Here is a 72,089-nt window from a genome sequence, read left to right on the forward strand (position 1 = left end):
AAAACTTTCTACCAATCAAAAGTAGAGAAACATAATAAAAGCAATGGATACAGTTGGTGATAGATACTTGCTTTGTAGGCATTAACTGGCCTTTCATCCACATCCGAAATCAATGTGCTGTAACAGTGTCAAACAGTGATGTTTTAACCAGCCACAAATTAACATTTACAGAAGTGACAATGCAAATGACTACTACCCATTATAGCAGCCCCCCCCCCCCCTTCACTTATAGTCGGGTCCATTTCCCATAGAGAATATCAGGACAATCTTCTTTCTTGCACACAGTACCAAAACAAACACTGGGAAACAGCACCAGTGTAGGTTGCAGCTTGGGTGTCTAGAAAGGTGGAGCCTAGAGTACACGATTGGACTCACAAATTATAATTTTATGTTCTTTTTCCCTATCCACAACCTATCTATAAAGCAACTTATATAAATTATGGGGTTTAATGACCTCCTAGAAATTGTTGGGGGGCTAGGAAGATTCCAGGTGATCAACACTGCTTTGCTTTTGATCCCTGTAGTTTTCATGGCCAGTCATAACTTTCTTCAGAATTTTTCTGCTGCGATACCAGCTCACCGGTGTTGGATACCAGGTGTGGATAATTCTTCAGTTCAATATAATCAAAGTAACCTGGCAGCATTCATACCACTGGATGGGGATCAAGATACCAGAAGTTGCAGGAGGTTTAGAAATTCTGATCATTTTTACTGGACAAATGGAACTTCCAAGAAGGACACTGAAGTTTGTAAAGATGGCTGGGTCTATGATAGGAGTGCTTTCTCTTCCACCATCGTCACTGAGGTATGCCCAGAATTTATCTACAGTATCTGTCTGTCTGTCAATCTATCTATCTACCACATTGTCACTAGTTCTTTCAAGTTCCTTTCATAAATTTTTGTGTATATGTTTAGGGGTATAATAACTTTTTAAAATGTACTATGCAAACAGGAGCAGGCCCTGTGTATAAAGAATTGTTTATTATGATTAAATTGGACAATTATTGGGACACCCATGCGACTCTTTAAAAGATCTCTAACAACCCAATCATAACTGTGAGCTGTGTAATTCATCAGCCAAGGGCCCTTTTACACAGACCAACACTGCACTGCAAGAGGGGAATGATCAGCAAGATCAATGCTGATCATGCATTGTTTGTGCCACCTATTACGATAGTCGCCCATTTACGCAGGAAGATGTGTGGACGTCTACCGGTGATCTCAATGCCTTCACAAAAGATGTGATTAGTCAACGAGAGAAAGATTCAAGTCAACTGATTGCTGGCCCTTTTACCCTAGCCGATAATCAGCAGTGAGGGTTGCCTGCCGATAATCAATCCATATATAAAGATCCTAAAAGGAGAAGTCCGGCGAAAATTTTCATTAAAGTATTGTATTGCCCCCCAAAAGTTATACAAATCACCAATATACACTTATTACAGGCAATGCTTATAAACTGCTTTTTTTCCCTGCACTTACTACTGCATCAAGGCTTCACTTCCTGGATAAAATGGGGATGTCACGACCCGACTCCCAGAGCTGTGCGGGCTGTGGCTGCTGGAGAGGATGATGGCAGGGGGACACTAAGGGACACAGGGCACTGGAGGGACACTGAGCATCCCTCTGCCATCATCCTCTCCAGCAGCCACAGCCCGCACAGCTCTGGGAGTCGGGTCATGACATAACCATTTTATCCAGGAAGTGAAGCCTTGATGCAGTAGTAAGTGCAGGGAAAATAGCACTTTTTAAGCATTTCCCTGTATTGGTGATTTACATAACTTTTGGGGGGCAATACAATACTTTAATAAATATTTTCACCGGACCTCTCCTTTAACCGATAGACAACCCTGGACATACCCATACGTCCTGGGCCGCCTAGGGGACGTCAGAGCGGATCTGCGCGGCGCCCTGCTCTGAATCACCGCAGTCCTGGGTGCCGCTTGTAGCCCGGGACCACGGCTATTAGCGGGCACGGTCCGATCGCCGTTCCCACTAATTAAGTTTTCAGATGCAGCTGTCAAAGTTGACAGCTGTATCTGAAAACTTACTTCAGCCGTTCCCTGGTGTCTAGCGGTGCGGATGGCTCCCCCGCGACGCGATCGTGGAGGGGCGACCCTTACTTCTGACCTGGGCCGGGGTCTGTGCCATTATGGCGCTGATCCCAGCTCGGCACTCTATTGTTTTCGGCTGCAGCAGCCGAAAGCAATCAAGTGCCGATCTCATTGATTTATGCAGTATTACTATACTGCATAGATTTCAATGAGAGATCAGTGTGCATATACTAGAAGTCCCCAAGGGGGGCTTCTAGTATAAGTGTTTAAAAAAAAAAAAAAGTGTTATTAATAAAAAACCCTCTCCCCTAATAAAAGTGTGAATCACCCCCCTTTTCACATGTTATAAATAAATAAAAATAAACATGTTTGGTATCGTCGCGTGCATAACTGCCCAAAAAAATAATTTATTTCATTCCTGATTTTGCACAGTAAATGGCGTAAGCACAAAAAAATCCGAAAGTGCAAAATTGCGCATTTTTTGTTGCATCCACACATCAAATTTTTTTCTGGTTTCCCAGTGTACTTTATTTCAAAAATTCAGGCTGTTATTGCAAAATACATTTAGTGGCGCAAAAAAATAAGGGCTCATGTGGGTTTTTAGGTGAAAAAATGCAAGCACTATGGCCTTTTAAGCACAAGAAAACGCAAAAATTGAAATTGGCCCGGTCCTCTAAGAGTTAATGCTCTATTACACAAAACACTTATCGGCCATACTCGGACGATAATTGTTTTGTGTAATAGAAGGCAATGATCAGCCGAAATGAACAATGTCGGCTGATCGTTGCTGTTGTTTGTCTTTCAACATGTTAAGAAACAAATGACCAGGATGCCAGCGATATGCTGCCATCGCTCCGAGGAATGGGAGCGACTGCAGCAGACCGCTGCTATCCTCTATGTGCTGCCCGGGTGACCGCAGCTCCCTGTGGCCCCACCCCTCTCCACGCCAACCCCACCCCCGGCTTTCACCCGCTCACTGCCGACACATGTAATAGCGGCGACAGCGAGTGGGGAAACAAGGAGCAAGCAAGCGCCGACAGAGCTCGTTTGCTTCTCAACATCTTCCCGTGTAGTAGGGGCTTTAGTCACTCGCATATAATCTAATAGACACAACAAAGCTGCCAGCTACTGCGACCTGGGTAAAGCTACACAGGTTGCACATATTTCTGACCCAGGAAGATTCTCTTTGAGACTTCATTAATGCCCCTGTGTTATACACAGTGTGTGGGTTAAAGAAACATCTATGAAAAAAACACCTAAATTACAGTAATCAAGAAATAGCTTAAAGCTTGTTATGTAATTGAACTTTTGACATGTCACTGCGAGTCTCACTGCGATCCGGAGATATAGCCGGGTAGACAGATCACACTGCAGATACCCACTGCCATCAATAACATCTCATGACATGTCAAAAGTTAGTTCAAATGACAGTAAAGCTTTGAAGTGAATCTGTCACCCCTGCAACCCACAAAAAGATGCTGCTACAGTGGTGTAGGTTTCATTACACAATCTGCAGTCATACCCTCAAAAAGTGTTTCTATGGCTTTTCCTTTTAAATAAAAAGAATCTTTTAATCCACGCTGACAGTCAGGGTCAGGAACGGTTCGGGTATTTGAGTCCAGTGGTTGTCAGCTTTCCAATAGGGAGAATTGTGGTTTTGTGTAACACTTTAACAATTAGTCATGGAAGTGACATAGAGATACGGATAGAGATATTCGTGTCATAAAAGAATGAACAAAAAAAAAGAGCTTCTGAGAGAGTTACCTTGGTTTAAGAGTAACTTGGATTGAGAGCGTTTAGCAAAAAGAGCTCAGTTTTTCAAAATTCTGACTTGATTTAAGAGCATTGCTTTGGTTTAAGAGCTCCCTGTACTGGGTGGGAGGGGGAGTGGGGGAGGGGCATGTTCTGCATAGCGGGGTCTACAGCACTGTACTCTGACCCAGGAAGTCTCCCTCACCTTCCAAATCATGGCAGATCCACTTCAGGCTGGGGCTTGCATCAAGAAACAGGACTGTGGAAGTCTCTTCATAGCTGTAACCCCTCTCTCCTGGGATAGAGAGTGCTGCATTTATGTGCCCACATATGCCCTGCTCATTCCTTCATGCTCCCTGCTGTCTATTTCAGCCCTTGTGTTTCCCATCCTCTCCATTCCTGCTATAATGTGCCTGCACTTACACTCAGCTGCACGCACTTCTGCTATAATGTGCCTGCACTCACACTCAGCTATACACACTGCTGTATAGAAACGTTTCTGTCACTGTCCTCCTGTGCTGCTCTGTGATTCTCACTTCCTGGTATCTACAAACTGCTGCTGTTTTTTCAGTTTTATGCACTTGCTATTTATTATACTCCACATGCTGATTGCTATACTGTACAGTAATTTTTATTTTACCAAATGCTCATTTACAAAACCGTATAAAACCAATATTACATATATCTCATAATAAACACGCCAATCAAATCATCCAATCATAATATTGACAGTTATTTCACATATTCATGACACATAACTTCAAGGTCTCGTCTGTGATTGGTCCAAATGCCTTTTCCCACCTGACTCTTGCTCTTCACTATAAAATTCCTTAAATTCTATATTCCCCCAAATCGGTGTACAAGGCAAGCTGCCTTTCATCTCACATAATTTTTTAATCCTTTTCCAAATTTTTACATAATAGTGTGTTAAAAAAATAGGGCCATTCTGCCCTCTATAAACCTCCCAGCTTCAAGTGTTTCAAATACATTTCTACCTTCCCCCAACGTGAATCATAACATTTTAACAGTTTAAGACAATTGAGAAGGTCCCCCTCGCCAGGCTTCGGGCTCCCTTTGCAATAAAATAGAGCTCGAAGTCAGGCAAGGTCAGACCCCCCCAACCCTCCGGCTTAATCAGTGCCCTGTATTTTATTCTAACCTTTTTCCTTCCTCACAGTAACTTATTTATCAATTCCCTAATCCTTCTAAACCAAATATCCGGAATCCACATAGGAGATGCCTGAATATAGTATAAGATCTGAGGAAGAAGAACCATCTTAACTAATGCAGTTCTTTCCGCCATTGTCAAAGATAGTTTTAGCCAAAGCTCTATCTTTCTTTCTACTTTTTCAATCAGAAGTCTCAGATTCAGTTGAATGTATTTCTTTGCGTCCGCAACAATCTTAATACCCAACAATTCTATCATCTCTACCTGAGAAAACCCTATGTCCCCCTCCCGATGATGTTCGTGCAGCCCTTGCCCTAGTGTTAAATAATAAACCTTATACATACCTCTCCATGCTCTTCGGTGTTCCTCTTGCTTCGGATCTCTGCCCGCAGCCGCCACTGGAATTTTAGAGCCGGTCCCTGAAGTGACAGGGCACTCAGCCAATTGCTGGCTGAGACGGGACAGTAACGTATAGTCACTATACCATGTGTCTAGTCAGGATAACGGGATCGTCTTCTCATTCAGTGAAAGAATGTCAAAAGCGACTCTTTCATTCTTCTATGTTACAACAATCCTAGTTATACATTAGGGCTATGCTCACAATGTGTTCTAGTATACCGGCCAATACAGAGTGTCACGGCTCAATGTGTCCATCAATCACATGACTGCCTTCTCTGTGAGTGCTTAGATGGCCTAGGAAACACTGGACTTCCTGTTTTCTGACTCTTTGAGGGAAAAAAAGAGTCAGAAAACAGGAAGTGCTGTGTTTTCAATGATAACTAAAAAAATTAAATGTAAATTGCAAACTTGCTTTATATCACATCTACTGTTGATTTAGATTTTGAAAATTATAGCAACAGTGACACTTTAAAAAAGAACATAGTCAGTGTTTTTTTTTTTAAAGCAATATCCTGCTCTTGAAAATCTGAGGCCTGTTTAAGGATTTTGAGCTCCTATCCTATGGATAGGCCACCAATATCTGATAAGCGGAGTGCTCATACCTGGCACCCTACAGGATAGTTGGCACCCTGTGGTGCCAGCAAAACACAGAGTGAACAGAGCTGGGAGCAGGGGTTACTAGGTATTGTACAGTGGCTGTCCTGGGTCACTGCAGCTTTATGTCAGGATACTGGCACAAGGATATTACAGATTACAGCCGAACATAACTCATCTCAGTAAGCCATGATTTCTTGTAGTTCTGAAAGATATGTGAGACTTTTTTTTCTTTCTCCTGCAGTGGGATTTAGTCTGTAACCATCGTAAAATGAGGCAAGTAGCCCAATCAATTTACATGGCCGGGGTGGTGGCTGGAGCTTTTCTACTCGGGAGTTTGTCTGACAGGTAATCACAGATAATATATGTTAAGTAATAAATCTCACAGCAGCACACCATCCCAGTCCTTCCATTCATTTCACTGTTTCCATCAGTTATTTTGCAGTGCTGAATAAAGATGCAAAATGTTGCATATTTCCTCTGTGCTCCTTGTTTCATTGCTCTTTTTGTAATTCCCCACTTTCCTATGAAAGTCAACTTGAGCTTGAAACTGCCCTTCTTTTCGGCTTCTTTGGAGCATATTGTGCATGTGTGCACAAACCCTTAGTGGTTAGAAGGAAAAATGCATGATTTTAGGATTATCTTGGTACAGTTGTGCTCAAAAGATTATATACCTCGGCATAATTTTTGCATTCTTGTCCTTTTTTTCTGAGAATATGATATTACAGAAACCTTCTTTCCACTCATGGTTAGTGGTTGGGTGAAGCCATTTATTGTCACACTACTGTGTTTTCTCTTTTTAAATCATTATAATGATCAAAAGTTCTTAATACTGTGTATTGCCCCCTCTTCCATCAATGACAGCTTGTGGTAGTTGTGGATGAGGCTCTTTTTTTCTCAGATGGTGAAGCTGCCCATTCTTCTTGGCAAAAGCCTCCAGTCCCTGTAAATTTCTGGGCTGTCTTGCATGAACTAGGCGCTTCAGATCTTCCCACAGTGGCTCAATGATATAGAGATCAGGAGACTGAGAACCTTCACTTTGTTCTGCTGTAGCCAGTGACAGGTCAACTTAGCCAAGTACATCCCATGCGCTGATAAGTGCAAATTTGCCTCCAGTATTTTCTGATATCATGTTGCATTCATATTTTCTTCAACTTTGAGTTTTTTGTGCCTTTGTAGCTCGCCAAATCATCAGCAATCCATCTCGGTGCTTTACAGAAGGAATGACACCTCTCTAAACATAACGTTTATGGTTCTGGCCAAAAAGTTTGATTTAGGTCTCATCATTCCAAATGACCTCGTTTCAAAAGTTTTGAGGCTTGTCTCTGTGCTGTTTGGTGTATTGTAGGTGAGATACTTTGTGGCATTTGCGCAGTAATGGCTTTCTTCTGGCGACTTGACCAGGCAGCCAATTTTTCTTCAAGTGCCTCCTTATTATACAACTTGAAACAGCCACATCTGTTTCATCTGGATTTTTCTTTGTATCCCGAACAATTTTCCTGTAAATTTTTGTTGGTCTACATGACTGTGGTTTGTTTTTTACAGAGCCCCGGATTTTCCATTTTTTAATCACAGTTTGAACACTGCTGACTGGCATTATCAATTAATTCCTTAAATATCAGAATAAAATGAAGGTCCTGGAGTGGCCATCTCAGTCTCCTGACCTCAATATCATTGAGCCACTCTGGGGAGATCTCAAGCACGCAGTTCTTGCAAGACAGACCAGGAATTTTCAGGGACTAGAGACTTTTTGCCAAAATGAATGGGCAGCTTTACCATCTGAGAAAATAAATAGCCTCATTCATAACTACCACAAAATACTTCAGACTAGGGTATCTAAACTTTTCATCAGGGTCATTTGGATGTTTTTGGTTGTCATTATGATGTAAAAATAGAAAACACAGTAGTGTGACAGTAAATAGCTTCACCCAACCACTAACCATGAGTGGGAAAAAAGTACAAGAAAGCAAAAATCTGGCAGGGTATGTAAACTTTTGCGCATAATTGTATATAGATAGGAAATTGAAAAATTGATGAAGAAAAAACATCACCCAAAAAATCTTTGAAGAAAGATGTAAGAAAAAACATCACCCCCTAAATCTTTAAAAATATGTTTAACACAAAAACTTGATTTACACAATAGGTAATTTCTGATGACACCTTCACTTTAAAGGGAATATTCAGAAATAGAATAACATAGCTGCTTTCTTCCAAAAGCAGTGCTAAGCTAAGTGAATACTAGTAGAAGGCTTCTTAATCTCATTTCATGTATTACCTTGCTTTTACAGATCAAGCCCACAGAGCTAAGATAGTGGCTTTTTGTTAATATGGAAATTAGCTCCAAAAGCCCAGGGCTGCTCCCCCTAAATGCGAAAGCCCAGCTATGTACATTTCACCCCTGTGCTCACTTTTATCAGCCTCTAGCTGCTTGATTGACATCAATTGGACTTTACCTTCAACTTTACCTACTGAGAGCTGAACTTCTCCCAGCAGACAAGCCCTAGAGGCAGCTGTGAGAAGCCCAGAGAACTGTGCATGCCCCAAGCATGGTTTGCAGAGCACTCATGTGGGATTTCATCTTAGTAGGAGTAGCTGAAAGTAAAGCCTAGTGGATATCAATCAAGCAACTGGAGGCAGATAAAAGCAAGCACAGGGGGGTTGCAGGCAGGCACTTGCGTTTACATTGCTGGACTTTGCCCCTGTGGGCTTTTTGGACCTCATTTCCATAATAGTAAAAAGACAGCTATCCCTGCGTGGAGGGATCAATATGTAAAAGCGAGGATGCCTGACATCAGACTAAGAAGCCCCATACAACCATGCATCTGGAACTCTGTAATAGATCCGCTTTAAAGGGGTTGCCTGGGTTCCTAACCAGTGTTTGACTGGTGGGGTGCTGAGACTATATTTGGGGGAGCTGCTGCACCAACACCTATACACAGTGAATGATGCCAGAAGCTCTGTGCCCTCTACTATGTAGTGGTGGCACAGGTTACTGCAGCTCGGCTCCTATTGAATTGAACAGGAACTAGAGAGCAACACAGAGGGCAAGAGTGGGGGCAGGTGAGGCGCCTGGGAGGGCCAAAGAGACGGTGCCGGACCCCTGCACATGGGCTCCAGCGTCTGCCAAGCACAGCCACCGGGGAAAGCAGATGCGGGTGCGGCCCAGGGCACAGGTCACCACCGCAGTGAGAAAAAAGTAAAGAAAGATGAGCATGTATTATTAATACATATTGATTTTATTTTTATTAGGTTTGGACGAAAAGCCATTTTGACTAGTTCCTGCCTGGCATTGGCCGTATCTGGAACATGTGTCGCCTTCCTTCCCAGCTTTGTGACTTACTGCGTTTTCCGGTGCCTGTGTGGGATAGCTTTCTCTGGAATTATTCTCAACACAATCTCTTTGAGTATGTAAACAGCTATCTTACCTGTAAATTCAATGTGGATTTTAAAGCATCACTCTCACACAGGCATGTCAAAAGTTTTGATTGGTTGCGGTTAGGGTGTTTAGATCTCCACCAATGAATCGCTAGCCCTGCTCGCTGCTCAGATTCTATAGTAAGTCTATGGCATCTGTGACCTTCAAATAGTTGGATAGAGCAGCAAGCTGGGTAGTGAGACAATGCATTGCTCATTGCTCAGTCTAGCAACCAGTAAAGTCTAAAGGTTTTGATTGGTTGGGGTCTGAGTGTTCAGTCTGCCACTGATCAGAATGAGCCAGAAGAAGTCCACATTCAGTGTATTCTCTTCCAACTCTGTGTCACGTGACCAGGACGCCTGCATAATATAAGTCTATGGAGCTGTGTCACTCATACAGACACAGACCGGGAAGATTAAAGGAGAAGTCCGTTGAAAATCTTTTATTAAGGTATTGTATTGCCCCCCCAAAAGTTATACAAATCACCAATATACACTTATTATGGGAAATGCTTATAAAGTGCTTTTTTCCCTGCACTTACTACTGCATCAAGGCTTCACTTCCTGGTTAAAATAGAGATGTCACAACCTGACTCCCAGAGCTGTGCGGGCTGTGGTTGCTTGAGAGGAACTGTCATTGTTATATGTTTAATTAGCAATCATTTATTGAGAATGTAAACTCTGTTTACCTAGAATGGTTCACTATTTTTAAAACAAAGGGAACAAAGGCTGCAGAAAGGCCGATTGCAATGGTACCAAAGGGACCATGGGTCGAGTATCACATAGACATGTGGAGACTGATGGGCAGTTACTTTTTTTCATTAATGTTAGATAACTTTTTTTCTTAAAGTGATATAACTATAGATGAGCGGACCTGGAGCATGCTCGAGTCCATCCGAACCCGGACGTTTGGCATTTGAATAAAATTTGATCTAAAATATTTATGATTGATGATTTTTTCTGTTATGGGTGGTTTGGCTACCTCCTGTTGGCTTGCACTCCACCCATGTCCTGTCCTGTTAGATTAGTTGGATCCTATCTGCTCAGTTCTAGGCTTAATGTTAGCCCAGGAGAGGCCATTGCTAGAGTAGGGACCATGTCTCTGAGGACATCGTAACGTGGTGACATGGTACACTCTGTTTAATCCAATGGTTTGCTAAGATGCTAATTTTTAATATCTATAGAGTAGGTTTTTAGCCTGTGTATGCCGAGGCGAGTATGTACGGTGGAGTATGGTTACTGTTGCACTTTTTTGTTTATTCGTCTGTACTTTAGCCACATGCGGCGTGCAACCTGCAGTATGAACAGATGCATTAGAGGTGCTGCCAATTTCAGTTTTTTTCTGTTGCAGTGAAGTGAAGGTGCATCTCCCAGGTAAGTATAAATTCTGTTTCTTGTTTATTTCCCTTTTATTACAGAGGATGACCACCAGGGAGATGAGGGGAGCACACAAGTGGACAGCTCACAACAGGGGACTATACTAAGTGGGCAGCACACAAGGGGTCTGTACTAAGTGGGGAGCACACAAAAGGGGCCTATACTAAGTGGGCAGCACACAGTGGGCCTATATTAAGTGGGCAGAACACAAGTGGTTGGTACTAAGTGGGCAGCACACAAGGGGTCTGTACTATGTGGGCAGCATACAAGGGGTCTGTACTAAGTGTGCAGCACGCAAGGGGTCCATACTAAGTGGACAGCACACAAGTGGTCGGTACTAAATGGGCAGCACACAAGGGGCCTATACTAAGTGGGCAGCACACTAGTGGTCTATACTAAGTGGGCAGCACACAAGGGGTCTATACTAAGTGGTCAGCACACAAGGGATCTGTACTAAATGGGCAGCAAACAAGGGGTGTATACTAAGTGGGCAGAACACTAGGGGTCTATACTAAGTGGGCAGCACACAAGGGGTCTATACTAAGTGGGCAGCACACTAGGGGTCTGTGCTAAGTGGGCAGCATACAAGGGGCAATATGTAATCACTGTGTGGTGTTTATAACATAAGTACCCAATGTATGTATTGGGGCTCTTGACACTGTGTGGGGGCACTTTCAGGGCATTATACTATGTGTGGAGCACTGACTCTAATAATGCTACATTCTGGTGTGTTTGGGGGTAGGGGGGTGCCAAAAGCAAATTTCGCACAGGGCGCCATCTACCCACACACCACGTTATATTTCTATGCTCCATACTAAGGAAGTTTTATGGTCCTTTTTGATCTAAAATGTTCAGCTATTAAGCAAATATTGGTTTGTGTCATTGTCTGTGTTATATGTAATTCATATGAAGTAAAACTGCTGGGTGAAATGTGTGGTTACTCCTTCATCTTGTGGTTACTCCTTCACCTTTGCCATGGGATGTCATTCAAAAACTGTGTTTCCGCATGTTGCCCTTATCCAGTATTGCATTATGTGGAACCAGATGTAATAGTAGGGGACCTCTGACACTCACAGTCAACCAATTTATTTTCTCTTGCAGATCTAGAATGGGTAGCACCCAAAGGGCGCACTGTGGTTGGTACGCTCTTTGGTTATGCTTTTACATGTGGGCAGCTGGTTCTTGCAGCCGTTGCATATGGGATTCGAGACTGGCGATGGCTTCAGTTTAGTGTTTCTGCGCCATTTTACATCTTCTTCTTAACCTCGTGGTAAGGCTGTAAATATGTCTTTTCTGCCTGTTGGTTTTATCACTCTCAACTCTTGCAGCATGTCAATTAGTAATAGTTTATTGTATACGTGTGATACATTATTCCACAGTAAATAAAATCTGTGCAGGTACTGAGTTCTTCCAGAAATGTATGTATGCATTTAGGGCTTTAGTGGGAACCAGGCTATGAAAGGTCAGCACTTACAAATGTCATGGAAGGAAAATCAGCATGCATATCTGCCAATGTCATATAGTGACCAGTTCTATTGCTATGATGAACATAATTGACCATGTGGTTACCAGTACCTACCTGATAATGTGAATTGCTCTGTTAAGGGAGCTTCATTGGAAGTTTCCTTTATTTTGCTAAATCTGTGCAGACAAAAAAAAATAAAATCTACAAGTAGATATTTATTGTCAGCTCAAATCCTGCAAAATAAACATACACCAGATGGAAACCCACAAGACCCCAGTTAAGTCAAAGGGGTCTCTCAGGTAACTGTCTACATCAGTTAGGCTGCATTCACACATTCCATGAAGTTGTCCGTGATCATGAACAATTTTATAGCCCATTGCTTTCTATTAGGCTATTCACACGCTCTGTTTTGTTTTTTTTGTTTTTTTTATGGATCTGCAATCCGTTCCATGATACAATAGGACATGTCATAACTCAGACGAGATCGCAGCATGGATTCCCCCACAGAAGTCTATGAGATCTGTGTGTTTCACAGATCGCACAGATCTGACATCTGTGTACATCTGTGCCATTCGTAAAAAAATATGGATGTGATGTAATTTAAAAAGCTTTAAACAGATCCTTGAAAAACACGAACGGATATAAAACCTATGCAAAACAGATGTTTTTTCACAGATCACGGAGGTAGATAGCAAAATTCATCCACGGACCTTGAAGATCACTAAACGTTTGAATGCAACCTTAATGTCCATTATAGAATTGACTGTCCTGTGGCCCACAGACTCTCTGACAGAGGCTTCAGCGGAAATGTGTACCTAGTAGAGATGAGCGAAACTTGAGCATGCTCGAGTCGATCCGAACCCGAACTTTCGGCATTTGATTAGCGGTGGCTGCTGAACTTGGATAAAGCCCTAAGGCTATGTGGAAATCATGGATATAGTCATTGGCTGTATCCATGTTTTCCAGACAACCTTAAAGCTTTATCCAAGTTCTGCAGCCCCCGCTAATCAAATACCGAACGTTCGAGTTCGGATCGACTCGAACCCGGTTCGCTCATCTCTAGTACCTAGTCTTACATAATCCACGTCAGTTCTTGCACAGTGACAGTATGGGAGTCTAACTGTGTTTACATCTGTCTTGTGGTGTTGTAAGTTCACATCTGTCTTGTAGTATTGTATGGCCACATCTGTCTTGTGGGGTTGTATGGCCACATCTGGCTTGTAGTTTTGTATGTTCACATCTGTCTTGTAGTTTTGTATATTTACATTTGTCTTGTGGTGTTGTATGTTCAAATCTGTCTTGTGGTGTTGAATAGAACATGTTACACATAGCTGTAGCTAAACAGCTTACGGGGCTACGACCATTTGCATAACTCCTATTGTGCCAGTGACATAGACTCCAGGCAGCATCAAACAGGCTGGAGGTGGCTGGGTAGCCCCCGATCTGAAGACAGGTGCAGAAGGTGGGACCCATATCTAGGGGGATACTCATGAAATATCCTGTGGATGGGTATACCCCCTTAAAAAGAGCCTGCGTAGGCTAGGCTTACACTGCATCAGAGGCTCACAGTTGGTATTTCAATGTTATATACACATCATATTACCAAAGAGTTTAAAGGGAATCTGTCAGCACCTGAGCCCTACCTAAGGTGCTGACAGTGTGCTGTAGCTGGCAGTTCCCCTAGTAGGTATGGTACCTTTTGGTAATTTGTCCATGCAGTAGATTATACACAATCCTACTGTAATGAAGTGTGAAAGAGGAGTTGTTTGTGCCACCTCACCACTTTGGCACACATCACCACTTTGTCCTACTCCCTCTTCTTTATGAATAATCAATGCTGCCCTGCCACCTTCTCGCTCAGTTGTCAGCCAGAGTCTCTGATTGCAGATCAGTCCTCTGTAGGCAGTTTATGTTTGAAAAACCCACTCAGCTTTAGTTGAATATCAGAACCTATATGTGTTGGGGTTATGGTCTAGGGGGTAACTCACCAGTCTAGAGACCTTCCAGCAGGTAATTTTTTGGTTCAAATCCCCTGAACAATGGCTGTTGTTTTAAAATAATGGCAATTATTTACCATTAAATGGCGGTCATCCACTCAATTTCAACAGGGATTTTAACCAAATAATGAACTGTTGGCAGGTCTCTAGACAGGTGAGTTACCCCTAGACCAAAGATCCAACACATTTGGGTTCCCTGATTAAACTATAACTGAGTGTTTCTTCCAGACATAAACTGCCTACAGTGGACTGATCTGCCATCAGAGACACTGGCTAAAAGCTGAGTGAGCAGGAGGCCTGACAAGATTGATTATTCATAAGGAGGGAGGAGGAAGGACTGATGAGGCGTGCCAGAGTGTGACACAGACCATTCCTCTTTAGTTCTTCGTTACAGTAGGATTGTACATAATCCGCTGCACCAACATATTACCAAAAGGTACCATGCACAATAGGGGACTGCCAACTACAGCACACTGTGAGCACTTTAGGGCAGGCCTGGGAGCTGACAGATTCCCTTTAATGGTGACACCATCACAGTATTTTTACCAATATACATTCCACAGCCACAATGCAGCATGATATGCCCAGTGTTCCAGGTTGTCTCAGCTGCAATGTCTCTTGATCATAGGCTTTTAGGCACATTTTGTGCAGCAGCATCATTCATCTTCAGCTTACAGTATTGTATATAAATGTATTCTGGCGGATCCTATTGCTACAGGTTTGTTCCCGAATCTGCCCGCTGGCTGATCATAAATGGCCGTTCTGACCAGGCACTTAGGAATCTGCAAAGAGTAGCCAGGATCAATGGAAAGAGGGAAGAAGGAGAAAAGCTCTCAGAGAAGGTAATATTTGATCACTTTTAATACATCTGATTTCTAATATAAATAAGATAAATAAGAAGTGTTATACAAACTTCCATAACATATACAAATAATTTATGGGGCAAACAAAGAAAATAATCAACCTTGAAGGCCCTAACAAAAATGGAGATCTTCTTCTAGATCAGTCAAGTCTTCCTCAATGTCTGTTCGGCAGGGCTTCCTTGTTTCATGTTAGATTGGCACTGATGGTGAGACAACCGTGATGAATCCTTACCCACTTTCTCAGAAACATTTGTATTAGTTGGTAAAAGTACTTAAAATTTAGTATAGCCTTGAATTACCTCCATTGCTGCAGATTTACTTATTTTATAGGCTAAGAACACCCCATAGTTTTCACATTGGCTTGCACTTGGGTCTATGACAAAAAGCTTCAGATTGCACCAACATTCCCCAGGTTTAGCCTCATTTCACTACATGTAGGCGCAAGAACATAAATTAATCTGCCCTACTGTATTTGATTGACAACTAAATGTTAATGTTAATATAAATAAGTCTCATAAAAAAAAAAATATATAGTTATCATGATGCTAATAACTTTTTTGTAGGTTCTTATTTCTTACATGCAATCTGATATAAACAATGGGAAGCGTGCTCATTCACCGCTGGACCTATTCCGCACTGCTGGAATGCGCAAGGTCACAATTTGTCTTATGTTAGTCTGGTGAGTTACTTGCATTATGCTGGGTCCACAATGAATTAGGGAAGCAAAAAAACTACAACTACTGTACAGTGCTATTCATATACCTTGCGTGAAGTAAGAGAGCCATCTAGTGGTGGTAACCTGTAATGAATAAAAGAACAACTTTATTGTCAGCTGCTAATATACATTAATCAGCAATAACAATCTGTCTTTTAAATTCTGTTGACTTGGCAGGGATGTTGGGAGTTATAGCTTCAATGCACTGCAGCGAATGAAAACCACAGGGAAAGAGCATATTCCTCAAAATGAGGGGGCATGCTCCATGTTAAGTGCAATGAATGACATAGGATAAACCCATGTATTCCTATTATATAGGGTGTACTGCATTTCAAAATTTACAGAATGTATGGATTTTTTTTTACATTAATAATCTCAATTCTATAACTTTGCTTATCTTACAGGTTTTCCACTAGTTTTGCATTTTATGGCCTTGGCATGGATTTGCAGAACTTCGGTGTTGATATTTTCCTGTTGCAGTTTATCTTTGGAACCATTGATTTACCTTTTAAGTTGGCGGGTGCCATCCTAATGAGCTATCTTGGGCGAAAGGTTACGCAGTCTGCATCCTTGATACTGGGCGGTGTAGCCTTGTTGTGTAATGCTTTTATACCTCCAGGTGAAATCATCCGTCATTGCCAATAAAGTTTTATCTTTTAATAATATTAGGTACACAGGAAATTTACCATAATTTTTCTATGGCTAATATTGTCTTTTTATTAACAAAAGAAGAAGACAAGAGTATAAGTAATGCCATAAGTAATGCCAGTAATGCGGCTAAGGTTCCATACTCAGGTAAAAAAAAAAACAATTAATTAAGCAAATAGTAAGTATTAAGCCATATACTCCCTGGATAAACAAACTACATAAAAGAATATTGTCAGTGTTATATAACAACCTAAAAGAATGTTCCAATGTTATCACAAAAGAGTAATAATAATAGTAGGCTCTACAGAAGTTATATATTCTGTTTATATAAAATTATAAAAAATAAAAAATGCATATAAAGTATTAAAACATAAAAAAACATAAGACTATGTCTATCTATAACTTATTTGCAGCAATGTAGGGCCCTTGCATGCTGCGTATACAATCCTTGAGTTCCTGATTTTAAATGTTAGTTGAAATTGCCGCTTTTAGTATGTATACTTAAATTTGTTAAGAATAAAACAGGTGATGTCTCTATTGTTTGGACCAAGTCCTATTGGTAACCGAAATTACAGATGATACATGTCCTGAAAATATATATTAAATGGTGGATGACCACCGCTCACCTCCCCTGTAGTCCTCCCAGGACATGGGTAGTTTTGGACTAAAGGTCTAAAAAAAGCAAAATTTTTACTGAGGAAAGAATATATAGCGCTATCCTGAAACACGTCTAAAGAAGTTGCAGTGTTAAAACATAAGCTATTTGTATCCTGATACATATGCCACTATCCAGAAACAGTTGACCTGTAATACAGCATAACAGAGCTCGTGCCGGATCCAGGCCGCATGCTGAAACCTTACCAGACGGTGAAAGGGGGAGAGCCCTGTGTGAAGTGCCGATCAGCATACATGGATGCCGCACGCTAGTGAGGTTAACGCTACCTGACAGCAGGTGATCCTGCCGCATATACACAGCCAACATCTGTGGATACAGAGACATTGCCAGCTCCAGCATTTATTACAGGGTCCACAAGTACCGACGTCCTGGCGGACTACAGGAGCGGTGAGCGGTGGTCATCTACCATATGATAACCACATTATATTATGAGGACATCTGTACCATCTGTAATTTCGGTTACCAATAGGACTTGGTCCAAACAATAGAGACACCACCTGTTTTATTCTTAACAAATATAAGTATATACATTGGTGCCTTGGATTACGAGCATAATTTGTTTTGGGACCGCGCATGTAATTCAAATCACTCTTAAACCAAAGTAATATTTCTCATAATAAATTGGTTCCCCACCCCATTATAAATTACTGTACAGTATAGCAATCAGCATGTGGAGTATAATGTATAGTAAGGGCATAAACCTGAAAAACAGCAGCAGTTTGTAGATACAGGATGGAACTGCAGATCTCCATAATGCAGTAGTGTAGTACAACAGACTAGAATCGAGAAGCAGGGCTGCTGTCAGAGGTCTGTGTGGTCATGTGACAGCAATGGGGAAGGGGTGTGTGCTCAGCATGGACCAATCAGGAAGTGAGAATCACAGAGCTGTGCAGGAGGACAGTGACAGAAACAGGCACATTATAGCAGGAATGGAGAGGATGGGAAACACACTGACAGAGCCTGCAGGGAGTATGATGGAATGAGCAGGGCATATGTGGGCACAGTATAGCAGCACTCTCTATCCAGGGAGAGAGGGGTTACAGCTACGGAGAGATTACCTCCACAGTCCTGTCCCCTGATGCAAGCCCCAGCCGGAAGTGGATCTGCCATGATTTGGAAGGTGAAGGAGACTTCCTGGGTCAAAGTATTGTGTTGTAGACAACGCTATGCAGGCCATGCCCCTCCCCCACTCCCCCTCCCACCAAGTACAGGGAGCTCTTAAACCAAAGCAATGCTCTTAAACCAAGTTACAATTTTGAAAAACTGTGAGCTCTTCTTGCAAAGCGCTCTCAATCCAAGTTACTCTTAAACCGAGCTACCACTCCACTGTATATAATTTCTGGAGAGCCTACCATTATTATTACTATTATTACATTATTTACTGGTTCTATCAGTTGCAGAACCAGGTAGTGCACTCGAAGTTGTATATATATACATTTACACATATATACTAATTGATCCATATACTTCAAGGTTAAGTTTACCATTTTTATTTCAGTTATCACAAAAGAGAAATGTTATTATGACAATAAAATATTTGAACAAAGAAAATGAAGGAGATAGACCTGTTGCCATTGGTAACAGCCCACCAGGCATCCACTTTCTTAGGACGCTCACGCTCAGTTCAGTCATCACGTCTCATAAATACTGGCAGTTGGTTTTCACATCATATGCAGTAAGGGGGATTGTGGCAAAGTGTCCGCACTCTTATATGGCAACCACAGGGTCACAGTTCAGAGAGGAAGGCCTAGTTCACACTGAGCAAAAACGGCAGAATTCCGTCGTGCTCAGTGCCCTGCAGTGAGTGAATGGGAGGGCCCGCACGTCCGCTTCCTCCCCTCCGCTCAAAGAATTGAGATGTGAATTCTTTGAGCGGAGAGCGACGGGAGCGGACATGCAAGTGCCCTCCCATTCACTCACTGCAGGACACTGAGCACGGCAGGAGCTCTCCGCCAAGGAATTCCGCCATTTTTGCTCTGTGTGAATGAGGCAGAAACCAGCAAGAAATTAGATGCATAAGAAGAAAAAATGAAGAACACCACATTTGTACTCCCTTACATATATGTGGTACACATCTGATTTTACCCCCTTTGTTTTGTGACACAACCACTTTAAGGCCCCTCATTAACTTTATACTTCTGTCAGCTGAACCTGCTGCCAGTATAAAATCTATGGGGGTTTCCCAAGACTCCATCGACAGATAATAACGGTGGAGATAGGGGGTTAGGCATGATCAATGAATCACTGCCCAACCCCTTTATTCTTGGAGTGATGTCGCCACCAGAGGTGTCTGGCTGTGGCTTAACCCTCCCCGTGGAGAACACAAGACAGTTATTGAAGGTGTATGGCCACCTTTATTGTAGATGTATTTCGACAAAAAAAAATCCCAAGCAGCATTTAGGCGTGTAACCACACTGGGTGTTTAGGGAAGGTGTTTTATTTTGATCAACTGGTTTAATTTCTCTTTTTCAGAACTGAAAATGGCACGGTTAGTGTTGGCTGTGATTGGTAAAGGTGGCATGGCCTCCTCATTTTGCTGTGCTTATATATACTCTAGTGAGCTGTTTCCTACTGTTATTAGGTAATGTCAGACATCAATTAATGGTGATGGGGACTACATGATTGGATTGATGCTGCTGCTAATTCTTGTTTTTTGTCTCTTATACAGACAGAGTGGGCTGGGAGTTGTCGGTATGAAAGCTCGAGTGGGCTCCATGGTTGCCCCTTTGGTGTTGATGCTATCAGAAGTCTCTCCTATTCTTCCTCCAGCAATCTATGGTGTCGCTGCTATTATATCTGGAACTGCTGCAGTATTTTTAAGTGAAACATCTAACCAAAAGCTACCAGATACTATAGAAGAAGTGGAGGCCAGGTAAGAGATTATTTTTTGCCAGATTATTAGATAGAAACATAGAAGATTGTTGGCAGAAGAAGACTGGGTCCATCTAGTCTGCCCTTTTAGTATTTCCCTTCTTATTATCTTATTATAGATATATGTTTATCCCAGGCATGTTTAAATTCTGTTGTTGTAGATTTACCAACCACATTTGCTGGAAGTTTGTTCAAAGTATCTACTACTCTTTCAGTAAAATAATATTTTCTCACTTTGCTTCTGATCTTTCCCCCAGATAACCTTGCACTGTGTCCTCTTGTTCTTGAGCTCAGTTTTTTTTAGTAAAAACACTTCCCTCCTGAGCCTTATTTAGTCCATACTTAAAGGTTTTAATCATCCCCCTTTCCCTTCTTCCCTCTAGACTACACAGATTCAAATCTTTAAGTGTGTCCTGATATGTTTTATTCCTCACACCCTCCATTTTTGTAGTCCGTCTTTGAACCCAATTATATTTTATCAATGTCCTTTTTTAGGTGAGGTCTCCAGAACTGGACACAGTATTCCAGATGTGGTCTCACCAGAGCTCTATACAGCAGGATCACAATCTCCCTCTTCCTACTGGTTATACTTCTAGCTATACAGCCCAGCATACGATTTGCTTTCCCCACTACCTGGTTGCACTGGTGACTCATTTTAACCCCTTCCCCCAATATGACGTCCAGGGACGTCATGAAAAGCAATGGCAGAACGCATCATGACGTCCCTGGACGTCATGGCTTCCCTGCCTCCCCCTGCTGACCCTATCTAAGACACAGCCTCCTCCTGCTGCCTCTGCCCGGAGGGGAGCCGCGCTCCCCCCGGGCAGTTAACCCCATAAACGCCGCGGTCAATGCGACAGCAGCGTCTATGGGGAGATTCCGTGTCCTCCCGCCGATCGGGCGGCGGGGGGAGGCTGCAGAACGTTGCCTCCCCCCACCGCCACTAACAGTGTGTCCCCCGACCCCCTCCCCTCGTCCTCCAATACCGGCGGATCGCCGCTATTACCATTATAGCGGTGATCCGCCGGTACCGGGCATTACCGGCGCCGACGCCGCCTTACATCTCCCCCCACCGTGAATCCACGGTGGGGGGAGATGAAAATGTATCCCCCAGACCCCAGATCAGCCCCCCTAGTGGGCGATCACTATCCCTCCCCGGGCGGCCATCTTGGATGTTCGTTCGCAGGGATGGAAATGAATAAATGGAGGTAGCTGAGAGCATGGGGCAGTGATCGGGGACCCCCCCGTGTGGTCCCGGAGCAGGCGATCAGCGGTATATACTATATTTTAAACGCACCCTGCACTGAAAATGCTAATTGGCGCTCCTTCCCTTCTGAGCCCGGCTGGGTGCCCATACAGTGGTTTATGCCCACATATGGGGTACCGTTCTACTCAGGAGAACCTGCGTTACAGATTTTGGCATGCAGCTTCTCCCCTGTTCCTAGTGAAATTGAGAAATTTCAAACTAAAGGAACATATTATTGGAAAAATTCGAGTTTTTCAATTTTACTGTCTTATTTTGAATACTTTCCTCTAATACCTGTGGGGTCAAAATGGTCACCACACTCCAATATGAATACTTTGAGGGGTGTACTTTCCAAAATGGGGTGACTTTAGGGGGGGTTCTATTCTGCGGACACTACAGGGGCACTGCAAACGCACCTGGCGCTCAGAAACTACTTCAGCAAAATCTGAACTGAAAATGCTAATTGGCGCTCCCTTCCTTCAGAGCCCGGCTGTGTGCCCATACAGAGGTTTATGCCCACATATGGGATACCGTTGTACTCAGGAGAACCTGCGTTACAAATTTTGGGGTGCGGATTCTCTCATGTTCCTTGTGAAATTGAGAAATTTCAAACTAAACCAACATATTATTGGAAAATTTGAGTTTTTCATTTTTACTGTCTAATTTTAAATACTTTCCTCTAATACCTGTGGGGTCAAAATGGTCACCACACCCCAAGATGAATTCTTTGAGGGGTGCACTTTCCAAAATGGGGTGACTTTTGGGTGGGGTTCTCTTCTGCTGACACTACAGGGGCGCTGCAAACGCACCTGGCGCTCAGAAACTTCTTCAGCAAAATCTGCATTAAAAAAGCTAATTGGCGCTCCTTTCCTTCTGAGCCCGGCTGTGTGCCCATACAGTGGTTTATGCCCACATATGGGAACCTGCGTTACAAATTTTGTGGTACTTTTTTTCTCTTGTTCCTCGTGAAATTGAAAAATTTCAAACTAAACGAACATATTATTGGAAAAATTCGTTTTTTTTTTACGTGCGTTACAGATTTTGGCATGCTTTTTTTCTCATGTTCCTTTTGAAAATGAGAAACTTTAATCTAAACGTATATATTATTTGAAAATTTTCATTTTCGATTTTTTTACGGCCTAATTGTGAATACTTTCCTCCAGCCCCTGTAGGGTTAAAATGCTCATTATAACCCTAGATTAATTCTTTAAGGTGTCTATTTTCCTAAATGGGGTCACTTATGGGGGTTTTCAGGATACCAGACTTCTAAATCCATTTAAAAAAAGAACTGGTCCCTAAAAAAATCAGTTCTGGAAACTTTCACAAAATGTGATAATTTGCTAATAAATTTCTAAGCCCCATAACACCCTAAAAAAGTAAAATATGTTTCCCAAATTATGCCAGAATAAAGAGGACATATTGGTAATGTGATTTAGTAACTAATTTATGTGCTATGACTTCCTTTTTTAGAAGCAGAGAATTTCAGAAGTTCATAAAATGCAAAATTTCCTAATTTTTCATGATATTTTGATGTTTTTCAAAAAAAACACACAAAGTAGTGACCAAATTTTGCCACTAATATAAAGTGCCATATGTGACGAAAAAACAATCTCAGAATCGCTAGCATACATTAAAGCATCACTGAGCTATAAGCGCATAAAGTGAGACAGGTCAGATTTTGAAAAATGAGCCTGGTCATTAAGGACAAAACAGGCTGCGGAGGCAAGGGGTTAAGGCTGTGAGAAATCACTACCCCTAAATCTTTATCCTCTGAAGTCTTTTCCAACACAGTACTGCCGATGTGATACTCGGATAGAGGATTCCTCCTTCCCAAGTGCATTATTTTACATTTGGAAACATTGAACCCTCTGATATCTATACTTCAGCCAACCACAAATCCTCTGAACTATCCAGGAATTAAGTCTAATTTTCTCCAGCTTTTCTATCAGCTCTTTATAGGGAACTGTATCAAAGGCTTTGCTGAAGTCCAGATAGGCGATATCCACAGCGACACCTTCATCCAACTTTTGTGGCAAAGAAATCAATAAGATTACTCTGACATGATCGGCCCTCAGTAAAGCCATGCTGGTTTGTATCCATCAAATTGTCCAATTGCCTTTCTCCAATCATCAAGGACATCTCCTGTTAGCAGGGATTGGTTTATTTCTTTAAAAAGTCTTCAAGAAGTCAAGCCCTATACACATTTAAACCATTAAGTAGAGAAACTAGGATCTGGACACAATGGGAGTGGAGCATATGGATTTGGTGTATAGCTGCAGTCTACACATATATAACTTGCCTTTCTTTGGAGAAGAAGATGTTCAAACTTGCCAATGTACCAAGGCTTGGTGATGCAGAAATTGTATAGAAGCTGATGCCCAGTAATTCACAGTGTCAAAATAAGAGAACCATATGCAACATCTTTAAAGAACAGGTCATCAATGATCAGCTGTTTAGAGGAGCCAGTGTCCTGCACGGTGTAGCGGTGGCTTGGGTTACTGCAGCTCAGCTCCTATTCAATTACATAGGAGCTGAGCTGCGGTAATAGGCGTTGAAACCCCACCGATCAGACATTAAAGGGCTATCCTGTAGTTGGGAATCAATGTTATAAACCCAGACTACCCTTTTAAGACCTGACCAACAGTTTCCTAAATGGGTATCCCTATTTGGGCTAACTATTGCATATCCTTAAGAGGTACAAAAACATTGTATTTCGTGGTGCTGTTCAACTCATATTAATATCAGTACAAGTTACATAAACTGTTTTAACCTCTTTATGGCAGAGCCCATTTTAGTTTTTTCCTCCTCGTGTTTAAAAGGCCATAGCACTTGTATTTTTTCCTCTACAGACCCACATGAGCCCTTATTTTTTTGTGCCACTAATTTTACTTTGCAATGGCAGACTTAATACCAAACATGTTTATTTATTTATTTTTATTTATAAAATGGGAAATGTAGGGGGGATTCTGACTTTTATTAGGGGAGGGGATTTTTTTTATTAATAGAAACTCTTTTTTTTCTCATAGAGATCAGTGTAGTATGTCTTACACAGGAACAATCCATGAGATCAGTGCTCTATTGGTCTGGCCTGCTGCAGACCAGATCAACAGAATACCGAGCCGGGATCAGCATTTAGCTGAGTCCTGGGGCGGTAAGACGAAGGGATCTTCCCTCAGCGATCGCATCGCGGGGGGGAGATCCCCCCCACTAGACACCAGGGACAGGGGCACAGAAGACTTTTAAATGCAGCTGTCATGTTTGATTGTGATTGGCCACTCCTGCTAATAGCCGCAGTCCCAGGCCGAAGATAGCACCCAGGATCGCGGCAGTTCAGAGCGGGGTCGCGGCGCGTCCCCCCCTCTGAACTCCCTTAGCAACAAGATGGCGTAAATGTACATCATCCGTCGTTAAGGGGTTAAAAAGCCCACTTGGTTGTTATGGACATTCACCAACACCAGATACTAGATATAAGTGCAGTTCCCAGAAGTGAGACCCACATATATCAGACATTTTTCTCATACCTGTGGATATGCTATAAATGTCCCAGATATCTATACCACTTTAGAGGTTCATGCTAATGTCTTAAGGAGTTTGGGGTGAGCTCTGGAGCAGTTTTTCAACTTCACCTCAAGGCCCTCCAACAGGTCATTATTTGAGGGTATCCCATACAGAGAAAGCTCATGGTAAAGCCTAGTTCACTGACCAAGATATTATACCCTTTGAAATAGTAAGGAAAACACAACCTGTTAAGGGGCTTCATAACTTGAGTTGGAAAATTAGCATGTAGCTGCTGCATATTGCTTAGTTTTCAGCAGTATTACTCAACCCATTGTATATAGACCATCGTTCCTGGGGGTCTATACACAATAGGTATTATTACAGGTCTTTTGCTTGCGTAGCCCCAGCCACAACACACATTAGCCAAAAGGAGTCTCAGCTGCAACTATGTGGTGCTTCTTGGAGCTGCACCACATGGTCATATGTGGCTCCTCATATAGGAGTTTATGGTGCTATTCAGCAGGTGTTGGAGCAAGGTTTTACAAAGTGCCCATGCATGTAGTATCGGTGGGCTACACGTGACCTGATGAATGTGGACTATTTGTAATTTACATGCGAGTAATGTTCCTAACTTCATGTCTGGTTGACATATCTCTGTTGATCCCTAGAAATCTGTCTGTGTATATACAGTGTCTTACTCATTAATCTAATTCATTACAGGTCTAAAAAGAAAGAATTACAAAAGGTTATCTATAAAGAGGAGGTGCCCCTTACCCAGATCCAGACTCCACTTCACGCGCACAAAAGACTCCTGGTGGAAACTGTGTAATTAGGGATGGTCCGAACCGGAACGCTCGGCATCAGACTCCCGCTGTCTGCCCGCTCCGTGCAGCAGGTGGATACAGCGGGAGGACCGCCTGGAAAACTGGGATACAGCCTATGGCTTTATGTTTTCCAGGCGGTCCTCCCGCTGTATCCACCCTCTCCACGGAGCGGGCAGACAGAGGAAATCATTTCCGAGAGTTCGGGTTCGTACGAACCCGAACCGAACTAGATTCGGACCATCCCTATGTGTAATTATTCCAATGTTGGGATGAGCCCCGGGATTGTTAGTAAACCATGCAGAACATTTGACAGCCTAATGTACATATGATGTAAGCAAGGCTAGGCCTATGCAGGTTCAGTATTAGTATTATCAGTATTCAGTATTATTGGACATTTATGGCATATTCTGTAGATATGCTAAAATTGTTCAGATAGGAATAACACTTTAAAATGGTATTCTTATATTATGAAGTGATGGCATGTGACATATTGCAGAGAAAATTTTAGAAGGATACACAGTGCGAAACCAAAACTTTTTCATAGTCACAATCTCTTCATAGACAGACCACCAACCAATCATAAAGTTTTAGCATAACCTAGCAGTATGGTCCAGACTTCCTTATTACAATGAACTATGATTTAGTCCAGCCAGGAACTGGGTAACTAGATGGAGCTGAGCGTTGTATAGCCAATGTAACATTTATTGTAGTATACAGTTGTATTACCCGTTGTTTCTTGATTCAGTTACTTTACATAATGTCAACAATAAAAGACCTAATAAAATCATTCTAAGGAAATACATGGATTTAATTTTTTTTATTAGTTGTATAATTGCACTTCTTGAATGGTTTCACTAATCATATCACCAGATAGGGGTTAAAAGTTTATTCACTGAAGCTTCTTCAGATTTGGGAATGTTTGCTTGTGAGCCAGTTAAGTAACCTTTTTTCATATATGCAAATGAGCAACAAGTGCCCACAGGGCAGAACCAATCACCTCAAGTGCCTAGCATTTTCATTCCTTACAGTATACAGTAATGGTAGATTGAACATGCTAGAATATTGTAATACAAAATGATGAAAAAGTTTCTGCTGACTATGATAGAAAGAACACACAGTGAGTCACAGCTTGTTGTGTTTAAAGCTGTGTAGCCCTGACTGGACCAGGTCTGGTCTTTGAGTGTGCAGTTACGTTCAGCTGGTGAAACATACCACAGCTGCTGATCCTAAGATCCTTTGTGGAGGTTACCTGTCTTACTGTTTTTGACCTGTAGCAGGTGGAGGCCTAGACTGGGAATGTTGCAGCAGATGAAGCCTTTTCACCACCTCTGGGACAGCAAATGAGTTTTCTAGAAGTGTGCTTTGGCCTGGGGTAATCTGTATATATACTACTGTGATCGCAGACTCTGAAAGTACCTGCCTTCGCGTACACCTTCAGTCAGGGCCGGACTTCCCATCTGGCAATTCGGGCAAATGCCAGATGAGCCGATGTGCTAAGTGGGCCAGTTAATGAACAGCTTGACAGCTGTTTTTTCCCCAGCACAGCACCCTCCCTGCACTTTACAACATAATAAGTCATTGGTTAAAGAAAGCGGTATATTTCAGACAGACAGCCTCATACGCTTCATCTACAAGTTCCCAGCAGGCCCCACTGCCTTATGGTGCTAAATGGTCTTACGTTGGAGGAAAAGGAGACTCCTCATCAGTACTGGTCCAAGCAGGGGTGACAATCAGAAGAGTAATTTAGTTCAAAACCCAAGGGCTTAGTGAAAAGGGGAAAGGGAGGGTGGGGGCTTAAAGAAGGGGTGATGCTTAGCAGGAATTCAAGCAGAGCTTAGTGGTGGACAGGAACCTTAGATGCAGGGGTCCTGCCAGGTCCTGTTCGCCAATAACAAGGTTCATCAGTCAACAACAACAAAAGAAGGTGAGAATAGCAATGTGTGTGGTGTGTCCTGCTGAGTGAGAGTGCTAGATGTATTGTCGATAGTATATGTCCTTTGTATTTCAACAACACCAGCCAACCTTTTCTTCTGGGTGCCATGCTTAGTCTGGCCTCTCCCCATTGACCTGTTTAGCACGGGAAACCCTGCCAGGAGTATTACTCCTAACAGCTTAGCCCAAGCCCTTTCTGGTGCCCTTCCATGCTTAGGCCTGCCCCAGTCCCCTAAAGCAGACTCTCCCGTTGCCCTTCCCAGCCCAGGCTTGCCCCAGCCCACTAACACAAACTCATTCAGTGCCCTTTCGAGCCCAGGCCTGCCCCAGCCCACTAACGCAAACTCATTCAGTGCCCTTTCGAGCCCAGGCCTGCCCCAGCTCACTAATGCTGACTTTCCCAACACCTCTACCAGCCCAGGCACACCCCAGCCCCCTAATGCAGACGCTAATTTCCATATCCAGCCAGATAAAAAAAACTATCAGCAGCAGCCTAGTAACATCAGGGTAGGAAGGGCCCTGTATTTTGTGTAGAGGCCTTTTATACTGGATTTTTAGCCATCCTATTGCATCTGGTCCTGCACATAGAGCTCTGTCTTTGTTCTCTTTTACTCTAGCTTTCTTCGTAATTTTGTTTGGATGTTGGATGGCTGAATACTTATATTCAGCCATCCAACATCCAAATAACAGTTGTATTAGTATAGCGAAAACAGATTTCCTAGAATGCCGACACGTGAGTCTCTATTAACATGTGAGCCCTCTTGGCATCCCTGCCAACTTTAGCATTCATTTACAGCTAGAATGTCATGAACAATCCTGGTTGCCTTCAAGAACAGTTAAATGACATACGCCAATGATCAGATACTGAGAACATTTTTCAATTGTGATGCATTTCCAAAAAATAAGTTATATATTTTAACAGGACTTACCTCAATGTAATGCATATACTGTATATGCTTGTGTTTAGGTGTCTTCACAGTTGCCTGCATCGATAACATTTGGTGAGGCCTGAAAAAGTTAAACTGAAGAGTTAAAACATTTGTAGATCTTATATTTTATAGGGTTTGACCCTACAGGAAAGTCTTTTATTCCTCCCCAGCCAGGGGAAAATTCTGGTGTATCAATATTGATATAGAGTATAGCATTGCGTCCCCCCCCCTTCCTCAGTTCAGTTGGTAACCAAGTGATACACAATATAATCATGCAGTCCCCCAGAGCGAGAGCACCTCCTTGCACTGACTTCTAGTTAGAAATGGCTGTCTCCAGTAGGAACACTGCCACCCCTCCCGATAATGCTCATAGGCAAGAAGATAAGATAGTCCCTCAAAATACATATACCACACTTTTGTTCCCTATAATTTCATATTATAGCCAGGGCTCATGTCAGGGTAGCATAGGTTGCACCCAGGTAACTAAGACTCACCTGTTTGTTGTGACTTCCACTTTGCATTGGTTTCTGCATGGAAGCTGTAAAGTTAGAATAAAGATGAAATATACCAAAAAGTACAATATAAAGCTTAAAAGACATAATGGAGGGTTCAGGTCTCTTCATTATTGGCCGATATAAGGGCCCGTCCACACTTCGGATTGGGTGGGAAGATTCCCTCCGTCCGTGGAATCTGCACTGAATCCCTCCTGCTATGTCTTTGAATGGAAGGGTTCACACGCCTCCGCTCTCCACGCCTCTCCGTTCAAAGAATTGACAAGTCAATTCCTTGAGCAGAGAGCGAGGGCAAGCAAGCGGAATCCATAGTGTGAACGGGCCCTATGTTTACTTAGAGCACAGGTGTCAAACAAGGCTTCGGCTGTCCAGTGTTTGATACCTGTAACTTAAGATCCCCTATACGCGACAGATTATATCAGAAGAGATAGGGGTCAGGCATGATGGAAAATCACAGCCCAAACCCTTTGTGCTGGTATAGATAAGCCACAGCCAGAGAACTATGGCTGTGGCTTAACTTTCCCCTCCACATAGAAAACACAGGATCACTTGTGCCCGGACAGGCGGGAGAGATACCCGATGGCTGAACAGTCACTCGGTTGTTGGTTATTGAAGATGTATGGGGACCTTTGGAGGGTGGCCTCTCATATTGCTGGATGAGTTTAGACAGAACCCCTCTTGCACTGCTAATATCATATAAACTAAGTCTGAACTGTTCATCGCTTTGAAAATAAAATGCAAGGATTACATAACACAATTACAGGATTGCATCATTTTGTCATCCAGAGAAATTAGATATTTCCTTATAACAGATGTCAAACAATCAGATCCACACGTGTTTCAATTTGTTTTTGTCACTGACACTTGTGATAACACGCATGGTTCATTGCACTGAACATCATTATGGGTCACCATGGACAGTTGGCACTTCACGCTGGCACTTGCTGCTGGCACAGTGCCTTATGTACTGGACACCAGCACATTCAATCCCTTTAGTAGAGATACGCATAACATGAATTCATAGAAATTGTAAATGTCCTGAAATTGCAGTTTTTTCCACATGTTTAAAAAAAATCATTTATATTTCTTATATCTAAATGTGCAGGCTTATATACCAGTTACAAACACACATAGCCTACACGTTGCAATCCCTGGAACACCTCCAAAACACTCAGCAAAGTTCATTTACATTCTGAAGATAAGACTGTAGAGGTAAATATCTTCCTGCAAGTGGCATCCTTTGGATAGAATAAGGTCCTTGTCCTTAGCCCTAAGCCCTTAAGGACCCATACCGTACGGGTACGTCATGGAATCCTGTCACTTAAGGACCCATGTTGTACCCGTACATCATGGAGTCCAGCAGTGCTTTGATGTGAGCTGAGGAGCTGAGCTCACTTCAAAGCACGTGAAGATCGGCTGCTATATGCAACCAGGTCCTCACTGTTGATAATGGGCCGCCGCGGCCGCCATTAACACTTGCAGTGCCGCGATCGCGGCACTAAACACAGTGACAGGAGCTGCAGCTCCTGTCACTGTCCGATCAGGACCCCCGCAGTGTGATGCGGGGGTTCCGATCATTCTATCTGACTACCGCGGGTCCCTTACCTTTCTCACATCGGCGATCCATGCATTGACTCTGCCACAGGCAGGCTTTATGCATTGATTGCAGATACCACTGATCAATGCTATGCTACGGCATAGCAATGATCAGTGTATGTAATGTAATGTAAAAATGTTAAAGTCCCCTAAAGGGACATAAAAAGCAGAAATCAAAAAACACACCATAGCCCCTCCTCCAATAAAAGTTTAAATCACCTCTCCCTTTCCCATTTTATTAATAAAACACATAAAAATAAATAAATAAACAAACAATATACCGTAGCGTGCGTAATCGTCCAATCTATTAAAACAATATTGTTCCCGAACGGTGAACAGCGTAAGCAAAAAGTGGTAAAAAACCCCGCCAGGATTGATTATTTTTTATTACTTTTTATTTAAAATAAAATGAATTACAATTGATCAGTTATGTCTCATCTACACAAACATGGTGTTAATCAAAATTAAAGATCATGGCACAAAAAAATGACACCCCATACAGCCCCGTCACAATAGGGCCATTGTAATCGCAACTATTTGCAAAAAAAAAAAAAGTTTTACTGCTAATAAAAATAGTAAAACATTAGAAAAGCTATATAAGCTGAATATCCCTGTATTCAGACTGACCTATAAAATAAAGATAAAATATCAGTTTTACTGTAAAGTGCATTACGTAAACTGTAAACCCCCCTTACAATTTGCAGAATTGTATTTTTTCCCAATTGCACCCCATAAATGATATTTAGAGGGTTCCGTCATACATGGTATGGTAGATCAAAAGGCGCCTTTACAAAGTACACCTGTTCATGAAAAAAACAAGCCATCACACAGACCCAGGGGCGCCGCAATGATGAGGCGACCTGAATCGTCTGCCTCAGGCGGCGCCACCAGCTATCTTCATGGGGGCGGCATTCAGTGGCAGATTATAATATGAGCGGTTCGGGCGGCCGCCCACATTATAATCCGCCACTGACTGTACCCAGGGCCGCTTTAACCAGAGGGCACATGGTGCACGTGCACCGGGCCCACTGGTTAAAGGGGCCCCCCCGAGCAGGCCGGCCGTTGCTATGTGCGACCAGTGCGGTCGCACAGGGCTCCGGCCACCAGCCTGTCATGGGGGAGCGCCATGGATGGGTAATCTACTTACCCCTCCATGGCGCCCCCTGCAGGGCCCCCCCGTCCGCCGCTGCCCCCGTCCGCTGCTGCTGCGGCGCTTCAGCGCTGCAGCCGCAGCGACACTGACAGAGAGAGAGCCATTGGCTCCCTCCCTGTCAGTCACTCACTCTTGTGGCCGCACTTCCTGCGGTCACAAGAGGCCGCACTCTCCCTCTAGCGGCCGACGTCACTGAAGCGTCGGCGGGAGGGTAAGGGGAGTGCAGCCTCTTGTGACCACAGGAAGTGCGGTCACAAGAGGGAAGAGAAGAGGAACGCGTGGACCTAGGTGAGTAAGTGTTTGTTTTTTTCAATGTTATATGGGAGGGGGAGCTATATACTATTGGGGAGCACAGGGGGCTATATACTATGGGGGAGCACAGGGGGCTATATACTATTGGGGAGCACAGGGGGCTATATACTATGGGGGAGCACAGGGGGCTATATACTATTGGGGAGCACAGGGGGCTATATACTATGGGGGAGCACAGGGGGCTATATACTATGGGGGAGCACAGGGGGCTATATACTATGGGGGAGCACAGGGGGCTATATACTGTGGGGGAGCACAGGGGGCTATATACTATGGGGGAGAACAGGGGGCTATATACTATGGGGGGGGCACAGGGGGCTATATACTATGGGGGGGGGGCACAGGGGGCTATATACTATGGGGGGGCACAGGGGGCTATATACTATTGGGGAGCACAGGGGGGCTATATACTATGGGGGAGAACGGGGGCTATATACTATTGGGGAGCACAGGGGGGCTATATACTATGGGGGAGAACGGGGGCTATATACTATGGGGGAGCACAGGGGAGCTATATACTATGGGGGAGCACAGGGGGCTATATACTATGGGGGAGCACAGGGGGCTATATACTATTGGGGAGCACAGGGGGCTATATACTATGGGGGAGCACAGGGGGCTATATACTATTGGGGAGCACAGGGGGCTATATACTATGGGGGAGCACAGGGGGCTATATACTATGGGGGAGCACAGGGGGCTATATACTATGGGGGAGCACAGGGGGCTATATACTATGGGGGAGCACAGGGGGCTATATACTATGGGGGAGAACAGGGGGCTATATACTATGGGGGGGGCACAGGGGGCTATATACTATGGGGGGGGCACAGGGGGCTATATACTATGGGGGGGCACAGGGGGCTATATACTATTGGGGAGCACAGGGGGGCTATATACTATGGGGGAGAACGGGGGCTATATACTATTGGGGAGCACAGGGGGGCTATATACTATGGGGGAGAACGGGGGCTATATACTATTGGGGAGCACAGGGGGCTATATACTATGGGGGAGAACGGGGGCTATATACTATTGGGGAGCACAGGGGGCTATATACTATGGGGGAGCACAGGGGGCTATATACTATGGGGGAGCACAGGGGAGCTATACACTATGGGGGAGCACAGGGGAGCTATATACTATTGGGGAGCACAGGGGAGCTATATACTGTTGGGAAGCACAGGGGGCTATATACTATTGGGGAGCACAGGGGAGCTATATACTATGGGGGAGCACAGGGGAGCTATATACTTTGGGGGAGCACAGGGGGCTATATACTATGGGGGAGCACAGGGGGCTATATACTATGGGGGAGCACAGGGGGCTATATACTATGGGGGAGCACAGGGGGCTATATACTATGGGGGAGCACAGGGGAGCTATATACTATGGGGGAGCACAGGGGGCTATATACTATGGGGGAGCACAGGGGAGCTATATACTATGGGGGAGCACAGGGGGCTATACACTATGGGGGAGCACAGGGGAGCTATATACTATTGGGGAGCACAGGGGAGCTATATACTATTGGGAAGCACAGGGGGCTATATACTATTGGGGAGCACAGGGGAGCTATATACTATGGGGGAGCACAGGGGAGCTATATACTTTGGGGGAGCACAGGGGGCTATATACTATGGGGGAGCACAGGGGAGCTATATACTATGGGGGAGCACAGGGGGCTATACACTATGGGGGAGAATGGGGGCTATATACTATTGGGGAGCACAGGGGGCTATATACTATGGGGGAGCACAGGGGGCTATATACTATGGGGGAGCACAGGGGGCTATATACTATGGGGGAGCACAGGGGGTTATATACTATTGGGGAGCACAGGTTAGCTATATACTATTGGGGAGCACAGGGGCTATATACTATTGGGGAGCACAGGGGAGCTATATACTATTGGGGAGCACAGGGGTCTATATACTATGGGGGAGAGCACAGGGGGCTATATATTATGGAGAGCACAGGGGGGCTATATACTATTGGGGGAGAGCACAGGGGGGCTATATACTATTGTGGGAGAGCACAGGGGGGCTATATACTATTGGGGGAGAGCACAGGGGGCTATATACTATTGTGGGAGAGCACAGGGGGGCTATATACTATTGTGGGAGAGCACAGGGGGGCTATATACTATTGTGGGAGAGCATAGGGGGGCTATATACTATTGGGGGAGAGCACAGGGGGGCTATATACTATTGTGGGTGAGCACAGGGGGCTATATACTACTGGGGAGAGTGCACAGGGGGGCTATATACTAATGGGGGAGCGCACAGGAGGGCTGTATATAACTGGAGGAGCACATGAGGGTCTATATACTACAGGGACACCTTAAAACTATGGAGGCATAGAGGGGTGTAACTATGTAGGAGTACAGAGGGGTGTAACTACTGTATAGGGGTACAAGGGACCTAACTACTGTATGTGTTGGAGCCTAAAATATTTGTCTAGCAGATTCTGGAGAGAAGATTCACAGCCAGGAGAAGACTTCAAGGTGGCCCAGGCTGGATGGAGAGAAAAAGAAAAGGTGACAGACTCTGATCGGAGAAGACGCCCCCGGTGAGTCACTGGATGTAACTTCACTCTGTTATAGGCTTGTACTGATAGGGGTCATGGTATGGCGGTATTATGTAATGGTATCAATGGTGATATCTTTCTGTTTTGTTTAGTGCAGTTTTTATGTAATATGTAATCACTGAATGGTGGAAATAGTGTTATAAGGTAACTACTGTATGTATTGGGGCTCTTGATACAGTGTGGGGGCAAATTCAGTACATTATACAATGTGCAGAAAGGTAAGGGGGGGGCCCACTCTTGAGGGCTGTGCACTGGGCCCACCAATGTATTAAAACGGCCCTGACTGTACCATGTACTGGAGCCCCCCCGCCCCCGGGCAGTATCTGTAATGTGATGCTGTGAGCGGGGGAGACTGTATTCATAAGCGCCGCGCTGTACTAAATCAGCCGCGCGGTGCTGATACTACAGCGCGGCGCTTATGAATACAGTCTCCCCCGCTCACAGCATCTCATTACAGATACTTCCCGGGGGGGCGGGGGGGCTCCAGTACATGCATTCCACGTCCGTGATCCGTCAGGAATGCAGCCTTAGTCCCCCGGCTGATGTGCGGCTGCCCGGGGTGTCCCGTCCTGTCCCCGGCAGCGCGCGCATCAGAGAGCTCCCCGTGCGCCGGAAGTCACAGGCACAGGCGCACGGGGAGCTCTGTGATGCGCGCGCTGCCGGGGACAGGACGGGACACCCCGGGCAGCCGCACATCAGCCGGGACCAGACCAGAGAGGCTCGACGGGGGAACGGAGGGCAGGTGAGTTGTGTGCTGTTTTTTTCTTTTTGTTTTATCTGCTGTGCAGGGGGGGGGGGGGGAGAGGGGGACCATCTATAAGGTAGGGGGGGGAAGGGGGCCATCTATAAGGGAGGGGGGAAAGAGGGGGACGATCTATAAGGGAGGGGGGAAAGAGGGGGACGATCTATAAGGGAGGGGGAGAGGGAAGAGGGGGACCATCTATAGGGGGGGGCCATCTATAAGGGAGGGGGGAAAGAGGGGGACCATCTATAAGGGGGGGGCCATCTATAAGGGAGGGGGGAAAGAGGGGGACCATCTATAATTGGGGGACCATCTATAAGGGAGGGGCGGGAGGGGGACCGTCTATAAGGGGGGGGGAAGAGGGGGACCATGTATAAGGGGGAGAGGGGGACCATCTATAAGGGAGGGGGAAAGAGGGGGACCATCTATAAGGGGGCATCTATAAGGCAGGGGGGAGAGGGGGACCATGTATAAGGGGGGGAGGGGGACCATCTATAAGGGAAAGGGGACCATCTATAAGGGAGGGGGAGAGAGGGAAGAGGGGGACCATCTATAAGGGGGGGGAAAGAGGGGGACCATCTATAAGGGGGGGGGAGAGGGGGACCATCTATAAGGGGGGGAGAGAGGGAAGAGGGGGACCAACTATAAGGGGGGGGAAAGAGGGGGACCATCTATAAGGGGGGAAGAAGGGGACCATCTATAAGGGAGGGGAAAGAGGGGGACCATCTATAAGGGAGGGGGGGAGAGGGGGACCATCTATAAGGGAGGGGGGGAGAGGGGGACCATCTATAAGGGGGGGGAGAGGGGGACCATCTATAAGGGAGAGGGGACCATCTATAAGGGGGGGAAGAGGGGGACCATCTATAAGGGGGGAAGAGGGGGACCATCTATAAGGGAGAGGGGACCATCTATAAGGGGGGAAGAGGGGGACCATCTATAAGGGGGGAAGAGGGGGACCATCTATAAGGGGGGAAGAGGGGGACCATCTCCTAAAAGATCAGCACCCTCCTCTCCTGACATTCTCTGTGCTGCTGGGACTTCTCCTATAGGATTAGCACCCTCCTCTCCTGACATCCTCTGTGCTGCTGGGACCTCTCCTATAGGATTAGCACCCTCATCTCCTGACATCCTCTGTGCTGCTGGGACCTCTCCTATAAAGTCAGCCTCCTCCTCTCCTGACATCCTCTGTGCAGCAAGGGACCAAACATTATGTTTATTGGGGACAGCAGTGGGGGGGGGGGCAGTAGTGGATTATAATGTGGGCGGATTGACGGGGGGGGGGGGGGCGTCATTCTATAGTTCGCCTCGGGCAGCAGAGAGGCTAGAATCACCCCTGCACAGACCTGTAGCTGGAAAAATAAAAGAGTTATAGCTCTTCGAAAACGCCAAATTACTCCGGCGCTGATAAAAAAAGGTCCCTGAAGCTTCAGTTGGTGTCTTTATTTTATCTTTACTTCCTGGTTTGGGCTTTCCCATGATGCACTTTGTCTCCTGTGATGTCTAACTGACTCTGTAAAACTATTAGATGGCTTACAGCTTGCTCATCCAATCAGAGCTGAGCAACCTGAGTCATCTGACAAAGAGAGGCTGGCTTAACAGGGCTTAGGGCCCTATTCCACCGAACGATTATCGTTCGCATAATCGTTAACGATTAACAATCTCAAACGACCGACATTGCGAAAGACCTGAAAACGTTCACTCATTTCCATGGAACAATAATCGTTACTTATGATCGTAGTTGCGATAGTTTTTTGTTCGCTATTTATTCGCTATTGCGTTCGTATCTATTGCGAACGACCGAACAATGTTTTATTCAATGCAAACAATTTGCGAACATTTTGCGAACGAGCAACGATAAAAATAGATCCAGGTTTTATAAAGCGATCAACGATTTCTCGTTCGGTCGTTAACCGTTAACTACATTTCAACCGAACGATTATCATTTAGATTCGAACGATTTAACGATAATCTGAATGATAATCGTCCGGTGGAATAGGGCCCTTAGACCCGCCTCCCTCTTGATGATGTCTGGGGTCAACAGTCATAATGCAGTCTGGGGTCAACAGTCATAAGGTAACAATTAGGGCCCTATTCCACCGAACGATTATCGTTCGCATAATCGTTAACGATTAACAATCTCAAACGACCGATATTGCGAAAGACCTGAAAACGTTCACTCATTTCCATGGAACAATAATCGTTACTTATGATCGTAGTTGCGATAGTTTTTTGTTTGCTATTTATTCGCTATTGCGTTCGTATCTATTGCGAACGACCGAACAATGTTTTATTCAATGCAAACAATTTGCGAACATTTTGCGAACGAGCAACGATAAAAATAGATCCAGGTTTTATAAAGCGATCAACGATTTCTCGTTCGGTCGTTAACCGTTAACTACATTTCAACCGAACGATTATCATTTAGATTCGAACGATTTAACGATAATCTGAATGATAATCGTCCGGTGGAATAGGGCCCTTAGACCCGCCTCCCTCTTGATGATGTCTGGGGTCAACAGTCATAATGCAGTCTGGGGTCAACAGTCATAAGGTAACAATTAGGGCCCTATTCCACCGGACGATTATCGTTCAGATTATCGTTAAATCGTTCAAATCTAAACCATAATCGTTCGGTTGAAATGCAGTTAACCATTAACGACCGAACGAGAAATCGTTGATCGTTTTATAAGACCTGGACCTATTTTTATTGTTGCTCGTTCGCGAAATGTTCGCAAATCGTTCGCATTGAATAAGAAGTCGTCCAGTCGTTCGCAGTAGATACGAATGCAATAGCGAATAAATAGCGAAGAAAAACTATCGCAAATACGATCATAAGTAACGATTATCGTTCCATGGAAATGAGTGAACGTTTTCAGGTCTTTCGCAATAGCGGTCGTTTGAGATCGTTAATCGTTAACAATTATGCGAACGATAATCGTCCGGTGGAATAGGGCCCTTAGTTTACTTCACTTACTGGTGGGGGGGTTGAGGGGGGAAAGATAGGGAAAGGGGGCAGATAGGTGATTGAAGCATATTACAAAGTTTTACTGTCAGGGCAGGGAGGTACAGAAACGACAAGACAGTGGGCCCTAGGTCTGAACCCACCCACTTTCCCTGCCTACTTGCCTCAGTCGGCCCTAGATGGCCGTGGACAACCACGTTGACTTTCCCTGCGCTAAATACGTGCACACAGAACAAGACGGACAAACAACACAAAAGAATAGTCAAACAAGCCGGGTGAAAATCCAAACAGGCAGCGCAGTACAAAATCAGCAAGCAAACGGATAGTCAAATAGTCAGGCAGTAGGTCAGGTAACAAGTCGAGCAAAACAGAGGGATTAGGAGCGGGGATCACTGGAGAAGACAGGGGAAGCTGGGACCAGGAAGTTAACCTAATAGCCAGCGCTGGAACTCTGCCTCAGCTTTGTTTTATGCTGACCAGGAGCCCGGTCCGGATCCCCATTAGACCAGTGCTCTGATCTTCCAGGTAGCAGACAGGCAGAGGAACCCATCAATCACACAGACAACACAGGTGCATTATTACGTTCAGCAGCTTCTCAGCTTAACGCCTGCATTGCCGGAAGCTGAGAAGCAGTTGGGTGTCACACTCAAAAACAAACACCAGGCCCAGTTCACACCAGGTACTACACATTCCTGACATATATAACTTTGTAATGTGTTTCAATTACTGCGAAAAAGCTTTTCGCTGGAGTACCCCTTTAAGGCCATTTTGGGCTCTGTCTTTAAGGGGTTAAAGGAGTATTCCAGGAAAAATTCACTTTTCCACAGGATAGCGGAAAACTAGGAGATCGTGGGGGGTCCGAGAACATCGCTCTTCCGGCGTACTCGCTCGGCTCTTTCTGTCACTCCATAGGAATTAATAGAGGCTCGAGTCGCGTGTCATACTCGCGGCTCTATTCATAACGCAGAAAACAGGGGCTAATACAGAGATTGGCAGGGGGTATGGGGGCCACCCCTAGTGCAATCGCCTACTTTCACCCTATCTGCAATCAGCTTATCTGTGTTCTAGGATTCTACTTTGGACTCTTTATTGCATTGTCTTTAAAGCACATCAGTTTCCATAGGCCCAGTCCATTAATTTACATTTGTTCACCCTCTGTCCCATCTGAGTCCATCAAAATGTACTGTATTCGCATTGGGTGTAGTCCATGTTGGCTTTTAACAGAAGCCATGACAAGCATGGACTAGATGTGACATCGGGAGCTCTGGGGGGCCAGGGTAGGTGAGTATGATTTTTATGATGACTCTATCTCCAGCTATCTCCTATCTATCGATCTATCTATCTTTTAGCTTACTATGGGAATATTTACACACAGCAGAATCTTTTGTAACAAAAAAATTCTATTTTATACAACTGACAAAGGATTTCTGGAAGTCTCATTCACATGAATTAAAGAGTGACAGAACTTTCTGTTGTATTTGTTCCAAGAAAGATGGTGCTTCACTAATATAATAATGATGAACTTTCTTTAATTCGTCCTCCTTGTTTCTTAGAATGCAGATAATTCATTAACCTTACTAAGAGGGATTTGCCTTTTTGGTGTCTATTGTATATAAGGGAACCAGCTACCCTCAGGATTCACAACAGCCACCTGGATACACAAGTGGAATTGCAGCAAAAGCCTTGAAACATCATTATATTCACCAATCATCAGACAGAACAGTCAACAGCCTCTTTGGTGAGTATAGAGGCATACCTTTATATTGGGGCCGAGTTCACTCACTGTATGACAGCGGCTGTTCTGTGACACGGCCGTGTCACAGAACGGCTGCTTTCTGTGAAGTTCATCCCCACCGGTACTGCAGATGAACTTCATTTCTTTTTATTTGGAACGTGGGTGCATTCGGTTGTGCCCGCATCCCAGTTCGTCTAGAGCCACACTTTACATTGTCGGTTCTGTCATTCTATTCAATAAAAGCGGGCCGCATGAAATCCTGGCCGGAGTGTATACTGTGTGTATATACTCCAGCCGGAATTCCATAGCAATGAAAGTGATCGGCAAATTCATTAAACAACGGCCATGGTTGCAAACCTGCAGCTACGGCCATTATTTAATAAATTTATACATTGTGTGAACTTAGCCTGAAACTGTATTAGTAGTGAACTGTTCAGCATTGTCCTCCCTATCATCAAAGGCAGGTTTCCAATGAAAAATGACACCAGTATATTGATACGATGGGAGTAAACAATTTACAATAATAGATTAGCCTCCCCCTACCTGTACAGTGAAAGCCAAGAGTGTATCTAAATACTCTCCAATAGAAGTCAATATGGTCAGCTCCAGTCAATTTGTCTTATGTCCATGTGGCCAGTGCAAACTCTTTAACAGAACCTCTTAACATTACATGCCCTGTATTGGACTAGTGCCCTTACCGGGGCCCCCTCTAGTTATGCTCAGGAGATTTCCCCTACTACAATTACCTTTGAAAACCTATATAAGCTATGCTATTACTGCTACGGCTGTACTTAGTGCCCATGGACCGTGCATGCAGGAAAAATAAATTTTAATTGTCCTGAAATATAGATAAAATATACATTTTATTATATTTCTCTTGTTCCTCAATATTTAATGTTTAATTCTTTCTTTCTTTATCTCTTTGTGGTTCAGCCCTTGCTTTCCTTACAACATCTACTAGCACCATGGCATTCGCAGATCTGCTTGATCGAATTGGGGGTGTTGGCACTTTCCAGATACTCCACAGTTTACTATTGGCGTTTCCAGTCTGTATGGTGGCCTGCCACAACTTCTTACAGAACTTCACCGCTGCTTTCCCAAGGCACCACTGTGAGCCAAAACCTGGTCTTAACGGAACCGAGGGTTTATCCTACCAGGATATTTTAAGGGTAACTGTGCCCACTAATGAGATGGGTCACCCAGCAAGATGCCTGAGGTTTAAAGAGGCCCAATGGAACTTACTCAATTTCAGTAGCTCTTTAATGGCAAATATCAGCGAGTTGGAAACAGAAACATGTGTTGATGGATGGGTCTATGACAAGAGCGTTATAAGGTCCTCTATTATTACTGAGGTAAGAGTCCATGTTGATTGTCAATACATAACAGATTTAAAAGGTTTTTGTCTAATTTTCTTTACTAGAAACTTTTATTTCTCTTTAGAAGGAAGAAAGATTTATTGGTAGTGATTTCTGACAGACTTAAAATGAGTCACCAATGCAACCGGGCGGTGGGGAAAGCAAAATGTATGCTGGGCTGTATAGTTAGAGGTATAACCAGTAGGAAGAGGGAAATTGGGATCCCGCAATATAGAGCTCTAGTGAGTCCACATCTGGAATACTGTGTCCAGTTCTGGAGACCCTGCTCTGAGCGGGGCTAAGTGGCACAACTGCTATGAAGCCCCACCCACTTAGCACAATCTGCAGATGATAAAAGATCACTTTTTACTTGAACAAGCACCATTAGGTATGATGTAAAATAAATAGCTAAATTTACCCATTACACCTGTGTAGAGAAGAATGCAAAAAGGGGATGACTGTCACTTTAAGGATTTGGATCTGTATAGTTGGGAGGAAAGAGGGGACATGAAACCTTTAAGTATGTTAAAGGACTAAATAATGTTCAAGAGGGACGTGTTTTTCATTAAAAAAAAACTGAACTTAAGAATAAGAGGACACAGTGAGAGGTTAGTTGGGGGAAAGATCAGAAGCAACATGAGAAAATATTACCTTACTGAAAGCAACTTTGTACCCACAATCTAACCCTCCCAAACCCCTTGTACCTTCGGATAGCTGCTTTTAATCCAAGATCTGTCCTGGGGTCCGTTCGGTAGGTGATGCAGTTATTGTCATAAAAAAACAACTTTTAAACTTGCAGCCCTGTGTCAAATTGGCGTGGCCTAGAGTGTCTATTCCCTAGGCTTGCACCGCCACTCCGTCCCTCCTCCCGGCCCTCTTCAATCATTAGGAATGCCCCTGGGCAGCATTTCTGCTATTCATCACCTGTGTGAAAACTGTACATGAGCTTGATCCTTAACCCCTTTCGCACAAGGGCGTAACTGTACGTCCTCGCGCGGCTGGGGGAGTTCAGAGCAGGGCCGTATGGCGACCCCGCTCTGAACCGCAGCAGTCCCGGGTGCAGCATGTAGCCCGGGACCGCGGCTACATGCTGCACCGATCGCCGTGCCTGCTAATTAAGTCTTCAGATGCAGCTGTCAAAGTTAACAGCTGCATCCAAAGACTTACTGCAGCCTATACCTGGTGGTCTAGTGGGGAGGGGCGATCCCTGCTTCTAGTGCCAACCGGGGTCTGCGGCGTAATGGCCGCATTCTATTGCAGCAGCCAAAAGCAATAGAACACTGATCTCATCGATCTGTGCTGTATAACTATACAGCATAGATCTCAATGAAAGATCAGTGTGGATATACTAGAAGTCCCCCGGGGGGGCTTCTAGTATATGTGAAAAAAAAAAAAAAAGTTGTATTATTAATAAATAATCCCCTCCCCTAATAAAAGTTTTAATCACCCCCTTTTCCCATTTAAAATAAAAAATAAAATACAATAAACATGTTTGTTATCGCCCTGTGCGTAATCGCCCAAAATATTAATTTATCACATTTTTGGTCACATCAAATCCAGAAAAATTGTAATAAAAACGATCAAAAAGTTGCATATGCGCAATCAAGGTACCGATAGAAAGAACACATCATGGCGCAAAAATGACACCTCAGACAGCCCCATAGACCAAAGGATAAAAGCGCTATAAGCCTGGGAATAGAGCGATTTTAGGGAACATATATTTGTTAACAATGGTTTGAATTTTTTACAAGCCATCAAATAAAATAAAAGGTATGCATGTTACATATCGTTTAATCGTACTGACTTGAGAAACATATATAACATGTCAGTTTTTTTATAGGACACGCGGCGTAAAAACGAAGCCCCCCCAAAGAAAAAGAATTGTGTTTTTTCTTTCAATTTCACCGCGCATATATTTTTTTTCTGGTTCTGCAGCATTGAAATATGCAAAAATTCAGCCTATCATTGCAAAGTACAATTAGTGATGCAAAAAATGAGGGCTCATGTGGGTCTGTAGGTGTAAAAATGTAAAAAAGGAGGAAAAAACGAAAACGCAAAAACGAAGATTGACCTGGTCCAGAAGGGGTTAAAGCACCTGTGCAGTGTTCAGACAGGTGATGAATAAAAGAAAACGTGTCGGGGGCTTTCCTGGTGATGAGGAGGGCGGGGAGGAGGAATGGAAAGGTGGTGCAAGCCTAGGGCATAGACACTCTAGGCCACGCCAATTTGACACAGGGCTGCAAGTTTAAAAGTTGTTTTTTATGACAATAACTACATCACCTGCCGAATGGACCCCGGGACAGATCTTGGATTAAAATCAGCTATCCGAAGGTACAAGCAGTTCGGGGGTGTCAGATTGTGAGTACAGAGTCGCTTGAAAGAGTAGTAGATGCTTTGAACAAGCTTCCAGCAGATGTGGTTGGTAAATCTACAGTAACTGAATGTTAAGCTGCCTGGAATAAACATATCTATCCTAAGACAATTAGAAAAGATTTACTAAAAGACTAGATGGACCAGGTGGTCTTTCTTTGTCAACAATTTTCTATGTTTCTTACGGTGTGCAAGTTTCTTCTTTGGCATAAACTAAATAGATAACACAGCCACAAGTAGACAACTGTCCCAAACACTCCCTGTTATTTACCTTTTTTTTTTTTTTACAGTGGGATCTGGTGTGTGACCTACGGTCCATGAGACAGATGGCACAGTCTGTGTATATGGTGGGGGTTCTACTCGGAGGGGCTATTTTTGGAGGCCTTTCAGACAGGTAAATTTTATTTTTCTACAATGTATCCCTTCTACAAATTGAACTTGTATAACCAGCTTTTACATACAAATATACTTTATTGGCATTGATAAACCATCCTAAAATAGATGCAGGTTATGTTCACACAACGTAAGTGCTGTATTAATCACTGCTGTTGTTGTACAACAGCAACAACAGCCGTGATTAATACAGAACTTAAATTGTGCTGCAGGCTAAGGGAATCCTGGCCGGAGCGTATACACATAGTATACATTCCGGCCGAGATCACTAGCGGCCCCACAAAAAACTGACATGTCAGTTTTCTGCGGCCTCTATTCATTAAATAGCGGCCGCAGAGAACCTGTCAGTTAACACAATGCATGCTCCATTGTGTGCAGCGGGGAATTCGGATGCAGGCGCACATGGGTGCACCCGCATCCAAATTCAGAAGAAATGAAGATCATCCTAAACACTAGCCGTTCTGTGATCTGGCCAGATCACAGAATGGCCGATGTTTCACACCATGTGAACATGGCCTCATATTTATTAATAATGTATAGAGCATACAGCAACAGTCTGTCCCTATTTGTTGTACAGATTTTACTCATTGATCTTTTTTACACTGTTTTTAGGTTTGGTCGTAGAACAGTCCTCATCTGGTCATATATGCAGATGTCAGTAGCAGGGTCACTTGTCGCCTTCCTTCCCAACTTCCCTTGTTATGTGTTCTTCAGACTCATCAGTGGCATGACATTTTCCAGCGTATTACTCAACACATTGTGCCTAAGTGAGTGTTATCTTTCATGTCAATTATGTTTTTTTAGCTTGTACATCATCAAATAGATCATATGTTATACATCATAAACTGTCACTGTAGATCATATACCATTGATAAGTTCAGGTATTTACTCCTGACATAGGTATATTTGAGTTCTCCAAATTGTTAAGTTAAGGCAGCTGCAGTCTGCCGAAGTTCAGAAAGGACACATGAGACAACTCTGTGTTCAAGCTGAAAGACTTCTGTTTAATTGGGCTGTGATCGTGTTGTTATAAGCATAGATAAGGAAAAAGAAACAATTTCAAAATACACACCTTTTTCTACCAGCAGTTACATAGCCTGTCTGTAGTATTTCACATCTTGTCATATATATACTAGCTGAGAAACTGATGTTCTTGGCTTTATGCCCTGACGTAGCTAGTACATTCTCATAACTTTTTCAGGGCTGAACTAGGAGGGAGACAGAGGGAGCTATGTCCCTACACACTTTTTCTGCAGACTACAATCAATACAGAGCATTACAACATATTTTTACTTGCTGAATATAATTTTTCCCTCTTACAGAATCATCTTCAAACCCACACCATCATATTCTATACGCTATTACATAGACCATATACCATAAAATAGATCACATAGTATATCACATCCCAGATCATATACCATTACTATACATCAAATAGTATGACATAGATCATATATTATCACTGTATGGTCACAATAGATCACAAGTGAATTACCAACACAAAGAACAAATAGAGAGTGGGAATAGAAAAGTTGTAATGACCATACAGAACAAAACAAGTGACAATCCATACAGAAAAGATTCTCATTTCCTGGGTTTATTTTATCTTGGCAGTGTTAGAATGGATGCCAGTCAAAGGGCGCACATTGGCAGGCACTTTCATTGGTTATGTCTTCACTTCTGGTCAGATGGTACTGTCTGGGCTGGCATATGCAATCCGTGACTGGCGCTGGCTGCAGTTCTCTGTCACTGCCCCTTTCTACCTTTTCTTTATATATTCATGGTGAGTAATCCATACTTAAAACAAGAACTAAGAAGAGTCTGATGATGATTCTTTTTTTTGTTTATATGTATTTATTATTGTTACATAGGCAGCTACTACTATTTTTATGGTTATTTGTTAGGTTTTATAATCATGACCATTATTTATCACTCTATACATTAGCATTAGACATTATAAAATTGTGAACAATACCATATGAAAAACATTTTGCTGATGCTTAAAGGGGTATTCTGGGAAAAAAATACTTTTCCCCTATCCACAGAGTACAAGTACACCGGAAGAGCGATGTATTTTTTGCTATAAACTTTCAGACACAGAAAAGCATTTTTACTATGCTTTACTATTATTACTCACACTACTAATTTTCTATGACCATCTTGAAGGGAATCTCTCAGCTGCAATTCATGTTCCAGACTGCTGACATTGTTACATAGCTTTTAGGTCAATGAGACACATGGTACATTTTATATAACTATCTGTCCTTCCATAACATTGAAAATGGCTTTATTCTTTGGTGCCAAGTGCTGAGTGCTGTAACACCTGCTTACTCCTCCCTCCCATCTCAAGTCCTGCTTGAGTGACAGTGAGCATGAAGCTGTCATCCAAGCCTCAGGGGCTCAGTGATGCCCCTTTTGGAACTTAGCACTAGAGTATAAAAGATACCTTGTGTCCTTAACTATCTATCAGCTATCTGTGTCTGCAGTATAGAACGTAAATGCCAATGATTAATAACAACATATGTAACGGTTATTAGAAGAGCATTATTCTTTTCTAATGTAAGAACACCTAATGTGCCCCTTTGCACAACACAGAAGAATATATGTTATTTCCTTATATATTTAAGATGGCAGAATTTATTAATGCTTTATTTGTGGACATAGGTTCCTACAGGAGTCTGGTCGCTGGCTTATTCTCAATGGAAAGACAGACCAAGCTCTAACAAACCTGCGTCGGGTGGCAAGAATGAATGGCAGACATGAGGAAGGACTTAAATTGTCAAAAGAGGTGAGGAAAATAAGGAAATATTAAGGTTCTAATTAATACAAAGATACCTGCTACGTATGAGATACATATAGCAATTCTTATAAAACGTGCTGGGTGCACAAAAGTAAGGCCATCATCTACTCCACCCCTTCCATCAGAAAATTAACTTTTATTTAAATGTACATTTTTTTTTGTTAAACATTTATTTATATAACTTTTGGTGATTTTTTTTTTTTTTTACTATCTATATTATAAAATTTTATTCTGGCCACTTGCCCTAATAAGATGACACAACATAATACACCATTTACGATAGCTGATTCCAGAGCTCAGCCCCCCCCCCCCAAAATAGCTGGACCTCTGCACAGGTCATAGAGCATGCCTAGAAACTCGGCTCCAGACTATAAAAGATAAAAAAAGTTTCAGTGAATGAAAAATCTACTTGATACATTCAAGTAATGAGTTAATAAACTCAACAACATAAAGCCTCGTCATCTGACATGTTTATCACTATTTTACAATGTTATTTGGTCATTATTTTGTAGTTTTTGAAAATTGTTTTAAGTTATTATGGTACTTTGAGTAGTGTGTGATGGTTTTACAAGGACAGTCTGGTTCTATTGTCACCATATGGCACTGTTAGGCTATGACTGTGTATCTTTTTGCACACTTTTGTATTTTTGCTTGTCCTGTGGCTAAACATATTGCTTAGCTTTGATTTAACTAATGTATTATTACATTTGGGATATGTAAGGCTAATGGTGCATTTACACAGACAGATTTATCTGATTTTTGAAGCCAAAGCCAGAAATTGATGTGAAAAGAGGAGAATTCTCAGTCTTTCCTTTATGATCTGTTCTCTGTTTAGAGTCTATTCCTGGCTTTGGCGTCAAATGTCTGTCAGATAAATCTGTCTGTGTAAACGCACCCTATGGCTATATTCACACATTGTCATTTTAGACATCTGTCTTTTGATAATTATGTCTGCAAATACTGATCATGATCATTATTTGCGACCGTAATTATCAGAAGATGGTCTTTTGCCGTCAAAATGACAGACATGCGTGTGAACATAGCCTAAAAGTTTTATTTTTTTTTACACCCTATTACTTTAGCAATGATAGGCTCTTGCATTGTGATTAAAGGTCTGTGCATACAAAGTAAACTACTAAAACTATAATGTCAAGTCCTTTTTGTTTGCATTCCTTTTGTATCTATTACCATTTCATTTAAGCTGACATTTATACTTCTAGGAGGTGGTCAAAGAGATGGAAAAAGAAATCTCCAACAGAAAATCCTCTCACACCATACTTGATCTTTTCCGAACCCCAGGAATGAGACGTATCACAGCGTGTTTGATGATGGTCTGGTGAGTTTGTAGTCTTCATTCTTTACTTTGTGTGAAGTTGACAATCCCACTATGAGTATGTAATCACATTGAGGCTATGTAATCACATTGAGGCTATGTTCACACTACGTAATAGTACGGCCGTAGTTTATGCGCCTGTGAACACTGCCTATTGATCTACGGGATCCCGGCCGGAGCGTATACACATCGTATACGCTCCGGCTGGAATCCCGTGCGGCGCCGCAAATAACTGACTTGTCAGTTCAATGAATTGGGGCCGTAGGAAACCCTGTCAGTTTACACAATGAAGCGAGCTGCTATGGCCGCTTGCTTCATTGTGTGTTGTGGAAGGTTCTGATGCAGGCGCGTGCTGATGCACCCGCATCAGAACCCTGCGGCCGGAAAGATCATCCAGCCGGGAGCAGGGGGAAGAAAATGGGGTAGTGGGCACAGGCGTGATTACAGAGTAGAGTGAGGGAAACTGGCATAGCGGTGTTAAATGTGACGCCTGGAACTATTACCTACCAATCTACCAATCTTGTGGATGGGTGTCTTCAAGTTTAGTGCCTAGGGCAGCAGCAGCTGTTAATACGGCCCTGCATGTGTAGGGTTTATGAAGACGTCTAATTGAATGACTTTGCTAGAATTTATAAGATTAAAAAATCTTAATCAAATGGAAAGTACAGTGTTGTTGTTTTTTTCTATACATTTTCCTTTCCTGCCCAGCAGTTACTTGGTTATATGTCCCTGGGAAAGCTGGGTGACAACCAGTATGGCTACTTTTACTTGGTTGTCGTGTTTGGGGCAAAGGTATATTGCTGCTTTCTTGCAGCAACAAGTTACAACTATAACACTGCCATCTGGTTGTCATAAAGTACCTAACATGTAAAGATTAGATCATACTGGACTATTTTTTTTCAACCTGGGGCTATCCAGCAGTTTGTGCAGTGCTTCAGGCCAGGCGTGTGCTCGGGAAGTCTATTCATGTAAAAACGCTTCTTCTAATTCTACCTATACAATCCTATATTGACTAGGGAAACAATAAATCTAAGGGGAACGCCCTGGCCACCCCTAATTCATTACATTATGAAATTCTTTAAATGTAAAGAATTTGGTGGTTTCAGCCATCATGTACGTATTGTTTTATTTTTATTGCCTTTACTATTGTCCTTGCCAGTGTTGTATTGAGGAACAGGGGTGTGGCTAATGTCTCTTGGGCCCTGGTGCAAGAGGTCAACTTGGCCCCCCCCTTTCTCGATGCTATTGCTGTGTGTGTGTGTGTGTGTATATATATATATATATATATATATATTTATCAGGACCGATATTACCAATAATACCAGTATATAGGGAATATTATCACCATACATATTACCGCCATACTGTTACTAACCAAATCCTGTTTACTGAGACCAGTATTGCCAATATTACCAGTATACAAGGGGGAAATATTACCGCCACACCACCATATTGTTACTGACCAAATCCAGTATGCTAAATCAAATAAAACACAGTACCAGATTTCAAGTAACAAATAACATCACTACATACTGACTAACACCACCTCTGCTACTGACTAATACCACCACATACTGACTAACACTACCGCATACTGACTAATAACACCACACACTGACTAACACCACCGCTGCTACTGAATAAAATCCTCTGTACACAGACTAATATCACCTCATACAGTCATATAGAGGTGGACGCAGCTCTACACAGGCTCTATACACCATATACATTACTTTGCAGTTATATCAAGTGACTCACAGGAGACGTCTTCTCTGATCGGAGTTCTTCCCTTTTCATCATCTTCTTCATCTGTCCTGGGCCATTATGAGAACTTCTCCGAGCCGCGAATCCACAGAATCTGCCAAACAGACAGATTAGGCTCCTTACTCTGGCACCATCCTCATCTCTCTACACACTGTACATCTGTATTGGCCCCTTTACATCCTCATTTAGTAGGTAGCCCTGACACTATGTGATCCCCCTTATAGTACATGCCCCCCCTCTGTGCATGCCCTATTGTATACAGCCCCTGTGTAGTCCACCTTATAGATGGCCCCCCAATGTTTCCCCCTTATAGATGGCCCCCGTGTTGTCCCTCTTATAGATGCCCACCGTGTTAGCCCCCATATAGATGGCCCCCCATTTTATCTCCCTTGCAGATCCCCCCCATGTTGTCCCCTCTTCCTGCCCCTCCATCATCATACTACTACCTCCTTCATCCTCCTGCCCCTCCATTATCATACTACTACTACCTCCTTTCATCCTCCTGCTCCTCCATGTTTATATTAGTACCCCCTTCATCCTCTATCATCATCCTCCTGCCCTTTCATCATCATACCACTACACCCTTCATCATCCTCTTGTTCCTTCATCATCATACCACTACACCCTTCATCATCCTCTTGTTCCTTCATCATACCACTACACCCTTCATCATCCTCTTGTTCTTTAATCATCATACCACTACACCCCTCATCATCCTCTTGTTCCTTCATCATCATACCACTACTCCCCTCATCATCCTCTTGTTCCTTCATCATCATACCACTACACCACTCTTCATCATCCTCTTGTTTCTTCATCTGTATTTAAAACAAAAAAGCTATACTCACCTGTATGGTTTCTGTAGTCTGGAGTTTCCCGCGGCGGGGGGGCTTCCCACGGTGGGGGCAGGGCTTCGTTGGACATGGTTTCGCCGGGGCTGTGTACCTCAGAATTGGAACAGTCCCGGCAAAACTGTTGGTAACTATGCAGCACACACCCCAGGGAGCTCTGTGTGCGCTGGGGATGTTACTTCCAGCACAGGGAGCACGTGTAATAGACGCTCCCTGACCCGGAAGTACTTCCCCGGCGCACACAGAGCTCACTGGTGTGTGTGTGCTGCCGGGGATGGGACCGGACAGAGCTGGGGAGCCACAAGTCAGCCGGGGGCCCGTCCCAACTTGCCTCTTGTGATCGCAAGCAAAACATTGCTTGCGGTCACAAGAGGGAGTGGGAGGGGGGCAGTGCAGTGGCAAGGGGGGGCCTCGCGGGCCCCTCCTTGGTAGCGGCCCGGTCGCAGCGGCGACCGCGCGCCACTGTTGAGGAAGCATTAGGAGATATACTAGCGCTGACTGGCAGGTTCAGATACGAGATAATGTATGTCATTAAATCTATGTCTTATTTTTCATGCAGGTTTTCAACAAGTTTTGCTTATTATGGGCTCGCTATGGATCTACAGAAATTTGGAATCAGCATCTACCTCGTGCAGTTCTGTTTTGGTGCCATTGATGTGCCAGCCAAGTTTGTGGCAGCATTGACAATGAGCTATGTAGGGCGACGGGTGACACAGGGCACTTTCCTCATCCTTGCTGGTGCCATGATAATTGCAAATATATTCGTACCAGTAGGTAAGTTGAACATAAGAATTATAGTGTACTCCCTAATCTTAAAGGGGGTAAAAATATGTGTATCTGGCTTGTGCTGGGGGACCCGTCTCAGCCAGTGATTGGTGGGAGTGTGTTCATCCTGCATGTCAAAAGCAGTTAGTGGCAGCCAGCCAGGATCAGGCTAGGTAAGTATAGGTTTTTGTTTTGTTTTTTTTAATCCCAGCATGAGCTTAGACACACATTTTATTTTCCTAAAAAAAACTCTAATTTAGCATAGTCTATATATAGGACTACTTTGTATTTACACACTCATGCTCTTACCTAGTATTTATACTATGTGCTGTGTACATAGAGGGAAATTTACCAAGGTACTTGTGCTGTTTTACTGTGGTTTGTTGGTTTCTGTGGCTTAAGTTCTTTCATGTACTGTAGTTTTGTGTTGTGCATATTGTGTTTATGCTGTTGGCTTCTTATGCTAATTAAAGGGGTTGTCCAGGCTTAGATAAAGCTTTGTTTTAGAAACAGCACCACTCTTGTAGTTTGGGTTTGGGTCCATTGAAGTGAATGGAGATAAATTGCAATACCACACATAACCTGAAGGTAGAGGTGTTCTTGCAAGAAAGAATTTCTGACCTTTTTTGAAGACTTGCAAAATGTTGCGCAACAGCCAGGGGCGTTGCTAGGGTCCTAAAACATCGGAAGCATGGACCCCTTGAGTTGACTTTTGTGCACTGACGTTACACACACATACACACACTATATATGTGTGTGTGCGCGTGTGTGTGTATATAAAACTTTTTTTAAAGCCTATATATGATCATATAGGCTAGTATTTGAAATAGTGACTTGTGACTCACAGTTGACGTCTTCTCTGATCAGAGTCGCTTACTTTTCTCTTTAGTCTCCATTGGGTCCAAGCCATAACCCTTCTCTTCAGAATCTGCCAGGAAAAACATTTTAGGCTCCTTGCTCCAGCACACAGTAATTAGGTCTCCTCTGTGCCCTATATGCCCTATCTGTGCTCTCATATAATATAGGCCTTCTTTATATCCCCACATAGTAGAAGCCCCCCTTTCCTCTGTGTCTGCATAAATTATAGGCCTCAACTGTGCCTCCATATAATATAAGTCCCTATGCAGCAGTCCTCATGTGGTATATGGCCCCCTTTCTTGTGCAGAATCCACATTTAAATTATCCCCCCTGCTGTGCAGCATCACCATATAGGATATCCCCCATGTTGTGCAGCATTCCCCTATAGAATACCCCCTGCTGTGCACCCAAATATAGTAATAATGCTCCCTGCTGTGCTATCCCACATTGTAAAATGCCCCTACTGTGCTCCCCATTTAGTAATAATGCCCCATGTGCCCTCCATATGGTTATAATGTACCCTGCGGTGTCCTCCATATAGTAATAATGTCCCCTGCTGGGCCCCCATATAGTAATAATGTCCCCTGCTGTGCCCTCCATATAGTGATAATGTCCCCTGTTGTGACTCCATATAGTGGTAATGTTCCCTGTTCTGCACCCAAATATAGTAACACTGCCCCCTGCTCTGCCCTCAGTATAGTAATAATGCCCGCTGCTCTGCCCTCCATATAGTAATAATGTCTCTGCTTTGCCCCCATATAGTAATAATGTCCCCTGTTGGGCCCCATATAGTAATAATGTCTCCTGCTGTGCCCTCTATATAGTAATAATGTCTCTGCTGTGTTCCCATATAGTAATGTCTCGACACGAGACGGCTGCATCATGTTCTGCTCACCGCTGTGTTGTCTTTGCAGACATGAGAGTCCTGAGAACAGCGCTGGGTGCTTTGGGGAAAGGTTTTTGTGCTTCAGCATTCATGTGTGCCTATCTGTATTCTGGAGAACTTTTCCCTACTGAGATAAGGTAAGCCCTGCGGGTTTATAATGGGGTCTATGGAGAAAAGGGGAGCAACTGAGGACTTTCTCCGCAAGTAAGATGTTCCTTCTGAGACCTAACCGGCTGTTCATAATCTTAAAAATTGTAATGAAAAAGAAAAAATGGCAAAAAACATTAGGTCTGAATAACATTAACAAAGGAGTAAGTTCAAGATACTGGGCCTCAATACAAAATCCATTATAGGGCCCCTCACTATTTGTCATGTATACGTATAATACTTCCTATTTGGCATCCCTTCAGACCCCAGTGCCTGAGTACAATTGCTGCATCCCCTATATCTAAGCCTCTGAACAAGGGTATATGTACTATGAGGATACTTAGCTTGGGAACCAGTGTAAGGCTTATAATACAATGCTGCTGGTCAAGTGGGATTTATGGTGAGGCGAATCAGCACGACACAAAATAGTGCCTAGTCTCTGCTATGTACCCCACTGTCAAAACATAATTCTTTTTGGTGACAATCATCTTTGTTATTAAGGATGAGCAAACTGAACCGAACGAACCAGATTTGTTTTAAGTTCAGTTCGGTACCAAACAACGGTGACGCAAAACTGTACTTTTTCACAGAATAGACCAGGATACAAAGGATTATTACTCCAATAATCCCTTGTATCCTGTTTTTCTGTGAAAATCAAAATGTGTGACGTCACCCCACAGCCCCTGAAGTGCCTGAGCACGCCAACAGCTTGACAATGTTTTGCCAGACTTCACAGAGAGAGGTTCTCCATATTAGATAGAGAGGGAAAAGAGATAGATAGCCAAACAACTAGATAGATAGATAGATAGATAGATAGATAGATAGATAGATAGCCAAACAACTAGATAGATACAGGGAGAGATAGAGAAGGAATAGAAAGTGTTAGTGAGAGAAGCAGGAGAGAGGAAGAGAAAAAACCAAGTAGCAAGATCCAGGGAAAGCTAGATATATAAGATAAGGTGATAGGGAAAGAGACTGAGAAATCAAGAGATAGGTAGAGAGAGGGAGAGATAGACATCTAAATAAAAAAAATAGTGAGATCTAGGGAGAGATAGGGAGATAAAAAAAGAAATAGGAAGAGAAAAGTGAGAAAAGAGTCAGGAAAGGTAGCATTGAACCAGCTCCTGTCCTGTGACCGAGAGTATACGCTACCTACACGTTGCTGCTCAGTTGGGTGCCGGCAACCCCGTTTAGCTGCAACAAAAAAAGCTTAAAAAAAGTTATAAAAAAATTAAAATTAAAAAAGTTTTAAAAAATAAAAGTTTCTTTCTCATAAGCTGTTATAGGTGAAGTAACCTATAGCAGCAAAACTTGTTTAAGCCCTCCATAGAGTGTGAAGCTAAGTCAGTACCCCACAATACTTGCCTGGGTGCAATCAAGTGCTGCCTCCTCCTACTCCTCAACTTGTCTCTTCTCAACAACACTGGCCTGGGTGCAATCAAGCGCTGCCACCTCCTCCTTCTACTCAACTTGTTTCTTCCCAACAATACTGGCCTGGGTGCAATTAAGTGCTGCCTCCTCCTCCTCAACTTGTCTCTTTTCAACAAAACTTTTTTTTTTCACTATTTTTGCACTTTTATTCACTATTTTTTATTATTATTATTTTTTCACTATCTTTTTTCACTATTTTGGCACTTTTTTCATTGTAATAGCAACTGCAACTAAACAAAACTATACCCTATCGGACTCCCACTATTGTAGCTGCAATTATTCAGCCGTTATAGCAAGGTTCGTTTTAGGTTCGGTTCGTATGAATCCGAACTTCACAAAAGTTTGCCAGATCGAACCGAACTTTTCAAAAGTTTGCTCATCCCTAATTGTTATATTATGCTGCGTTTACACGGAATGATAATTCGCCCGATCGTACAATTAACGATTTCGAAGTAACAATTTTTTTTTATAACGATCAGCGTTTAGACGGAACGATATATCGTACGGAAAATAGTTTTGCGATCGCTTAAACCTATCTCGCACACAGGAAAAATCGGTGAACGACTGTTTACACGGAACGATCTGCAAATTTTTTGCAAACAACGATTTTAGAACATATTGTAAGATCAAAATGAACGATTTCTCGCTCATCGCTTGATCGTTCGCTGTGTTTACACGTACGATTATTGTTCGAATTAGATTGTTATCGTGCAAATTGCACGATAACCGTTCCGTGTAAACGCAGCATTAGGGTATGGCTATATTAGGCTAAATAAGCAACATTGGAAGTATAATAAAACTGTGCTAAAGGCCACACATATAAATAAAGATTTTATGCAGCCAAATCTCAGCGTTCTTCATCTTACCATCTTCCTTATTTACTACAGGCAAACAGGTATGGGATTCTCGGACATGAATGCTAGAGTCGGGTCCGTGGTTGCACCAGTGATTCATTTAATTGGAGATCACATCCCCATTCTGCCAGCTGTCATCTTTGGCACGGCTCCTGTCTTATCGGGAATTGCTGCTATTTGTCTGCTCACCGAGACTTGCAATCAGCCTCTGACTGACACCATCAAAGAGGTTGAAGAAAGGTAAGTGGTCTATGGAATAACATTTTTATGGGGTAGCATCAACCTTAAAGTTGGGATAACCCGAGCATCCATGGCAATAAATGGATCACCAATGATCCACCTGAAAGTGCCATTGATCACCTTCACATCAGCGGAGTAATTGTTGGACACACATACAGTATATCATGTAGTATTGACTGTCCTAATGGATTATAAGCATAAGGGCTTATCACTTATCCCTTATCTATAGTGTAATCATTATGGGATATCCAAGACATTTCTGCTCCAATACACTACATATACTTTTCAAGGAAGTGAAGCCAGGAATGAAAAATCTTTTTGGTACTCGGCTATTTGTTCAGGCTTAAGAGCAGATTATTACATATGCTTTTTTGTTATTTTTTCCTCAGGAGGCTAAAACTGATTTGGATAAAAGAAGATGAACGGAAAATGGAGCTTGCATTACTATCCCCAATACCGGACCCCTTAAAAGACACAGTATGAAAACGTTCGAAAGTCAGGTCTCATGATAACATTACGCACCAGATCTGGCATCAAATACTCAACACCCCCATGTTGCGCATTGACAACTAAATCATCTATATTAGATACTAAAGGACAATGGAACCAGTGACGGATGTTACCTTACTTTTATACCTAAAGGGGTATTCCACGTTATTTTGATATTAACTCTACTGATTTGTCTTGGAATATAATTAATATATCTCATTGGTTTCTATTAGAAATTTTGCCTCTTTCTCTGAATTTTTACATTAGTCACGTGGTTCTGTGACGTCACCGACCCGGAAATGTGGTGACTGGTGGCCTTTCAGCTGAGTTTTATCAGGGCAATTGACAGGCACTGTGTACCGAGCAGGAAAGAAATGTCTCCTGCCTCACACACACACAGAGCCTGTCAGCTGAGTGTGGCTGCTTGCAGATGGTGCCAAGACAGGGGCCGGCGCTGCAGCACGATTACACCGGGGGGTGAGTGATCTTTGAATAGGAATGATTACATAGGAAGGTGGTCGGGGGATCAGTGTGATTATAGAGGAAGGAGGGGGGCCGGGGGATCAGTGTGATTATAGAGGAAGGAGGGGGGCTGGGGGATCAATGTGATTATAGAGAAGGGAGGGGGGTCGGGGATCAGTTTGATTATAGAGGAAGGAGGGGGGTCGGGGGATCAGTGTGATTATAGAGGAAAGAGGGGGGCCGGGGAATCGGGATGATTATACAGGAGGTGGATATGACCTCCTTCACACTGACAGGCCCGCCCTGGAACAGGGTGTCATGTGACGCCCCGTGTGCAGGAAGGGCCGTTTGTAAGGCTCTGATAGCCAGAGGCCGGCTGAGTCGGGGAATAGCTAGAGGCCGGCTGAGTCGGGGAAGTCACCACACTGTCGGGCCGGTGACGTCACAGAACCACTTGACTAATGTAAAAATTGAGAGAAAGAGACAAAATTTCTTATTAAAACCAATGAGATATATTAATTATATTACAAGACAAATCAGTAGAGTTAATATCAAAATAACCTGGAATACCCCTTTTAGGGTGCGTTCACACCTACAGGATCTGCAGCAGATCTGCAGCAGATTTGATGCTGTGTTCAGTTATTTAAATGAAATCTGCTGCAGAAAATCAGCTGCAGATCCTGTAGGTGTGAACGCACCATTAAGGTTATTCCAGACACCTAAAGACATGGCACAAGAAACTAAAACCTAAAGAAATTCCTATAAAATGATAAAATATTATTATATTGGACAAGCCACTAAATAATATACCTGTTTTATTGAATCCATGTTGGTCCCAGTATAAATAATGTATGTGTATTATAAACTGTATATAGCAATATAAATACAATACGTAATATTAATATGTGTATTTACTAAGGTAACGCTTAAAGTGCAATCTGGGGTTGTCTCTGCACTCAAGTTACCTGTAGATATGAATACCTGAGCTGTCATCTTGTGTGAAGTCTTGTCATATTCTATAACGATTAAGAGCTCATAGGGGCTGTCACATTCCCTGCATAGAATATATATCTTCATTGTTGTAACTTATAGCCCCCCCCCCACCTACTGTTCTTGTATAAGTGTCACAAGAGACCTAGAGTCTCATTGATATTCACCATGTACAAGCTATATATAGCATCTATGTATCTATATGTAATGTAAAGAACATTATTTCTTTGTGTAATGTATCTTAAATAAAGTGCTTGTTTTTACAGTTGATGTTGTTGTCCTGGTTTGTTCGTACTGTAAACCATCACATTCATAGTTGCCAACATTTGAAAATTTTTTCCAGGGACACTTTAGCGTTGTCAACAAGGGGTGTGGCTTATGATAGGTGTGGTGTTGGTGGGTGTGGCCTGTTGTGGGTGTGGTTTATGGGGTGTGGCTTGTCACCAGTTTGGGGGGGGGGGTCCAGAATTTTCCAGTTAGAACTTTACAGTCAGAACAATACAAAAGGATGAGGGGGTGAAGCAGTAGTACATGAATAGATGAGGGGTGTAGTAGTACAGGAATAGATGAGGGGCAGGGGTGCAGCTAGGAGTCATGGGGCCCCATGAAACCTTGGTAGCTGGGGGTGACTGGAGCAGACTTGGGGTGACTGGGGGGTGGCTGGGGCAGACTGTGGGTGACTGGGGGAAACTGAGGCAGATTCGGGGGTGGCTGAAGCAGACTGGGGGTGACTGGTGGAGACTGGGGGTAGCTGGGGCAGACTGAGGGTGACTGGAGCAGACTGGGGGGGTGACAGGGGCAGACTGGGGGTAGCTGGGGCAGACTGGGGGTAGCTGGGGCAGACTGGAGGTGATTGGGAGTAGCTGGGGCAGACTTTGGGTGACTGGGGCAGACTTGGGGGTGGCTGGAGTAGATTGGGGGGTGACTGGGGGAGACTAGGGGTAGCTGGGGCAGACTGGGTGTAGCTGGGGTGGACTGTGGGTGACCGGGGGTAGCTGGGGCAGAGTGTGGGTGACTGGGGCAGACTGGGGGGTGGCTAGAGTAGACTGGGGGAGACTGGGGGTTAGCTGGGGCAGACTGTGGGAGACTGGGGCAGACTGGGGGGTGACTGGGGGTAGCTGGGGCAGACTGAAGGTGACTGGGGGTGACTGGAGCAGACTGCAGGTGACTGGAGCAGACTGGGGGTGACTGGAGCACACTGGGTGGTGACTGGGGGTAGATTTAGCAGACTGGGGGTGACTAAGGCAGACTGGGGGTTACTTGGGGTAGCTGGGGCAGACTGGGAACCTGAATCGGGGGTTACTTGAGGTAGCTGGGGCAGACTGTGGGTTACTGGGGGTAGCTGGGGCAGACTTTGGGTGACTAGGGCAGACTGGGGGGTGGCTGGAGTAGACTGGAGTAGCTGGGGCAGACTGAGGGTGACTGGAGCAGACTGGGGGTAGCTGGGGCAGACTGGGGGTAGCTGGGGCAGACTGGAGCAGACTGGGGGTGACTGTAGCAAACTGGGGGTAGCTGGGGCAGACTGGGGGTAGCTGGGGCAGACAGAAGGTGACTGGAGCAGACTGGGGGTGACTGGAGCAGACTGGGTGGTGACTGGGGGTAGCGTAAGCTGACTGGGGGTGACTGGGGCAGACTGGGGGTTACTTGGGGTAGCTGGGGAAGACTGGGTGTAGCTGGGGCAAACTGGGGTTAGACCGGGGGTGACTTGAGCAGACTGGGGGGTGACTGGGGCAGACTGGGGGCTACTTGGGGTAGCTGAGGCCGACTGGGGCAGACTGGGGGCTACTTGGGGTAGCTGAGACGGACTGGTTGTGACTGGGGCAGACTTCAGCATCATCCCCCTAATCATCCTTCTGCATCATCGCCTCATGTGGGCCCCTCATTATACCACCAGTATAATACACTAAGTACTGCGAGACTGGTGGTATACTGAGGAGCCCACATGAGGGGATGATGCTGAAGGAGGTAAAGCTATATACATTGGTGTGAGAGGCTAGGACACTGTATATCAGTCACAGCTCTGATTACCAGTTTTCCAGTATACTAGCCTCTCACACCAATGTATATAGCTTTATCGCCTTCAGCATCATCCCCTCATGTGGGCATCTCAGTATACAAGCAGTCTCACAGCACTGTATAATACTGGTGGTATAATGAGGGGCCCTCATGAGGGGGATTATAAACTATACATTGGTGTGAGATGCTAGTAGTGATGAGCGAGTACTAAAATGCTCGGGTGCTCGTTACTCGAGACGAGTATTTCCCGATACTCGAGAGCTCGTTTCGAGTAACGAACCCCATTGAAGTCAATGGGAGACTTAAGCTTTTTTACAGGAGACTCAAGTTCGGTAAAGAGAAAGTCGTGTGAAAACCTGTCAACCTCAGAAATAGATGGAAACACAACAAAAATGGACAGGAAATAGCAGGGACAGCATGTATGCATGCCTCTGAGGCTGCCTAATTGCACCTTTAGGCCTAATTCTGTGCAACAGCCTGGTTAAAACAGAGGTAGGCATATGGACCACCCAAAAAACTCAGCCTGACACAGCATGGCGGTGAGGACAGAGTGAACAAGGTAGAAGCGTTAGCCAGTCAGCCTTCCAAAAATTATACCAGACTTAGCATGGCATTGAGCACACAGAGAACCATTAAAAGTGAGTGAGGAAGCAAGTGAGCCTCCACAGGCCAGACACTACATGACATTGAGCACACAGAGAACTCCGGGGAGCAGCAGTAGCCAACATGGATGCCAGAGAAGGCCCAGCAGTAGTCAACATGGATGCCAGTTAAGGCCCAGCAGTAGCCAACATGGAGGCAAGGGCAGGCACAGCAGTAGTCAACATGGATGCCAGTTAAGGCCCAGCAGTAGTCAACATGGATGCCAGTTAAGGCCCAGCAGTAGCCAACATGGAGGCAAGGGCAGGCCCAGCAGTAGTCAACATGGATGCCAGTTAAGGCCCAGCAGTAGCCAACATGGAGGCAAGGGCAGGCACAGCAGTAGTCACCAGTAGTCAACATGGATGCCAGTTAAGGCCCAGCAGTAGTCAACATGAAGGCAAGGGCAGGCACAGCAGTAGTCAACATGGATGCCAGTAAAGGCCCAGCAGTAATCAACATGGATGCCAGTTAAGGCCCAGCAGTAGCCAACATGGAGGCAAGGGTAGGCACAGCAGTAGTCAACATGGATGCCAGTAAAGGCCCAGCAGTAGTCAACATGGATTCTTTATAAAAAAAAACCTCCAGACTTGGGAACATCTAGCCCTGGCCACGGGAGTTTGACTCTGTGAAACAGTTGCTGATCTACTCGCTCTGCCCCTGCTTCTCCCTCTGCCCACCCCTCTTCCTCTTCCAACCGGTCCTGTGGGTGAACTTGCCTCCCCCTCAGAAGCACGGTCTTCACTAGGTTTATCCACCCAGCTCGGATCAGTCACCTCGTCCTCATCCACCAGCTCTTCCTCCAATTCCTCACTCTCCTCCTCACTTTGAGTTACATCCATGACAACAACCTCACTGTCTGACAACCGGGTCTCATCGTCATCATCAGACACCTCTTCCAACCCCTCTTGCAAGTCCCCATTGTCATCACCCACTGACTGCGTGAGCTGCATAGTTTGGGCATCGGGACAGATCGACTGCTCCAGTTGCTCTGACTCAGGGAAGGGTCCAGAAAAGAGTTCCTGGGAGCATGGTTGTGGATCTGAATCCCTTGTTTCCCTGGAGGGGCCAGGCTGTGGGGAAGGAGGCTGAGCTAATGGAGCAAGGGTTCCACTCCCTTGGGTAGCGTGAGTGGACTGCGTTGAAGACTGGGTGGTGGATAAATTACTGGACACATTATCCACTATCCACGTGATCACCTGTTTACACTGGTGCGGTTTCAATATCTGTCTACCTTGAGACCCCGTAAGTTGGGCAAAGATGCTAGGGAGTGGACGTCTGCGGTGTGCCGCAGCTACCTCCTCAACAGGTGCTGCTGTGTCACCCTGCCCTGAACCACGGCCTCCGGAAATGGCATCACTTGGAACCCCACGCTCACGCCCTCGAGCCTTACCCCTGGGGTTCACCATTTTATGGACACTGCACAGTATGGAACTTAGATAGGCCTTGCGTATGAAATACAGAAATCAGGAAAAATACTTGTAGTACCCACTGGTTTTGTGGGGGCTGTACGGTACAATCTGGTAGTGGCTGGACCTAGACACACTCTCTGACACACCCTTTACTCTGTGAAAGCAGTTGTGATGTGATTGAAATTAGATAGGCCTTGCGTATGAAATACAGAAATTAGGAAAAATACTTGTGCTCCCACAAGTTTTGGGGGGCTGTACGGTACAATCTGGTAGTAGCTGGACCTAGATACACGCTGTGATACCCCATTACAATGAGCAGTGAAGTTTTAGAAAGGTGTACTACAAATCCCAGCAATACAGTGTAGTACCCACTAGTTTAGGGGGGGCTGTATGGTACAATCTGGTAGTGGCTGGACCTAGATACACGCTGTGATACCCCCTTACAATGAGCAGCGAAGTTTTATAAAGGTGTACTACAAATCCCAGCAATCCAATGTAGTACAGCAGGACCACAAAAAAAAGAGTACACTGAGCACTTCTTAGGGGTCTGTATGCAACACCTAATGTCCCCTTCCTGCCAGCAGCCGATCACCACAGTGTGCTGGTTAAATCGTGGTAGCAGCACTGCAAATCCCAGCCAGCAGTCTGTAGTGATACTATTAAAAAACGATAGTATTGCTAGTATTCCCTGCCTACTGGAACGCTAAATCCTACACTGACCCTTTCCCTGAGAAGCAGCAGCTCTGTCCCTAATCTCTCACAGCATGCATCTGAAGCGAGCACTGCCGGCTGCGCATTTAATATGGCAGGGTCATCTGATCTGGCCAACCAATCGCTGCTGTCGACATGTATGGGTCCCATGTGATCGCAGGATGTACCAATGAGTCTCCTGCGTGTTTATTGGCTGAAAAATAGCACCGAAACTTACAGGAAACGGATGATGAGATTTTCTCGAGTATCGCGAGATGCTCGTCCGAGTAATGAGTACCATCGAGTACCCTAATACTCGAGCATGCTCGCTCATCACTAGAGGCTAGTATACTGGAATACTGTAATCAGAGCTGTGACTTGTAACCAGTGTATACCAGTCACTGGTATACACTGTATACCAGTCCTTCAGCATAACTCCCCTCATGTGGACACCTTATTACCTAGCTCCATGCAGCACACAGCCATCTTTTTCCTTAAAGGGAACCTGTCACCTGGGACGTGGGCGGAGAGCCAGCCCGGGACGAAGATGTCAGCGCCCCAAGCAGTGCGCGCACTGCAAGATGAGTCCGATGCCCATAGAGAGTGAATGGAGCCATCATTCTCTATGGGCATCAGACTCACTCATCAATGCCCGCCCCAGGCTTCCGACGTGGATATCTTCGTCCTGCGACCAGCTCCAGGTGCGGGACTCGCCGCAAAGGGTAAGTATACAGGAGCGGCATCGGGGAGGCCGCAGGCTTTGTGACCGCGTCCCCGGTGACAGGTTCCCTTTAAGGCTCTTCTATCCCAGATAGGAGTGAGTGACCACACTGTCAGGTCCTGTAGCTAGGAGGAGAGAGCGGCCTCTGGTGGCTGGAGGCAGAATATACAGCCTCCAGCCAAAAAGCCTATGCTTAGGCTTCAATGTATTGAGGGCCGTCACGGGGGCGTGGCATGATGTCACAGGGGGCGGAGCTTACTGGGACAAACCTGGGATTTTACTTAGCTGGGACTGTTGGAAACAAGACTGTTGGCAACTATGAACATTATTTCTTCTGTGCTCAATTTTATTATTTTATTTAGGATAATGAATTTGGAAAAGCAGCTGACATGCAAATATGTAAAAGTATATGTGTGCTGGAGAAGCAAGGACTACTCGGACTTCTGAGCATTTAGACCAGGGCTGGGCTGGCCATAGGGCACTTCTGGCCAATACCATAAGGTGGCCTCCGGGGGGTGGTCTTGTGCTCCTCCTGACCTGGTGACTCCTTTCCCCTACCGTAGGGAAAAGGAGTGACTGGACCAGTAGGAAGACGGGTTCGGCCGGCCCACAACGCTCCAGTCACCCCCAGATGATGAGCTGCTGCCGGGGGTGTCCCATCCTATCCCCGGGCAGCACGCGCATTATAAAGCTCACTGTGCGCCTGTGGCTGTGACTTCTGGTACAGGAAGCAAACGTTAGAGACACTCCCTGTGCCGCCGCAAAGGGAGCTCTCCGATGCGCACGCTGCCCGGGGATAGGACAGAACACCCCTGGCAGCCGCGCATCATCCAGGAGCCAGACAGAGGCTGGAGAAGGAAGGCTTGACGGGGGAGCGGGCAGTTAGGTGAGTTGTTTTTTTTATCTGCTTTGCACGGGAAGGGGCAATCTATAAGGGCGGGAAGAGGGGGGCATCTATAAGGGGGAGGGAAGGGGCCATCTATAAGGGGGAGAGGAGAAGAGGCCATCTTTAAGGGGGCAGAGGAGAAGGGGCCATCTATAATGGGGGAGAGGAGAAGGGGCCATTTATAAGGGGGGGGGAGAGAAGGGGCCATCTATAAGGTGTGGGGAGAGAAGGGGCTATCTAAAAGGGGGGAAGAGACAGGAGACCATCTATAAAGGGGGGGAGGGGCCATCTATAAGGGGGAACAACATAGGGGAGAGGGGGCCATCTATAAGGTGGGGAAAACATAGGGGGAGAGGGGACCATCTAAAAGGGGGGGGCGAGAAGGGGCCATCTGTAAGGGAGGGGGGAAGAGAAGGGGCCATTTATAAGGGGGGGGGAGGAGAAGGCTCCATCTATAAGGGAGGGGGGGGGGAGAAGGGGCCATCTACAAGGGGGCAACATAGGGGGAGATTGGGCCATCTATTAGGTGGGGACAACATAGGGGGGAGGGGGGCATCTATAAGGGGGGAAACATAGGGAGAGAGGGGGCAACATAGGGGAAAAGGCCATCTATAAGGGGGGCAACATTGGGGGAGAGGGGGCCATCTATAAGGGGGCAACATAGGGGGCAAGGGGGCCATCTATAAAGGGGAGGGGCAATATAAGGTAAGGGGGGTCTATAAGGTGAAAACATAGGTGGAGAGAGGGACTATAAGGGGACAACATAGGGGAGAGGGGGACAACATAGGGGGAGAAGGGGACTATAAGGGGACAACATAGGGGAGAGGGGGCCTAAAAAGGGACAACATAGGGGAGAGGGGGAAAACATAGGGGGAGAGGGGGACTATAAGGGGACAACATTGGGGGAGAGGGGGCCATCTAAAAGGGGACAACATAGGATGAGAGAAGTACATCTATAAGGAGACAACATAGGGGGGCATATATAAAGGGGACAGCATGGGGGCCTTCTATAAGGGGAACAACACAAGGGAGCCATCTATAAGGGGGACAACATAAGGGGGCCATCTATAAGGAGGGGCTACAGAGCGGAGGGCCATATACTATAGGGGATGCACAGAGGGTGTCATCTACTATAGGGGGACTACACAGAGGGGGGGCTCTTGAAGCCACCTATATGGAAGATTGAACAAGGGGCCACCTACAAGGATGCTACATAGAGGGGGCATATACTATAGGGGATACACAGAGGGGAACCATCTATAAGGAGGCTACATAGAGGGGGGTATATACCAAAAGGGTGTCACATAGTCAACCTACCCACTAAATGAAAGTGTAAAGCCAATACAGATGTGCAGTTTGTAGAAAGATAAGAATGGTGACAGAGTGAGGAGCCTAATATGTTCTGGCAGATTCTGTGGCTTTGTGGATAAGAGAAATTCTCATAATGACCCTGGGCAGATAGAGAAGAAAATGAAGAGGGAAGAACTCTGACCAGAGAAGACGTCCCCTGTGAGTCACCTGATATAACTGCACTGTAATGTATATGGTGTACAGATCCTGTGTAGAGCTGCGTCCACCTCTATATAACTGTATGAGGTGATAGTGTACGGTGGATGTTATTCAGTAGCAACGGTGGTAATAGACGGTATGTGGTGGTATCAATTAGTATGTGGTGACATTAGTCAGTATGTGGTGGTATTAGTGAGTATGTGGTGACATTAGTAAGTATTTGGTGGTATTAGTCAGTATGCGGTGGTGTTAGTCAATATGCGGAGGTGTTAGTCAGTATGTGGTGGTATTAGTCAGTATGTGGTGATATTAGTCAGTATGTTGCAGTATTAGTCAGTATGTGGTGACATTAATACCACCACATACTGACTAATGCCACCACATACTGACTAATGCCACCACATACTGACTAATGCCACCACATACAGACTAATGTCACCACATACTGACTAATGCCACCACATACTCACTAATGTCACCACATACTGACTAATGCCTCCACATACTCACTAATGTCACCACATACTAACTAATACATCACATACTGACTAAAGTCACCACATACTGACTAATACCACCGCATACTGACTAATGTCACCACATACTGACTAATAACACCGCATACTGACTAATGTCACCACATACTGACTAATGTCACCACATACTGACTTATGGTGGTATTAGTCAGTATGTGGTGGTATTAGTCAGTATGTGGTGGTGGTGTTAAACTCAGCACGGTGACCGGAGCCGGCAGCAGTCTGTCACTGTACACTGTGTAGTGGTGACATACTGTAGATGGAGCACCGCTACACAGTACAGAGACAGAAGCTTCTGACCCCATTTACTGTGTTATTATCTGTAATACCAGTCATGGCCGTTATGATACAACATGTAACCATGCTGCATTCACGACATCGTCTCATAACTTTTCACCGCACGGCGAGTGGGCCTGTGTGCTCTGAAATGCCAGGGCTGATTTCCAGTCCTAGTCCGGCCCTGATTTAAACCTCTGTTATATGGAGCCTCATAGACACTCAGGACACTCATAGACATCTGTAGGACCCCACTGTACCTGGACAGTTTTGTTTTAATATCCTGTACATAAAAAATTGTGCTATGCTCCATTGGGTGCCATCAGGGCAGTTTCTAGGTCATTTTAGCAACAGGGCGAATCAGCCCTGGGGAAGGAAGGGGGGCTACTCGAGTCACTAGGAAGAAGCTGTGTGAATATTACGGCATAGGGGCGGTGTTGCACCCCTACCAAATAATGTTCTACTGAATACAAAAATGTCATTCAGTGACTCACCGATCATGTCTTCTTTGATCTGAGGCGTCACTTTCCTTTTCCTCTTCATCTGGCGTGGACCACTGTAATGATTTCTTCCAGCTAATGTCTCCTGCTGTGCCTTCTATATATTAATAGTGTCCCCTGCTGTACCCCATATAGTAATATTGTCCTGTGCTGTGCCACCATCTAGTAATAGTGCACCCTGCTGTGCCTCCATATAGTAATAATTTCCCTGCTGTGTCCCCATATAGTAATAATGCCTCCTGCTGTGCCCCCATATAGTAATAATGTCCTGTGCTGTGCCCCCATATAGTAATAATTTCTCCTTTTGTGCCCCCATATAGTCATAATGTCTGCTCTTAACTAGTAATAATGTCCCTGCTGTGCCCTCCATATAGTAATAATGTCTCCTGCTGTGCCCCCATATAGTAATAATGTCCCCTGTTGTGTGCCCCCATAGTAAAAATGCCTCGACTGCTGTGCCCCCATATAGTAATAATGCACCTACTGTACCCACCATAATAATAAAGTTCCCCCCTCTGCCTGCAATGAACGTGCCCCAAACACTACCTCTACCTTACCCCCCTCCACACACACTATCCCACCTGACCCCCCCCCCCACACACTATCCCACCTGACCCCCACACACACACTATCCCACCTGACCCCCACACACACACACACACTCAATATCCCACCTGAACCCCCCCCCCCCACACACACACACACTATCCCACCTTACCCCCCTACACACACTATCCCACCTAACCCCTGACACACACACCAGTGCCAGATAAAATCTGAAGACCATATTGGGGTTGTAATACTGTGTTGCCTATTTTCTTTCTAAATTTTCTGGGATGGTTCCGGTCTGCAGCGGACACAAATATATATTCCTGATTGGTTGCTATTATTATATAGTACAGCATGGAGTTGGGCCTATGTTATAGTGCAGTTCTTTTTTTTTTTTTTTTCAAAACAAATTTTTTATTGTGATCAGGAAAAAATAAGGAACATCTTCCAGAAAAATAATAATTACAATTAGGACGCGCAGGTCCTAGCACATAGTTGATACGATGTCCCTTGCATTGATCAAGATCACTTGTTTTATATAGTTTTGTGCCGATGTAAACTCAGCAAATAGAATAGGGCAAACATCAAAAACAAAAAAAAATAACAGAGATCGTAAATATCACATTCTCCTACAAACAAACAAAGGGGGGACATACATTTTGTAGTAGGCAACAGATGATTAGCAGTCAAAAACTTAATCAAAAACTAGAATAGAATTAGAACTGAGGAACCTTGTGTTGTCAGAATTGATCAGCAAGTGGAGCATTAATGAATTAGATAGAGAATAAGGCAATATAAGTGAGTGCCAGAAACCTTAGAGTTTGGAAAGCCTCAATAGAAGAGTGTCAAGTCCACAATGAACAAATACAAATACAACGTCTCAAGGAGTTGGGGAGTCAGATAAGTAATTTCTGTAAAATTTATGCCATGGCTCCCACAAATTTAGGTACTTGTCATAAGTTCCTGTTTCCCAGCTGCACAACTCCTCAAAGCGAGCAATTTGCTGGACTTTTTCAACCCATTCACATAATGTGGGTGGAGATTCATCCCTCCAATGAATTGGGATGAGCAGTTTTGCCGCCGACAACAGGATAGTAGGTAAATTATTTTTGGTTGGAGTAAACGATGGAGAGGGGATCCATAACAAGATAAGAGTTGGATCTAGTGGGAGTTTGCTACCACAGATGTTTAGAATATGATTAGCGATTTCCGACCAAAAGCATTGCAGCTTCGGGCATAATAACGAGATATGGGAAATAGTCCCAGGAGAAGATCTACATCTCCAGCACCAGTCATCTTCAAGAATGTTCATTTTCTTTAACAGATAAAGGGTTCTGTACCACCTGGTTAGTAATTTGAAGGAGTTCTCTTGAATTTTGACACATCGGGAAAAACCATGTGAGTTTTTGTAAATTTGTGCAATTGTGGATTGGGGGAATGTCATATTCAATTCTTTCTCCCACGATAAAATGAAAGAAGGTTTGGAATCTGCTTCCCTCAACAGCAAACCTTTGTAAATTTTAGAAATTAATCCTCTAGGGAGGCGATCCATATTAGTGCAGTTGCAGTGCAGTGCAGTTCTATAAGGAGAGTAAGCAATCAGCAAATATCTTCATGATATTACATTACCAGTGCCTATATTTATGTATTTGCCCCCGGCCCAGCTGCGATTCCCCCCCCCCCCCCCCACGCACACACACTCACTACCCGCCAGCGCCATTCCCCCCATCCCATCGGTTGTAATACTCACCCGCGATCTAATCTTGGTACCGCTATTGCAGGGGCACTTGAACAACTGCTGGGTGATGTGAGGCAGGAGAGAGGCACCGCAGGAGTGTGGAGTCTCTGTGGCCATACGTCCTATGAATGAATGAAGTGCCGAATGATGCCACTGGAGAAGCGTGCCCCAGTGTGCGGTACGTTGTTCCGGCCTCAGAGAAGGGGTGGTGGATTGAGAGGAGGCCTGGCGGGGGTATTAGGAGGAGGCCTGGTGGGGGGCAGTTTGTTGTTGTAGTGAGAGCGGGGGGGGGGGGGGACCGTAGCTGTTGGCGCCCCTAGAAACGGCAACCCGTAGAGTAGGTTTTCGGCGTATCTTTGCGCTGAAAAAATGATAAATCTCGCCGAGTCTGAGTCCGCGACCCCCGTAACGCCCCCTCCACACCCCCTCCCCGCCCCCCGGCGTACTCGGCGGAAAGTGCCGATATGCAAATTTTTTATTCGCAAGTCGGCCATTTGCGAATAAAAAAATACGCAAATTGTCACTTTCCGCCGAAAATCATCCGTACGCCGGATGATACATGTCGCCCTTAGTGTGTAAGAAATTTGAAAATTTTAATTTTCTGTGCAGAGATTTTATTGTAATCCAATATTTTTCATAATTGTAAACCCATTACCAGAAAAATGCACCCCAATATTTATTGCCCCGTTTCTGTAGTTTATAGAAATACCCCATATGTGGCCCTATTGCGCTATTTGACGCAACCACAAGCCTCAGATATAAAGGAGCGCCTAGTGAATTTCAATGCCTCCGTTATATTTGGTCATTTTTGACTGTGCCACTTCAGGTTGGCAGAGGCTCTGGGGTGCCAAAACATAAAAAACACCCCTAAAGGGACACTATTTAGAAAACTACACCCCTTAAGGAGTGTAACAAGGGATGCGGTGAGCATTTGGACCCCACAAGTGCTTCACAGATTTTCAGAACAATGTGGCGTGAAAAAATATTTTTTTACACTAAAAGGTTGTTCTCGCCTTCAATTTTTCATTTTCACAAAGGGATAAAAGGAATAACAACCCAAAAAACCTGTAGAGCAGTTTCTCCCAATTACGGAAATACCCCAAATGTGAACATAAAGTGCCAAGTGGGCGCAGCATGTGCCTCCAAAGGGAAGGAGCGCCAATTGGCTTTTGGAAGCTGAATTTCACTGGAATGGATTTCAAGGGCCATTTCGCATTTACAGAGCCCTCGTGCTGCCAAAACACTGGAAACCCCCCACAAGTGACCCCATTCTGGAAACTACACCCCTCAAAGAATCTAACAATGGGTGCAGTGAGCAAATGGACCCCACTGGTGACGGGCACAAATGTGGAACAATGTGACATGAAAGGGAAAATTTTCATTGTTTCAGTTTCACAGCACAAATGTGCCCTTCATCAAGGGGTCCATATCCTCACTGCACCCCTTGTTAGGTTCCTTAAGGGGTGTAGTTTCCAGAATGGGGTCACTTGTGGGGGTTTTTCACTGTCTTGGCAGCCAGAGGGCTCTGTAAATGCGACATGGCGTTCATCATCCATTCTAGCCAAATTCAGCCTCCAAAATCCAAATGGCGCTCCTTCCCTTCGGAGGCTTGCCCTGGCGCTTTATGGCGCACATGGCGCTTTATGTCCACATGTGGGGTATTACGGACTCAGAGGAAATTGCTCTAAACATGTTGTGTGTTTCTTTTTACCCCTTGTGAAAATGAAATAATCAAGGCTAGACCAACATTATAGCGTAAAAAATTTAATATTTCATTTTCACGCCACATTGTTCCACATTTGTGCCCGTCACCAGTGGGGTCCATATGCTCACTACACCCCTTGTTACATTCCATGAGGGGTGTAGTTTTCATTATGGTGTCATTTGTGGTGGGGTTTCAACTGTCTTGGCAACAAAGAGGCCTTTTAACCCTTAGAGGACCCTGCCAATTTAAATTTTTGCGTTTTCGTTCTTCCCTCCTTGTGCTTAAAAGGCCATATCACTTGCATTTTTTCACCTAGAAACCCACATGAGCCCTTATTTTTTTGCGCCACTAATTGTGCTTTGCAATGACAGGCTGAATTTTTTCATAAAGTACACTGCGAAAACAGAAAAAAATTCAAAGTGTGGTGAAATAGAAAAAAAAACGCATTTCTTTTATTTGTTTTTTTTTTTTCGTTTTTACACTGTTCGCCCTGAGGTAAAACTGACTTGTTATATATGTTCCTCAAGTTTTTACGATTACGACGATATGTAACATGTATAACTTTCATTGTATCTGATGGCCTATAAAAAATTCAAACCATTGTTAACAAATATGTGTTCCTAAAAATCGCTCCATTCCCAGGCTTATAACGCTTTTATCCTTTGGTCTATGGGGCTGTGTCAGGTGACAATTTTTGCGCCATGATGTGTTGTTTCTATCGGTACCTTGATTGCGCATATGCGACTTTTTGATCGCATTTTATTACAATTTTTCTGGATTTGATGCGACCAAAAATGCGCAATTTTGCACTTTGGGATTTTTTTGCGTTTACGCCATTTACCGTGCGAGATCATGAATGTGATTAATTAATAGTTCGGGCGATTAAGCACGCGGCGATAGC

At 44.4% G+C, this 72,089-nt stretch overlaps 2 protein-coding genes across 2 annotated transcripts; both read left to right on the top strand.

Annotated features, from left to right (window-relative positions):
- Positions 1-439: 439 nt before the first annotated feature.
- LOC138789583 (solute carrier family 22 member 6-A-like) lies at positions 440-25,580 on the top strand. Its single transcript, XM_069968306.1, has 10 exons — positions 440-805; positions 6,209-6,312; positions 9,214-9,368; positions 11,857-12,025; positions 14,936-15,059; positions 15,644-15,759; positions 16,200-16,414; positions 19,592-19,700; positions 19,788-19,991; positions 25,455-25,580. The coding sequence occupies exons 1-10, from the start codon at positions 440-442 to the stop codon at positions 25,561-25,563; spliced, it is 1,671 nt and encodes a 556-aa protein (XP_069824407.1). The 3' UTR covers positions 25,564-25,580.
- A 15,405-nt stretch (positions 25,581-40,985) lies between these two features.
- Positions 40,986-56,718, top strand: LOC138789584 (solute carrier family 22 member 20-like). Its single transcript, XM_069968307.1, has 10 exons — positions 40,986-41,372; positions 44,036-44,139; positions 44,751-44,905; positions 45,756-45,924; positions 46,806-46,929; positions 48,162-48,277; positions 51,449-51,663; positions 53,427-53,535; positions 55,864-56,070; positions 56,460-56,718. The coding sequence occupies exons 1-10, from the start codon at positions 40,986-40,988 to the stop codon at positions 56,551-56,553; spliced, it is 1,680 nt and encodes a 559-aa protein (XP_069824408.1). The 3' UTR covers positions 56,554-56,718.
- The last annotated feature ends 15,371 nt before the right edge of the window (positions 56,719-72,089 follow it).

Source organism: Dendropsophus ebraccatus, chromosome 4 (genome assembly GCF_027789765.1).
Source record: "Dendropsophus ebraccatus isolate aDenEbr1 chromosome 4, aDenEbr1.pat, whole genome shotgun sequence".
Lineage (NCBI taxonomy): Eukaryota > Metazoa > Chordata > Amphibia > Anura > Hylidae > Dendropsophus > Dendropsophus ebraccatus.

Bases quoted from the DNA above. Each gene is read 5' to 3' on its own strand.
- LOC138789583 (XM_069968306.1), top strand. From the start codon at position 440: ATGGGGTTTAATGACCTCCTAGAAATTGTTGGGGGGCTAGGAAGATTC. The intron at 806-6,208 runs GTATGCCCAGAA...TTTCTCCTGCAG, and splicing joins CTTCCACCATCGTCACTGAG to TGGGATTTAGTCTGTAACCA. The intron at 19,992-25,454 runs GTAAGAGATTAT...AATTCATTACAG, and splicing joins ATAGAAGAAGTGGAGGCCAG to GTCTAAAAAGAAAGAATTAC.
- LOC138789584 (XM_069968307.1), top strand. From the start codon at position 40,986: ATGGCATTCGCAGATCTGCTTGATCGAATTGGGGGTGTTGGCACTTTC. The intron at 51,664-53,426 runs GTAAGTTGAACA...TTGTCTTTGCAG, and splicing joins AAATATATTCGTACCAGTAG to ACATGAGAGTCCTGAGAACA. The intron at 56,071-56,459 runs GTAAGTGGTCTA...TTTTTTCCTCAG, and splicing joins ATCAAAGAGGTTGAAGAAAG to GAGGCTAAAACTGATTTGGA.